The sequence below is a fragment of the Balaenoptera acutorostrata genome, unplaced genomic scaffold, assembly GCF_949987535.1.
Source record: "Balaenoptera acutorostrata unplaced genomic scaffold, mBalAcu1.1 scaffold_808, whole genome shotgun sequence".
Lineage (NCBI taxonomy): Eukaryota > Metazoa > Chordata > Mammalia > Artiodactyla > Balaenopteridae > Balaenoptera > Balaenoptera acutorostrata.
The window spans coordinates 41,768-113,856 of record NW_026646514.1 but is presented as its reverse complement, the minus strand read 5'-3'; the positions used below and the strand labels follow the sequence as shown (position 1 = coordinate 113,856).

General features: G+C 44.3%; 1 long non-coding RNA gene across 1 annotated transcript; it reads left to right on the top strand.

Annotated features, from left to right (window-relative positions):
- Positions 1–33,313: 33,313 nt before the first annotated feature.
- On the top strand, positions 33,314–41,911 carry LOC130706921 (uncharacterized). The gene is made up of 3 exons (XR_009006959.1): positions 33,314–33,601; positions 34,736–34,833; positions 41,653–41,911. It is a non-coding gene; the product is annotated as an uncharacterized LOC130706921 (long non-coding RNA).
- Positions 41,912–72,089: the final 30,178 nt, after the last annotated feature.

Sequence of the window (72,089 nt, the reverse complement as noted above, 5' to 3'; positions counted from 1 at the left end):
TGTTTAAAGGTAGTAAAACTATAAAAATTATTTTTTTTCTTAAAAACTATATTTACAAGATGAAAGAATCTATAATTCTGGCACCTAGGGATTGTCGAATGCTCCTAAAAATAGATTGCTGTGGAAATGTTTATTATAGGGAAATTGACATATTCTCTAGGAGGGACGGGGTGAATGGGCCTGCTACATTTTCTACATTGAAGACATATACAGGTTTTGATGCTACTTCTGTTAAATCAAGTGGGGCTTCATTGGATTTCTGCTACTGCGGAGATAATCAAATTCTGAGTAGGGGTCAGGAGAAAATTAGTCATAGGTGTTCTTGTGTAATAATTACTGTTGAAAGTGTAAATGATCCATTTATCAGTAAGACTGAGAATAGAATAACTGCTACATTACTTCATATGAGATGATTGTCTGTGCTATTGTTCCTAGAGCTCCAGTGAGTGAGTATTTTGAATGTGAAGTTCATCCAGATCTGAGGATGGAATAAATGGCTAGGTGTGATATGGCTAATATAAATAATATGCCTACATTTATACTAATTAGTGGATAAGATATGGGAAGAGGAATTCATGTTGTGAGAGCCAGGGTTAAGGCTAGCATTGGGGCAAAAATATATAAATTGATGATGTTGGTGGACATAGTGGTTCTTTAATAAGTAATTTGAATGCCTCAGCAATGGGTTGTAATCATCCATGGGGGCTGATGAATTTTGGCCCTTTCTGGATTTGTATATAGCCTAGGATTTTCCATTTAGTTAATATGAGGAATGCTATGGTGAATTAAATTGGGTAATTTGTGAAAGAATGTTGATTATAAACATATTCTTAGGAAGAGGACTTGAACCAGTGCAGAAAAAGTTTCAGTTTTGCATAATTACCGGGCTCTGCCAGCATAACGAACCCTGTTCTACAGTAGGGTATGTATAAATTAATTGAATGTAGATTATATCATCATTTAGTTTGAAGACATTTTGTAAAGTAAGCCGTATTGCTCTTGTCCTTTCATACTGGAAGAAATCTGCAATAGACAGAAACCAACCAGGATGACTCCAGTCTGAACTCAGATCACGTGAGACTTGAATCGTTGAACAAACAGACAATTAATAGCAGTTATACCATTGAAATGTCGTGATCCAGCATCAAGGTCATAAACCATATTGCCCATATGAACTCCAGAATACAATTACACTGTTATCCCTAGTAAAACTTGTTCCATTGATCAGTGTTTTAGAAGAACAGGTGATAAAGCATTTTGACTAGCTGGCCTAAATTTTAATCACTCAGAAGTGGTTTTATTCTCCAAAAAATAAATGGCGCACGGGCTCAAGACACACCGGCTTCAGTAGTTGTGGCGTGCAGACTCAGTAATTGTGGCCCACTGGCTTAGTTGTTCCGTGGCACGTGAGATCTTCCCGGGCCGGGGATCGAACCGGGTCCCCTGCATTGGCAGGCGAATTCTTAATCACTGCATCACCAGGGAAGTCCCCTTTTAATAAGTCCCCTTTTAAAGGGAGAATCGCAGTCTCCCTTTTAATATACCTTAAGCCCAAAGAATCCATGGAAAATGGTTACAGAAAATAAGACAATAAAATATTGTAAGGACTATAACAGAAGCATATAGTACACAGTTCATATAGACACATCCCAAGCAGTTACAAAGTATATTAAAAGGGAGGCTGCAATTTTAATAGAATAAGAAAAATTATACCCACAAACTCCCAATCTTTCCTGAAACGTTGCAATCTGAAACCCTATTGTAGGAAGCAGAAGATTTCAGGAGACATTCTACAAATGAAGGACTCCAAACCCTGTGGTTGCATAAGGAATTCTGGAAGGAAGGTATCCTCACCCAAGGAGAGCAGGTTCCTGTACTTCTCTAACATCACATCCCTGTACAATTCCCATTGATCTTGGTCCAGGCATTCTCACTCCTCTTGAGATAAATCTATGGCCACATCCTGGAATGTCAGCAGTCCCTGAAATTAAAAGTACACATGCCATGTGGCCACGGGAAGAGTTCATAATGTGACCCAAGTAGAAAACAGCAAGTTAAGAGAACTGCTTTTAATTTAGAAGAGTGTCTTCAATTATCCACTCATATATATATATATATATATATATATATATTTTTTTTTTTTTAACAAAGTAACTTTCTCTACCTTATTTTTAACTACAAGAAGAGAGTATGGCATGTGATCCACAAAACCAGTATAGAGACTATACTTGTCTGGAAAAGAAATGATAAAATGATGGTTTCAACACAGGCATATGCATTTATGCATTTTTGAGTGTTTTATTTATATCAGACTGGATAAAATGTGTGTACTTCTCATACAGAAAAGACATGTCGAGGTAGAAATGTACCTTTCAACATTCATGGGTACACAAGTACACTGGGGAGATTGTAAAAGTGCAGATTGTGATTCAGTAGGTCCGGTGGGCCTGAGTTCTATTTTTTTAACAAGCTCATTTTTACCTAGTGATGCCACAGTCTCTGATTCATTAACCACAACTGTGAATATCAGAGACATAATTAGAAAGGTAAAAATTCATATTTAATTTTGAACGTAAAGTGTTTTATGGATTTTACACCTTTAATAGAATAGTGAGCGCAGCAGCAACAATCATCTGTGAATATTTACTATAGACTGTGTATCTTTCTAACTTTTTCGTGTAGGATTCCAGGAAAAAGACCTGGGCTGCGGCCACAGTGGGCGTGGCCCCCAGGCCGGGCCGCCCCTCCAGGACCCCCGACGGGGCCCTGCGCTCCTGGCGGCTCCCTCCCCCGCCGCCCCGCTCCCTCCCGGAAGGCCTCGGGGCAGAGCGGTCCCACCCACTGCGCGCTGAACAGAGCCCGCGTTTCCTCAGAGCTGGAACTCCCGGCTCGGGCGGGGTCTCTTCCCTCCGCCTTCACGGAACTGCCCCGGAGCCCGAGGGGAGGGCGACCTCACTGAGGCTGCCGGCTCTGGAGGTGCCCCGGCGGCCGAAGCCGTGACAGTCGCGGGGACGGCGGGCCGGGTAAGTGGGCGCCGACCCTCCGCCTGGTCCGGTGCCCGGGCGGCAGCACAAGACCAGCTTCTGAGGGGCAGGGGTTCGCTGCCACCCGCCGCTGCTGTGCAGAAAGAGCGGCCTCCAGCGTCTGGTCCCCGGGAACTTCGGTCCCTCCTCTCGCCCCTGCCCTCGGCCTGGCTCGCGAGGCCTGGTGGGCGTGGGGAGGGGGTCGGCCTGAGCGTCCTGAGGGGAAACGGGGCAAGGGAGGCGCAGGGTCCGGCTGCAGCGTCAGCGCCCCTCCTCCCGACTGCGGGGAAAGCGGCTGAAAACTCCTCCCGAGGCGCGCAGGCCCCTTATTCAGCCGAGTCCCTCTGCGCTCCTTCCTCCCTGAGCTAAAGTACCGGGGGGAGGGGACAGGGCAGGGGACTGGCGCAGGTAATGGGGAACATCAAAAGGTGATTGTTAACTAAGGAAAACCAGCTCTCCCAAGGTGAGGAATGTGGCGCTTTTCTTTGCATGGGCTCACTGAAATCCTTCCTTTGATATGCACCTCAGCTCTCTGGGGCCTGCATTCTGTATTTGCATATCCTGAGTGCCTCAGGGCCCGCCGGCTCACATTGGAGGCCTGCAAGTGCTGAAGACTGTGACATCCTTTGTTTACTGATATGGCAAGAAACATTCCATTTCCCACAGGCTTGAGGGGCAGACAGTGAAAAAAAGTCGGAGAATCTCACTCGGCATGTACTTTGGTTTACATATAGACAATATTTATACTTAACTGTGCTAATAGAGGTTCTCAAGTCCAATCAACTTGTACTACTGCCCTCTATGTATCAATTTCATCCATATCATAAGATAAATGCTTATAGAATTGACTTAATCCATTTAAATAGGATAATGATTTTTAAAGGAAACATAACAGAAATATAACAACAAAACCTTTACCACTAAAGGCTGGGTCTGGAACAACCTAAATAAATGTTCCATTGTTAAAATATTGAAAGATGTATTCAATAGAAATATCAACAAAAATGACAAATAATAAGGGTAGCAGAATGTTGAAATGTTCTATCTTTATCATTAAAGTGGCAGAAAATCATTTATTAGTAGGCACTGGGGGCAGAAGATGCCTGATTTTATACCTTTGTCATATTTGTGCAGTTGTTTCAACAAGTAACTTAAAGACAAAATGGAAAAACAAGGAGGTTTGTGCCTGAGATCATGTTGATGTGAAACCAGGGATGGCCACCTTGTGCCAGGTGAGTTAAGTTTACCTGGCAGGTAGATCGCAGAGCTCCTGGGAAGCAAGGGTTGGAATTTTTCTGCTGGGTGCCCCTTAGGTTCTGTGACTTGACTGACTGACTGTGAGTCATGTTTCGGGAAAGACCTGATCACAGGAAAAGGGTGGGAATAGAGTGCTTTGGGGAGCAGCTAACAACATTCATCACAGCTCACGGCCTGAATGAATTTTAAAGAAACAGGAAAACGAATGCTTCTTATGGAATCAGAGAATGTGAGGGCTGGACAATCCCAGAAAATGAGGAACACCCATCCCATTTTCCAGATGACAAAACAGAGGTCCAGCAAGGTGAAATCCCTCACCCAAGTTGCACCCGTCTCTCCTCCCCACTACGTGGTTCATGAAAGCAGGACTCTTCCTGTCTTGATCACTGCTGAACCCCCAAAAGGGACAGGCATCTAGGAGCTGCTCCAAAAATTTGGGTTGACTGTGGGAAAAATGCTATTTCTTTCTTTCTCACTCTTATTCAGGATTGTGCCAAGAACTCCCCAGGTTGCAATGTAATTCGATAAATGTAAATATTAATTGGGTTTTGTTGTGATGAGGACTTAGGCTTTGAAGGTAACAGACTTGGTTCAGATCTTGGTTCTGCCACTCCATAGCTGTTTGGCTTTGGGAAAATTACTAAACCACTCTGAGATTATTTCCTCCTTTGTAAAGTGGGGATAAATCTGTCTGAGCCAACAGAGCACCTGCATGAGAGATGTGCACTAAATATTGGTCTTTCTCACTCTCCTACGCCATCTCTCTGTTCTTCCCAGAGAAGCTGTACAGAAGGATATAGTACTTTTTTTAAAATAGTTAACTAATTAATTAATTAATTAATTAATTTGTTTTTGGCTGCGTTGGGTCTTCGTTGCTATGCGCAGGCTTTCTCTAGTTGCGGCAAGCGGGGGCTACTCTTTGTTGCGGTGCGCGGGCTTCTCATTGCGGTGGCTTCTCTTGCTAGCCTTAACCCCAATGCTAGCCTTAACCCTGGCTCTCACAACATGAATTCCTCTTCCCATATCTTATCCACTAATTAATATAAATGTAGGCATATTATTTATTTTAGCCATATCACACCTAGCCATTTATTCCATCCTCAGATCTGGATGAACTTCACATTCAAAATACTCACTCACTGGAGCTCTAGGAACAATAGCACAGACAATCATCTCATATGAAGTAATGTAGCAGTTATTCTATTCTCAGTCTTACTGATAAATGGATCATTTACACTTTCAACAGTAATTATTACACAAGAACACCTATGACTAATTTTCTCCTGACCCCTACTCAGAATTTGATTATCTCCGCAGTAGCAGAAATCCAATGAAGCCCCACTTGATTTAACAGAAGTAGCATCAAAACCTGTACATATCTTCAATGTAGAAAATATAGCAGGCCCATTCACCCCGTCCCTCCTAGAGAATATGTCAATTTCCCTATAATAAACATTTCCACAGCAATCTATTTTTAGGAGCATTCGACAATCCCTAGGTGCCAGAATTATATACAGCCCAAGTCATCATTAAAACACATCTAACAATCTCCTTTCTATGAATTTGAGCCTCCTACCTACAATTTTGATATGATCAACGCATACATCTCTTATAAAAAGTTTTTTTTACGACTAACATTAACCCTATGTATATGAGAGTTTTCACTATTTGTCATCATACCAGGCAACCCACCACAAATTTACGAAATATGTCTGAGAAAAGAGTTACTTTGATAGAGTCAATCATAGAGGTTTCAATGCTCTTATTCCTGGAATTGAATTCTTCCTAATAATTTTACATTCTCCATGCTACCTACCACATTACACCACATGCTCTATAGTAAAGTTCTCTAAGTAAGCTTCAGGCCCATACCCCCAAAATATTTTTGTATATCCTACCTGTGCTAATAAACTCTCATTGTTTTTACAATCATTCTACTGACCATTTTCTCAGGAAATATAATTGTATAACAAGCTCACACTGCTTAATGGTATCCCCATTCTAATAAAAAACATGAACCCATAAGCTACAGAAGCATCCAACAAATATTTCCTAAAACAGTCCACCACATCAATACTACTTATAATGGCTATTATCATTAATCTAATATACTCTGGCCAAAGAGCACAATGAATAAGAAGAATCTTTAATCCAGCAGCATCCACCCTCATGACAATCGCCCTTGTCACAAAAGTAGGACTTTCCCCATTTCACTTCTGAGTGCCTGAAGTCACACAAGGCATCCCATGAACAGCAGACCTGATGCTATCAACATGACAAAATTGCACCCCTATCAGTTTTATACCACATGTCACCATCCATCAACCTAAATATACTATTAATCATAGTGATATTATAAATCATAGCTGGAGGCTGAGGCAGACTTCGCCATACTCACCGGGAAAATATTACACCCTCCTCATCAATTGCCCATATAGGATGAATAACAGCTATTATAATGTATATTCAGATTATAACAATCCTAAACATGCTAATTTATATCATAACAACACTATCTTCTTCTTATTTATGCCCAGATCATGTACTACAAGATTATCGTTATCACACACATGAGATAAAACACCTCCCATCACAATCATTTTCCTCACCATTATTGTATCATTAGGACATCGCCCATCACTATCAGGGTTTCTACCCAAATGAATAGTTATCCAAGAGATAACAGAAACGACAACATCATTCTACCAACACTAATAGCCATCATAGCAGTCCTCAGCATATATTTCTACTTGCAGCTAACATACTCCACATCACTAACTATATTCCCTTCATTAAACAACACAAACACAAAACAATTTGAACATACAAAGAAATAACCTTCCTATCATTACCAATCATAATACCCACACGATTACTACACACAACACCCATTCTATCGGTGCTGGACTAGGAATTTAGGTTAGTTCAGACCAAGAGCTTTCAAAACCCTAAACAAGTGAAATTTACTTAATTCCTAAAAATAAGGATTGCAAGACTTTTTTTCTACATCAATTGAATGTAAAGCAAACACTGTATTTAAGCCAAATCTTTACGAGATTGATGAGTTTTAACCCCAGGAAACTTTAGTTAACAGGCAAATCCTCTAGTCAACTGGCTTCAGTCTACTTCTCCTTCATTTGAGAAAGAAAAAAAGAAAAAAAAAGGCAGGAAAATCACTGGCAGAATTGAAGCTGCTTCTCTGAAGTTACAATTCAATTTGTTGATTCACCACAGGCTTTGCCAGAAAGAGGGCTCAATCTCTGTCTTTAGATTTACAGTCTAATGCTAACTCAGTCATTTTACCTCTGTTCATACACTGCTGATTATTTTCAACAAATCGCAAAGATATCGGCATTTTATATTTACTATTTGGTGCTTGAGCTGGAGTAGCAGGCAGCACCTTAATTATATTAATCCAGGCTGATCTATGCTGACCTGGACCGCTCCTTGGAGATGCCCAAATCTGTAAGGTCGTCATAACAGTCCCTGCACTTGTAATAATTTTCTTTATAGCTGTACCCGTTATGATTGCAGGCTTTGAAAACTGACTTGGGCCACTAATAACTCGGACACCTGAAGTAGCATTTCTCCCAATAAATCATATAAACTTTTGACTACTTCCCCCATCATTCTTACTCCTACTCATATCACCAAGAGTAGAAGCTGGTTCTGGTACCAGTGGAACCGTGTATTCAGCTCTAGCCTGCAATCTGGCCCATGCAGGAGCCTCTGTCGACCTAACTGTTTTCTCCTTACATTTAGCAGGTGTCTCCTCAATTCTTGGTATTATTACTTTTATTACTATAGTCTTTAATACAAAACCAGCAGTCATATCCCAATACCAAACACCATTATTTGTTTAATCTTCCCCAACTATAGCCATATTACTATAATTACCAATCTCAGTCCAAGCAGCCAGAATTGCCATGCTGTTAAGAGATAGAAATCTAGGGGCTTCCCTGGTGGCGCAGTGGTTGAGAGTCCGCCTGCCAATGCAGGGGACACGGGTTCGAGCCCTGTTCTGGGAGGATCCCACGTGCCGCGGAGCAGCTGGACCCATGAGCCAGAATTACTGAGCCTGCGCATCTGGAGCCTGTGCTCCGCAGCAAGAGAGGCCGCGATGGTGAGAGGCCCGCGCACCGCGATGAGGAGTGGCCCCCGCTCGCAACAGCTGGAGAGGGCCCTCGCGCAGAAACGAAGACCCAACACAGCCATAAATAAATAAATAAATAAATAAATAAATAAATAAATATTTAAAAAAATAGACAGAAATCTAAACACTACTTTCTTTGACCCTGCAGGAGGAGACCGAATCCTATACCAACACCTATTTTGATACTTTGCTCACCCTGAAGTCTTTATTCATGGCCTAACAGGGTTTGTTATAAACTCACATATCATTACATACTATTTAGGACAAAAATTGCCTTTCAGCTATCTGGGAATAGTATGAGTCATGTCCACTGGTTTTTTAGGAGTTCTCTTGTCGGCCCATCATATGTTTACCATAGGGATAGCTGTGGACTCAGGAGCATACTTTGCATCAGCTACCGTAATTACTTCTATCCCTACAGGAGTAAAAGTATCTAGCTGATTAGCAATTCTTTATTTAATTTTTCTTTTTCTTTTCTTTTTTTTTTTTTTTTTGGCTGAGTTGGGTCTTGGTTGCCGCGCACAGGCTTTCTCTGGTTGCGGTGAGCGGCAGCTACTCTTCGTTGCGGTGTGCGGCCCTTTCATTGCAGTGGCTTCTCTTGTTGCAGAGCACGGCCTCTAGGCGCGTGGGCTTCAGTAGTTGTGGCTTGCGGGCTCTAGAGGGCAGGCTCAGTAGTTGTGGCACACGGACTTTTGGCTCCGCGGCATGTGGAATCTTCCCAGACAAGGGCTCGAACCCATGTCCCCTGCATTGGCAGGCGAATTCTTAACCACTGCGTCACCAGGGAAGTCCCTGGTTAGCAACTCTTCACGGAGGTAATACTATATGACCTCCCACTATATTATGAGTTTTAGGCTTTGGTTTTTCTTTTTACAGTAGGTGGTTTGACAGGAATCATCTTAGCCAACTCATCCCCAGACATTGTCCTCCAGGATACATACTATGTAGTAGCACACTTCCATGACCTAATGTCCATGGGAGCAGTCTTCACTATTATAGGAGGCTTCCTACACTGATTCCCACTATTCTCAGGTTATACAGTTAACTCAGCATGAGCAAAAATTCACTTCACCAGTATATTTGTAGTAGTAAATATGACTTCCTGCAGCACTTTCGTGGCCTCTCAGGGGTGTCACTACGTTAGTCTGAGTACCCTGAGGCACACACAACATGACATATTTTGTCTTTAGGCTCATTCATCCCAGTAGCAGCAGTAATGCTAATAATCTTCATACTTTGAAAAGCATTTGTGTCTAAACAAGAAGTCTTAGCAGTGGGAATTGCTACTCCTAACCTAGAATGGTTACACGGATGTCCTCCACCATATCCTATGTTTCAAGATCCTACCTATGTAAATGTAAAATAAGGAAAGACTCAAGTCCTTTTCAACCCGTTTCAAGCCAACACCATAACAATTATGTCTTCCTCAATAAATGAGATAAAAGTAAAAAGTGATGTAGCTTTGTCAAAGTTAAATGATAGGCTAAAAGCCTGTATATCACTAAGGCATATCAATTTCATCTAGGCTCTCAAGACACAACATCCCCGACTATGGAAGAACTTTTACATTTTCTTCATCACACATTAATAGTGATTTTTAAAATAAGATCTCTAGTCCTCTATATCATTTCACTAATATTGACATCTAAACTCATATGCATACAATAGATGCACAGGTAGAGAAAATGTGAACAATTTACTAGCTATTATTGTAATCTTAATTGCCCTATCATCATTGTGAATCCTTTACATGATACATGAAATCAATAACTCTTCCCAAACCATAAAAAACTATGGGTCAGTAATGATACTGAAGCTACAAATACACAGATTATGAAGATTTAAATGTTGACTCCTCTGTAATCCCCACATCAGAGCTAAAACCAGGAGAATAATGACTAATAGAAGTCAACAACCGAGTAGTTAGGGATAGTCATTGAATATGAGTTTCATCTGAAATTGTTGTACACTCCGGAGTTGTTCCTTCTCAGGCCTAAAAAGAGCTGCGATCCCAGGACGCCTAACTTCAAGAATCCTAATATCAACAGGACCAGGCCTATGTTGTGGACAAGAGAGCTCGTTTTCCTGAGTTCAAAGACAGGACAGAGGGATATGGCTGAGATATGGGGTGAATCTGGAGCCCATGGGGATGCACTCTCCAAGCTCCAGTATAGGAATGGGGCCTCTAGGGTCCCAGGCCACCCACCACGCCCTCTCGAGCAGGATCTGGGCCACAATCCCTGTCAGCGATGAGGCAGCCCTAGCACTTGTCACGCCCCGATGTCGTGTCCTATGTGGGCCCATTGCTCTTGGGACCACACCCCACACTCTGCAGGTCCATGCTGCAGGGTCCTTCATGCCTCAGGAGTAGAGACCACACAGCAAGCAGTTCCCTCCCCAAGCAGCCGGAGGAGGGGAGGAGAGCAGGGGCACCAGGGGAATCTCACTCAGACAACAACACCCCAGCGGTGCCAGCGGGGACAGTGATGATGCAGATGAGGCACAGACCAAGAGATGGGACCAGAGGACCCAAAAGGCAGCTGGTCAGGTCCTGGCTCACCTGCACCCCGGACACCTTTGTCCCGCATACACCCCCTTCCTCATACACCCTCTCCTTAAATGCAGATTCTTTAGATGCAAACAGGCAGAGCTTCAGACTGAAAGTCAGCTCTTCCAAAATGACCCGTCAGCAAACACTGCAGGATTCCACTCCAGTGGGTGCCCTGGAGTCGACAACTCAGGGACTGAAGTGGATATCGGTGCCAGGGGCAGTGGGCGGGAATGGGGAATGAGACTTTCATGGTTGTGGAATTTTGGTTTTGCAAGATGAAAAGTTCTAGGGATGGTGGTGATGGCTCCACGAGAAAGTGAATATATCTGATGCCTCAGAAACGTGCACTTAAAATGGTGATGATGGTAAAGGGTATGTGACGTGTGTTTTATTTCACTTAAAATAAATTCTTAAAATAATGTCTTGTTAATTATGATTCCATTTCGACTCCCCTTAATCACAAATGTCGGAGGCCCAGACACAGTCCCCTACCTTAGGGGCCATCACGGTACCCTCACAGAGCACGTGGGAGACCATTCTTAGGGGGGGCTAGTCTATGCTCACCTGACCTCTGTCCAGGGCGACCCAGGCAGTGGTGACCCCCATAGATTAGACATATGATATGCTATAGTATTAATATGATACCACCAAGTGTTGTCACTCACCGGAACCCAGAGCAGCAACCCACTCAAACATGCCTGACCTCATATGATTGTGACAAGATTAAGAGAAGAAAAGGAACCACAGGTTAATCAGGACAACACCCTTAATGCAGAGGTTGGCAATCTCAAAGGGGACAGGACACACTGCAGGCAAAGAGCGCATATGCGGTCTCCCCATACATGTGATCCTGACCCATGCAGGTATGGTGAGACCCACACAGTCCCCACACCCTATACCTTGGGGCCACACATCCACACTCACCAGGGTGACCCACCTCCCCAGACCCCTCCACCTGGGTCACATGTCCACAGTCCCAGGGTGACCTCACCTCCCCAGACCCTGCACCTGGGGTCACACGTCCCCTTGGTCAGGACACCATGGCTCTGCAGGGGGCTCCCCCAATGTGGAAACAAGCTGGGTCCCTGGGACCTCCTGGGATGGGAAAAAGTGTCAGGTGGGTCTCCTTTCCCCACACTTGTCCCAGAGGAGTCCTCCTCTTCTCACTTTGGTTCTGTGTGATTTTAACTGTTTTTAAAGCTTTCATACTAGAGTTGAACACACGACCCTGGTGCTGGCATGCTCAGTCCTTTCTCGTCTCACTTACATGTTGAGAAAACTCACAGGACAGCAGGGCTGAAAGCCGAGGGGCAGCTCTGGACTCTGCTGAGTACGGACGGTAGACTGGAGGGAGAGCTCAGCAGCAGCCTCAGCTGTCACCCATCGGCCTTTTGCCCGATCTGCGTGCCCTGCAATCAATTCACCAGCTAAACCTGCTTCCCTATGCACCATGCACGTGCTGGTGAATTGGAATTATTGCCAGGTAGTCCTCCTGAGGATTCTCCATGAGCCCCAGGGAAGGTGAACCTTGCAGGGATTATGACTAAGGCCCCAACCATAGCACTGACCCTTGGGAGGACCAGGTCACCACACTCAGAAGAGAGGCTGTTACGTAGACAAGCCCACCTCAGCTCCAGACCCCAGACATCTAAGCACTGACATTCAGATGCAGGCACGGAGCTTCCCAGTACTGAGGCCCGGCCGGGTCTCTACCCAGGTCCCCATAGTCCTAGCGTACACAGAACATGGTCAGGTCTAAATCTTCTTATTATAGACAACACATGGTCAGCTCTAAACATAATCAGTAGACAGGACATGCAGAGGTCTAAATCTACCATGTAGACAGAACTTGATCATGTTTAAACTAGCTTAGGGCTGATCTCATAGGAGGTACAGATCACACACATGGGTCTCTCATCTTTGGACACCCACATCAGGAAACTGAACAAAATCTTTGTCATTAAACACTTCAACAGGCAAAACAGAAATGTTCCCAATTTCTCTGGCCACCTGATGGTCAGGATCCACGGGCGAGCCACGAACTTCTTAGAGTGCAGCCCAGTCTGCTGCCAGGACAGACAAGAAGTGGCCTGATTCCAGCCTCCCAGGCTTCCAGAAGGAGGCGGCCAAACTGGAAGCCCAGGCAGGAGAGTCCTGCATGGTCCGGGCCGGGAGATCCGGTCTGTCCATTCGGCTGGCCGATTCCGGGCGGGGCGCTCAGGGCCGCTGAGAGCCCTTCACTCAGGCCCTGCTTCCCTGCAGCGTGTGCGTGTGCGTGTGCGTGTGCGTGTGTGTGTGTGTGTAGAGGGGGCGGTGGCTGACGGCTCCCATGGCTCCCGTCCCGGGCACCGCGCTGTTTTCGACGGGAGGCACGGGGAGAGGTAGGGGCACAGAAGCCGTTGGAGAGGAGAACCCACAGCGGAACTCCTTGCACACTGGCTCGCCCCACCCGGAGACCCGCCTGCCCATCGTGGGCCGCATGTCACCCCCCAGCCCCCCACCCCCAAGGGCAGGGTGCCTGCTCTTTCAACAGCACAGGGTCTCACATGAAGGAGACCCAGTGGGGACTGTCACCCCCCCCCCCACTCCTGATGCTGTGTTTGGGGAGAATGAACCCCCTTGACTGGGCGATGGGACCCTGTGTGGAAAGAGGTGGCGGCCCCATCCAAGTCGGGGCCTGGCTGAGAGATGGGAACACAGGAGCCAAGTGCAGGGCCTGGAGGCCAGGCCAACAGTAGGGGCACCCCCAGCCTTGGCCGGGCTCTCCAACGGTGACATGGTTGCTTTAGGGGACCTGGGGCAGGCGACTGAATGTAATGGGAGTCTAAACTGGACCCTGAATGGGGCTTAAAGAAGGTGTGAAGGATGTTACTGAGACAGTGACAGTCATTGGAAGACAAACTCTGTGTCAGGATATCCTGCTCCATCCATTTAAATCCCTGAGATCTGTGACCTTTACGTGGCTACGCAGGATTGTTAGAGCAGCTGCGTGCGGATATATCTGGGGCACAATTCAGTCTGCAACCAACTTGCAAGTGGTTCCAGCAAACACACAGGTGTGCGCACGGGCAGGCACAGCACACACACAGACATATGCATGTGCACAGCACAAATATATTCACACACTAGCATGTGAACACACATGCACGCATATGCCCATGCACACACTAATGTGTGCAAGTGCACATACCTATGCACATGCACAGCATATGTATGCAAACAGGCACATGCACACACATAGCACACACACAGGGAATAAAGTGAATCCGTAAAGCATTAATTCCTGAACACAAGTGAAGCTGACATGTATTTTACCCTTTTCTTAGCCTTGATGTTTTCCACAACAAAAAGTTTAAGAAAAAAGCTAATGGCAAATGACTTTTGATTCATAGGACTTTCTGATATTATTCCACAAATATTATGACAGCAGAAATGAATGTAGATATTACATGTGTCCACTAATGGATGAATGGAGAAGAAAAACACGGTCCATCAATACAAGGGGATGCTATTCAGCCTAAAAAGGAAGGCAATTCTGACACAGGCTGCAGCAGGGATGAACCTTGAGGGCATTATGCTCAGTGATGTAACCTAGACACAAAAAAACAAACAGTGCTTGATCCACTCCTACAAGGCCCCTAGAGCAGTCGGAAACATAGAGACATAAAGTAGGATGTTGAGTGCCAGGGGCTGAGGGAGGGACAATGGGGAGTGAGTGTTTAATGGGGACTGTTTCAATTTCGCAAGATGAAAAAGTTCTGGAGGATGATGGTGGTCAGGTTTGCACAACAGTGTGAATTACTTCTTGACCCTGAAATGTGCACTTAAAAATGGTTAAGATAGTAAATTTTATGTTATGTATATCTGACCACAATTTTTAAAACTTTTTAAAAAACAACAGGAAATAGTCCATGAATACCACAAGATGTACAACTTCACTAACAACAGAGGGATTAAAGCCATAAGAAAAATACCGTGCATACACCTACCAGAATGGCAGACGTGAAAGACATAGTATCAAATATCAGCAGGATGTGGAGCAATGGAAAGCCTGGTAGGCAACGGGGGGATGCAACCACTTCTGAAACAACCGGGCCTCAGATAGCGAAGTCCCTGCACAGAGACCCACAGTGCTCCTCCCAGGTGAACACAAACCCACCAGCCCTGCACCAGGACACACGGACATGGACTCGCAGCCACAGGAGCCAAACCTGAAAGAACCTGAAGGCCATCACAGGCGGATGCAGAAATGAACCATGCACGCTCCTATGAAGGAATATTCCACAGCAATGGAGTACATTTTGTTTAAAGGTAGTAAAACTATAAAAATTATTTTTTTTCTTAAAAACTATATTTACAAGATGAAAGAATCTATAATTCTGGCACCTAGGGATTGTCGAATGCTCCTAAAAATAGATTGCTGTGGAAATGTTTATTATAGGGAAATTGACATATTCTCTAGGAGGGACGGGGTGAATGGGCCTGCTACATTTTCTACATTGAAGACATATACAGGTTTTGATGCTACTTCTGTTAAATCAAGTGGGGCTTCATTGGATTTCTGCTACTGCGGAGATAATCAAATTCTGAGTAGGGGTCAGGAGAAAATTAGTCATAGGTGTTCTTGTGTAATAATTACTGTTGAAAGTGTAAATGATCCATTTATCAGTAAGACTGAGAATAGAATAACTGCTACATTACTTCATATGAGATGATTGTCTGTGCTATTGTTCCTAGAGCTCCAGTGAGTGAGTATTTTGAATGTGAAGTTCATCCAGATCTGAGGATGGAATAAATGGCTAGGTGTGATATGGCTAATATAAATAATATGCCTACATTTATACTAATTAGTGGATAAGATATGGGAAGAGGAATTCATGTTGTGAGAGCCAGGGTTAAGGCTAGCATTGGGGCAAAAATATATAAATTGATGATGTTGGTGGACATAGTGGTTCTTTAATAAGTAATTTGAATGCCTCAGCAATGGGTTGTAATCATCCATGGGGGCTGATGAATTTTGGCCCTTTCTGGATTTGTATATAGCCTAGGATTTTCCATTTAGTTAATATGAGGAATGCTATGGTGAATTAAATTGGGTAATTTGTGAAAGAATGTTGATTATAAACATATTCTTAGGAAGAGGACTTGAACCAGTGCAGAAAAAGTTTCAGTTTTGCATAATTACCGGGCTCTGCCAGCATAACGAACCCTGTTCTACAGTAGGGTATGTATAAATTAATTGAATGTAGATTATATCATCATTTAGTTTGAAGACATTTTGTAAAGTAAGCCGTATTGCTCTTGTCCTTTCATACTGGAAGAAATCTGCAATAGACAGAAACCAACCAGGATGACTCCAGTCTGAACTCAGATCACGTGAGACTTGAATCGTTGAACAAACAGACAATTAATAGCAGTTATACCATTGAAATGTCGTGATCCAGCATCAAGGTCATAAACCATATTGCCCATATGAACTCCAGAATACAATTACACTGTTATCCCTAGTAAAACTTGTTCCATTGATCAGTGTTTTAGAAGAACAGGTGATAAAGCATTTTGACTAGCTGGCCTAAATTTTAATCACTCAGAAGTGGTTTTATTCTCCAAAAAATAAATGGCGCACGGGCTCAAGACACACCGGCTTCAGTAGTTGTGGCGTGCAGACTCAGTAATTGTGGCCCACTGGCTTAGTTGTTCCGTGGCACGTGAGATCTTCCCGGGCCGGGGATCGAACCGGGTCCCCTGCATTGGCAGGCGAATTCTTAATCACTGCATCACCAGGGAAGTCCCCTTTTAATAAGTCCCCTTTTAAAGGGAGAATCGCAGTCTCCCTTTTAATATACCTTAAGCCCAAAGAATCCATGGAAAATGGTTACAGAAAATAAGACAATAAAATATTGTAAGGACTATAACAGAAGCATATAGTACACAGTTCATATAGACACATCCCAAGCAGTTACAAAGTATATTAAAAGGGAGGCTGCAATTTTAATAGAATAAGAAAAATTATACCCACAAACTCCCAATCTTTCCTGAAACGTTGCAATCTGAAACCCTATTGTAGGAAGCAGAAGATTTCAGGAGACATTCTACAAATGAAGGACTCCAAACCCTGTGGTTGCATAAGGAATTCTGGAAGGAAGGTATCCTCACCCAAGGAGAGCAGGTTCCTGTACTTCTCTAACATCACATCCCTGTACAATTCCCATTGATCTTGGTCCAGGCATTCTCACTCCTCTTGAGATAAATCTATGGCCACATCCTGGAATGTCAGCAGTCCCTGAAATTAAAAGTACACATGCCATGTGGCCACGGGAAGAGTTCATAATGTGACCCAAGTAGAAAACAGCAAGTTAAGAGAACTGCTTTTAATTTAGAAGAGTGTCTTCAATTATCCACTCATATATATATATATATATATATATATATATATTTTTTTTTTAACAAAGTAACTTTCTCTACCTTATTTTTAACTACAAGAAGAGAGTATGGCATGTGATCCACAAAACCAATATAGAAACTATACTTGTCTGGAAAAGAAATGATAAAATGATGGTTTCAACACAGGCATATGCATTTATGCATTTTTGAGTGTTTTATTTATATCAAACTGGATAAAATGTGTGTACTTCTCATACAGAAAAGACATGTCGAGGTAGAAATGTACCTTTCAACATTCATGGGTACACAAGTACACTGGGGAGATTGTAAAAGTGCAGATTGTGATTCAGTAGGTCCGGTGGGCCTGAGTTCTATTTTTTTAACAAGCTCATTTTTACCTAGTGATGCCACAGTCTCTGATTCATTAACCACAACTGTGAATATCAGAGACATAATTAGAAAGGTAAAAATTCATATTTAATTTTGAACGTAAAGTGTTTTATGGATTTTACACCTTTAATAGAATAGTGAGCGCAGCAGCAACAATCATCTGTGAATATTTACTATAGACTGTGTATCTTTCTAACTTTTTCGTGTAGGATTCCAGGAAAAAGACCTGGGCTGCGGCCACAGTGGGCGTGGCCCCCAGGCCGGGCCGCCCCTCCAGGACCCCCGACGGGGCCCTGCGCTCCTGGCGGCTCCCTCCCCCGCCGCCCCGCTCCCTCCCGGAAGGCCTCGGGGCAGAGCGGTCCCACCCACTGCGCGCTGAACAGAGCCCGCGTTTCCTCAGAGCTGGAACTCCCGGCTCGGGCGGGGTCTCTTCCCTCCGCCTTCACGGAACTGCCCCGGAGCCCGAGGGGAGGGCGACCTCACTGAGGCTGCCGGCTCTGGAGGTGCCCCGGCGGCCGAAGCCGTGACAGTCGCGGGGACGGCGGGCCGGGTAAGTGGGCGCCGACCCTCCGCCTGGTCCGGTGCCCGGGCGGCAGCACAAGACCAGCTTCTGAGGGGCAGGGGTTCGCTGCCACCCGCCGCTGCTGTGCAGAAAGAGCGGCCTCCAGCGTCTGGTCCCCGGGAACTTCGGTCCCTCCTCTCGCCCCTGCCCTCGGCCTGGCTCGCGAGGCCTGGTGGGCGTGGGGAGGGGGTCGGCCTGAGCGTCCTGAGGGGAAACGGGGCAAGGGAGGCGCAGGGTCCGGCTGCAGCGTCAGCGCCCCTCCTCCCGACTGCGGGGAAAGCGGCTGAAAACTCCTCCCGAGGCGCGCAGGCCCCTTATTCAGCCGAGTCCCTCTGCGCTCCTTCCTCCCTGAGCTAAAGTACCGGGGGGAGGGGACAGGGCAGGGGACTGGCGCAGGTAATGGGGAACATCAAAAGGTGATTGTTAACTAAGGAAAACCAGCTCTCCCAAGGTGAGGAATGTGGCGCTTTTCTTTGCATGGGCTCACTGAAATCCTTCCTTTGATATGCACCTCAGCTCTCTGGGGCCTGCATTCTGTATTTGCATATCCTGAGTGCCTCAGGGCCCGCCGGCTCACATTGGAGGCCTGCAAGTGCTGAAGACTGTGACATCCTTTGTTTACTGATATGGCAAGAAACATTCCATTTCCCACAGGCTTGAGGGGCAGACAGTGAAAAAAAGTCGGAGAATCTCACTCGGCATGTACTTTGGTTTACATATAGACAATATTTATACTTAACTGTGCTAATAGAGGTTCTCAAGTCCAATCAACTTGTACTACTGCCCTCTATGTATCAATTTCATCCATATCATAAGATAAATGCTTATAGAATTGACTTAATCCATTTAAATAGGATAATGATTTTTAAAGGAAACATAACAGAAATATAACAACAAAACCTTTACCACTAAAGGCTGGGTCTGGAACAACCTAAATAAATGTTCCATTGTTAAAATATTGAAAGATGTATTCAATAGAAATATCAACAAAAATGACAAATAATAAGGGTAGCAGAATGTTGAAATGTTCTATCTTTATCATTAAAGTGGCAGAAAATCATTTATTAGTAGGCACTGGGGGCAGAAGATGCCTGATTTTATACCTTTGTCATATTTGTGCAGTTGTTTCAACAAGTAACTTAAAGACAAAATGGAAAAACAAGGAGGTTTGTGCCTGAGATCATGTTGATGTGAAACCAGGGATGGCCACCTTGTGCCAGGTGAGTTAAGTTTACCTGGCAGGTAGATCGCAGAGCTCCTGGGAAGCAAGGGTTGGAATTTTTCTGCTGGGTGCCCCTTAGGTTCTGTGACTTGACTGACTGATTGTGAGTCATGTTTCGGGAAAGACCTGATCGCAGGAAAAGGGTGGGAATAGAGTGCTTTGGGGAGCAGCTAACAACATTCATCACAGCTCACGGCCTGAATGAATTTTAAAGAAACAGGAAAACGAATGCTTCTTATGGAATCAGAGAATGTGAGGGCTGGACAATCCCAGAAAATGAGGAACACCCATCCCATTTTCCAGATGACAAAACAGAGGTCCAGCAAGGTGAAATCCCTCACCCAAGTTGCACCCGTCTCTCCTCCCCACTACGTGGTTCATGAAAGCAGGACTCTTCCTGTCTTGATCACTGCTGAACCCCCAAAAGGGACAGGCATCTAGGAGCTGCTCCAAAAATTTGGGTTGACTGTGGGAAAAATGCTATTTCTTTCTTTCTCACTCTTATTCAGGATTGTGCCAAGAACTCCCCAGGTTGCAATGTAATTCGATAAATGTAAATATTAATTGGGTTTTGTTGTGATGAGGACTTAGGCTTTGAAGGTAACAGACTTGGTTCAGATCTTGGTTCTGCCACTCCATAGCTGTTTGGCTTTGGGAAAATTACTAAACCACTCTGAGATTATTTCCTCCTTTGTAAAGTGGGGATAAATCTGTCTGAGCCAACAGAGCACCTGCATGAGAGATGTGCACTAAATATTGGTCTTTCTCACTCTCCTACGCCATCTCTCTGTTCTTCCCAGAGAAGCTGTACAGAAGGATATAGTACTTTTTTTAAAATAGTTAACTAATTAATTAATTAATTAATTAATTTGTTTTTGGCTGCGTTGGGTCTTCGTTGCTATGCGCAGGCTTTCTCTAGTTGCGGCAAGCGGGGGCTACTCTTTGTTGCGGTGCGCGGGCTTCTCATTGCGGTGGCTTCTCTTGCTAGCCTTAACCCCAATGCTAGCCTTAACCCTGGCTCTCACAACATGAATTCCTCTTCCCATATCTTATCCACTAATTAATATAAATGTAGGCATATTATTTATTTTAGCCATATCACACCTAGCCATTTATTCCATCCTCAGATCTGGATGAACTTCACATTCAAAATACTCACTCACTGGAGCTCTAGGAACAATAGCACAGACAATCATCTCATATGAAGTAATGTAGCAGTTATTCTATTCTCAGTCTTACTGATAAATGGATCATTTACACTTTCAACAGTAATTATTACACAAGAACACCTATGACTAATTTTCTCCTGACCCCTACTCAGAATTTGATTATCTCCGCAGTAGCAGAAATCCAATGAAGCCCCACTTGATTTAACAGAAGTAGCATCAAAACCTGTACATATCTTCAATGTAGAAAATATAGCAGGCCCATTCACCCCGTCCCTCCTAGAGAATATGTCAATTTCCCTATAATAAACATTTCCACAGCAATCTATTTTTAGGAGCATTCGACAATCCCTAGGTGCCAGAATTATATACAGCCCAAGTCATCATTAAAACACATCTAACAATCTCCTTTCTATGAATTTGAGCCTCCTACCTACAATTTTGATATGATCAACGCATACATCTCTTATAAAAAGTTTTTTTTACGACTAACATTAACCCTATGTATATGAGAGTTTTCACTATTTGTCATCATACCAGGCAACCCACCACAAATTTACGAAATATGTCTGACAAAAGAGTTACTTTGATAGAGTCAATCATAGAGGTTTCAATGCTCTTATTCCTGGAATTGAATTCTTCCTAATAATTTTACATTCTCCATGCTACCTACCACATTACACCACATGCTCTATAGTAAAGTTCTCTAAGTAAGCTTCAGGCCCATACCCCCAAAATATTTTTGTATATCCTACCTGTGCTAATAAACTCTCATTGTTTTTACAATCATTCTACTGACCATTTTCTCAGGAAATATAATTGTATAACAAGCTCACACTGCTTAATGGTATCCCCATTCTAATAAAAAACATGAACCCATAAGCTACAGAAGCATCCAACAAATATTTCCTAAAACAGTCCACCACATCAATACTACTTATAATGGCTATTATCATTAATCTAATATACTCTGGCCAAAGAGCACAATGAATAAGAAGAATCTTTAATCCAGCAGCATCCACCCTCATGACAATCGCCCTTGTCACAAAAGTAGGACTTTCCCCATTTCACTTCTGAGTGCCTGAAGTCACACAAGGCATCCCATGAACAGCAGACCTGATGCTATCAACATGACAAAATTGCACCCCTATCAGTTTTATACCACATGTCACCATCCATCAACCTAAATATACTATTAATCATAGTGATATTATAAATCATAGCTGGAGGCTGAGGCAGACTTCGCCATACTCACCGGGAAAATATTACACCCTCCTCATCAATTGCCCATATAGGATGAATAACAGCTATTATAATGTATATTCAGATTATAACAATCCTAAACATGCTAATTTATATCATAACAACACTATCTTCTTCTTATTTATGCCCAGATCATGTACTACAAGATTATCGTTATCACACACATGAGATAAAACACCTCCCATCACAATCATTTTCCTCACCATTATTGTATCATTAGGACATCGCCCATCACTATCAGGGTTTCTACCCAAATGAATAGTTATCCAAGAGATAACAGAAACGACAACATCATTCTACCAACACTAATAGCCATCATAGCAGTCCTCAGCATATATTTCTACTTGCAGCTAACATACTCCACATCACTAACTATATTCCCTTCATTAAACAACACAAACACAAAACAATTTGAACATACAAAGAAATAACCTTCCTATCATTACCAATCATAATACCCACACGATTACTACACACAACACCCATTCTATCGGTGCTGGACTAGGAATTTAGGTTAGTTCAGACCAAGAGCTTTCAAAACCCTAAACAAGTGAAATTTACTTAATTCCTAAAAATAAGGATTGCAAGACTTTTTTTCTACATCAATTGAATGTAAAGCAAACACTGTATTTAAGCCAAATCTTTACGAGATTGATGAGTTTTAACCCCAGGAAACTTTAGTTAACAGGCAAATCCTCTAGTCAACTGGCTTCAGTCTACTTCTCCTTCATTTGAGAAAGAAAAAAAGAAAAAAAAAGGCAGGAAAATCACTGGCAGAATTGAAGCTGCTTCTCTGAAGTTACAATTCAATTTGTTGATTCACCACAGGCTTTGCCAGAAAGAGGGCTCAATCTCTGTCTTTAGATTTACAGTCTAATGCTAACTCAGTCATTTTACCTCTGTTCATACACTGCTGATTATTTTCAACAAATCGCAAAGATATCAGCATTTTATATTTACTATTTGGTGCTTGAGCTGGAGTAGCAGGCAGCACCTTAATTATATTAATCCAGGCTGATCTATGCTGACCTGGACCGCTCCTTGGAGATGCCCAAATCTGTAAGGTCGTCATAACAGTCCCTGCACTTGTAATAATTTTCTTTATAGCTGTACCCGTTATGATTGCAGGCTTTGAAAACTGACTTGGGCCACTAATAACTCGGACACCTGAAGTAGCATTTCTCCCAATAAATCATATAAACTTTTGACTACTTCCCCCATCATTCTTACTCCTACTCATATCACCAAGAGTAGAAGCTGGTTCTGGTACCAGTGGAACCGTGTATTCAGCTCTAGCCTGCAATCTGGCCCATGCAGGAGCCTCTGTCGACCTAACTGTTTTCTCCTTACATTTAGCAGGTGTCTCCTCAATTCTTGGTATTATTACTTTTATTACTATAGTCTTTAATACAAAACCAGCAGTCATATCCCAATACCAAACACCATTATTTGTTTAATCTTCCCCAACTATAGCCATATTACTATAATTACCAATCTCAGTCCAAGCAGCCAGAATTGCCATGCTGTTAAGAGATAGAAATCTAGGGGCTTCCCTGGTGGCGCAGTGGTTGAGAGTCCGCCTGCCAATGCAGGGGACACGGGTTCGAGCCCTGTTCTGGGAGGATCCCACGTGCCGCGGAGCAGCTGGACCCATGAGCCAGAATTACTGAGCCTGCGCATCTGGAGCCTGTGCTCCGCAGCAAGAGAGGCCGCGATGGTGAGAGGCCCGCGCACCGCGATGAGGAGTGGCCCCCGCTCGCAACAGCTGGAGAGGGCCCTCGCGCAGAAACGAAGACCCAACACAGCCATAAATAAATAAATAAATAAATAAATAAATAAATAAATAAATAAATAAATATTTAAAAAAATAGACAGAAATCTAAACACTACTTTCTTTGACCCTGCAGGAGGAGACCGAATCCTATACCAACACCTATTTTGATACTTTGCTCACCCTGAAGTCTTTATTCATGGCCTAACAGGGTTTGTTATAAACTCACATATCATTACATACTATTTAGGACAAAAATTGCCTTTCAGCTATCTGGGAATAGTATGAGTCATGTCCACTGGTTTTTTAGGAGTTCTCTTGTCGGCCCATCATATGTTTACCATAGGGATAGCTGTGGACTCAGGAGCATACTTTGCATCAGCTACCGTAATTACTTCTATCCCTACAGGAGTAAAAGTATCTAGCTGATTAGCAATTCTTTATTTAATTTTTCTTTTTCTTTTCTTTTTTTTTTTTTTTTTGGCTGAGTTGGGTCTTGGTTGCCGCGCACAGGCTTTCTCTGGTTGCGGTGAGCGGCAGCTACTCTTCGTTGCGGTGTGCGGCCCTTTCATTGCAGTGGCTTCTCTTGTTGCAGAGCACGGCCTCTAGGCGCGTGGGCTTCAGTAGTTGTGGCTTGCGGGCTCTAGAGGGCAGGCTCAGTAGTTGTGGCACACGGACTTTTGGCTCCGCGGCATGTGGAATCTTCCCAGACAAGGGCTCGAACCCATGTCCCCTGCATTGGCAGGCGAATTCTTAACCACTGCGTCACCAGGGAAGTCCCTGGTTAGCAACTCTTCACGGAGGTAATACTATATGACCTCCCACTATATTATGAGTTTTAGGCTTTGGTTTTTCTTTTTACAGTAGGTGGTTTGACAGGAATCATCTTAGCCAACTCATCCCCAGACATTGTCCTCCAGGATACATACTATGTAGTAGCACACTTCCATGACCTAATGTCCATGGGAGCAGTCTTCACTATTATAGGAGGCTTCCTACACTGATTCCCACTATTCTCAGGTTATACAGTTAACTCAGCATGAGCAAAAATTCACTTCACCAGTATATTTGTAGTAGTAAATATGACTTCCTGCAGCACTTTCGTGGCCTCTCAGGGGTGTCACTACGTTAGTCTGAGTACCCTGAGGCACACACAACATGACATATTTTGTCTTTAGGCTCATTCATCCCAGTAGCAGCAGTAATGCTAATAATCTTCATACTTTGAAAAGCATTTGTGTCTAAACAAGAAGTCTTAGCAGTGGGAATTGCTACTCCTAACCTAGAATGGTTACACGGATGTCCTCCACCATATCCTATGTTTCAAGATCCTACCTATGTAAATGTAAAATAAGGAAAGACTCAAGTCCTTTTCAACCCGTTTCAAGCCAACACCATAACAATTATGTCTTCCTCAATAAATGAGATAAAAGTAAAAAGTGATGTAGCTTTGTCAAAGTTAAATGATAGGCTAAAAGCCTGTATATCACTAAGGCATATCAATTTCATCTAGGCTCTCAAGACACAACATCCCCGACTATGGAAGAACTTTTACATTTTCTTCATCACACATTAATAGTGATTTTTAAAATAAGATCTCTAGTCCTCTATATCATTTCACTAATATTGACATCTAAACTCATATGCATACAATAGATGCACAGGTAGAGAAAATGTGAACAATTTACTAGCTATTATTGTAATCTTAATTGCCCTATCATCATTGTGAATCCTTTACATGATACATGAAATCAATAACTCTTCCCAAACCATAAAAAACTATGGGTCAGTAATGATACTGAAGCTACAAATACACAGATTATGAAGATTTAAATGTTGACTCCTCTGTAATCCCCACATCAGAGCTAAAACCAGGAGAATAATGACTAATAGAAGTCAACAACCGAGTAGTTAGGGATAGTCATTGAATATGAGTTTCATCTGAAATTGTTGTACACTCCGGAGTTGTTCCTTCTCAGGCCTAAAAAGAGCTGCGATCCCAGGACGCCTAACTTCAAGAATCCTAATATCAACAGGACCAGGCCTATGTTGTGGACAAGAGAGCTCGTTTTCCTGAGTTCAAAGACAGGACAGAGGGATATGGCTGAGATATGGGGTGAATCTGGAGCCCATGGGGATGCACTCTCCAAGCTCCAGTATAGGAATGGGGCCTCTAGGGTCCCAGGCCACCCACCACGCCCTCTCGAGCAGGATCTGGGCCACAATCCCTGTCAGCGATGAGGCAGCCCTAGCACTTGTCACGCCCCGATGTCGTGTCCTATGTGGGCCCATTGCTCTTGGGACCACACCCCACACTCTGCAGGTCCATGCTGCAGGGTCCTTCATGCCTCAGGAGTAGAGACCACACAGCAAGCAGTTCCCTCCCCAAGCAGCCGGAGGAGGGGAGGAGAGCAGGGGCACCAGGGGAATCTCACTCAGACAACAACACCCCAGCGGTGCCAGCGGGGACAGTGATGATGCAGATGAGGCACAGACCAAGAGATGGGACCAGAGGACCCAAAAGGCAGCTGGTCAGGTCCTGGCTCACCTGCACCCCGGACACCTTTGTCCCGCATACACCCCCTTCCTCATACACCCTCTCCTTAAATGCAGATTCTTTAGATGCAAACAGGCAGAGCTTCAGACTGAAAGTCAGCTCTTCCAAAATGACCCGTCAGCAAACACTGCAGGATTCCACTCCAGTGGGTGCCCTGGAGTCGACAACTCAGGGACTGAAGTGGATATCGGTGCCAGGGGCAGTGGGCGGGAATGGGGAATGAGACTTTCATGGTTGTGGAATTTTGGTTTTGCAAGATGAAAAGTTCTAGGGATGGTGGTGATGGCTCCACGAGAAAGTGAATATATCTGATGCCTCAGAAACGTGCACTTAAAATGGTGATGATGGTAAAGGGTATGTGACGTGTGTTTTATTTCACTTAAAATAAATTCTTAAAATAATGTCTTGTTAATTATGATTCCATTTCGACTCCCCTTAATCACAAATGTCGGAGGCCCAGACACAGTCCCCTACCTTAGGGGCCATCACGGTACCCTCACAGAGCACGTGGGAGACCATTCTTAGGGGGGGCTAGTCTATGCTCACCTGACCTCTGTCCAGGGCGACCCAGGCAGTGGTGACCCCCATAGATTAGACATATGATATGCTATAGTATTAATATGATACCACCAAGTGTTGTCACTCACCGGAACCCAGAGCAGCAACCCACTCAAACATGCCTGACCTCATATGATTGTGACAAGATTAAGAGAAGAAAAGGAACCACAGGTTAATCAGGACAACACCCTTAATGCAGAGGTTGGCAATCTCAAAGGGGACAGGACACACTGCAGGCAAAGAGCGCATATGCGGTCTCCCCATACATGTGATCCTGACCCATGCAGGTATGGTGAGACCCACACAGTCCCCACACCCTATACCTTGGGGCCACACATCCACACTCACCAGGGTGACCCACCTCCCCAGACCCCTCCACCTGGGTCACATGTCCACAGTCCCAGGGTGACCTCACCTCCCCAGACCCTGCACCTGGGGTCACACGTCCCCTTGGTCAGGACACCATGGCTCTGCAGGGGGCTCCCCCAATGTGGAAACAAGCTGGGTCCCTGGGACCTCCTGGGATGGGAAAAAGTGTCAGGTGGGTCTCCTTTCCCCACACTTGTCCCAGAGGAGTCCTCCTCTTCTCACTTTGGTTCTGTGTGATTTTAACTGTTTTTAAAGCTTTCATACTAGAGTTGAACACACGACCCTGGTGCTGGCATGCTCAGTCCTTTCTCGTCTCACTTACATGTTGAGAAAACTCACAGGACAGCAGGGCTGAAAGCCGAGGGGCAGCTCTGGACTCTGCTGAGTACGGACGGTAGACTGGAGGGAGAGCTCAGCAGCAGCCTCAGCTGTCACCCATCGGCCTTTTGCCCGATCTGCGTGCCCTGCAATCAATTCACCAGCTAAACCTGCTTCCCTATGCACCATGCACGTGCTGGTGAATTGGAATTATTGCCAGGTAGTCCTCCTGAGGATTCTCCATGAGCCCCAGGGAAGGTGAACCTTGCAGGGATTATGACTAAGGCCCCAACCATAGCACTGACCCTTGGGAGGACCAGGTCACCACACTCAGAAGAGAGGCTGTTACGTAGACAAGCCCACCTCAGCTCCAGACCCCAGACATCTAAGCACTGACATTCAGATGCAGGCACGGAGCTTCCCAGTACTGAGGCCCGGCCGGGTCTCTACCCAGGTCCCCATAGTCCTAGCGTACACAGAACATGGTCAGGTCTAAATCTTCTTATTATAGACAACACATGGTCAGCTCTAAACATAATCAGTAGACAGGACATGCAGAGGTCTAAATCTACCATGTAGACAGAACTTGATCATGTTTAAACTAGCTTAGGGCTGATCTCATAGGAGGTACAGATCACACACATGGGTCTCTCATCTTTGGACACCCACATCAGGAAACTGAACAAAATCTTTGTCATTAAACACTTCAACAGGCAAAACAGAAATGTTCCCAATTTCTCTGGCCACCTGATGGTCAGGATCCACGGGCGAGCCACGAACTTCTTAGAGTGCAGCCCAGTCTGCTGCCAGGACAGACAAGAAGTGGCCTGATTCCAGCCTCCCAGGCTTCCAGAAGGAGGCGGCCAAACTGGAAGCCCAGGCAGGAGAGTCCTGCATGGTCCGGGCCGGGAGATCCGGTCTGTCCATTCGGCTGGCCGATTCCGGGCGGGGCGCTCAGGGCCGCTGAGAGCCCTTCACTCAGGCCCTGCTTCCCTGCAGCGTGTGCGTGTGCGTGTGCGTGTGTGTGTGTGTGTAGAGGGGGCGGTGGCTGACGGCTCCCATGGCTCCCGTCCCGGGCACCGCGCTGTTTTCGACGGGAGGCACGGGGAGAGGTAGGGGCACAGAAGCCGTTGGAGAGGAGAACCCACAGCGGAACTCCTTGCACACTGGCTCGCCCCACCCGGAGACCCGCCTGCCCATCGTGGGCCGCATGTCACCCCCCAGCCCCCCACCCCCAAGGGCAGGGTGCCTGCTCTTTCAACAGCACAGGGTCTCACATGAAGGAGACCCAGTGGGGACTGTCACCCCCCCCCCCACTCCTGATGCTGTGTTTGGGGAGAATGAACCCCCTTGACTGGGCGATGGGACCCTGTGTGGAAAGAGGTGGCGGCCCCATCCAAGTCGGGGCCTGGCTGAGAGATGGGAACACAGGAGCCAAGTGCAGGGCCTGGAGGCCAGGCCAACAGTAGGGGCACCCCCAGCCTTGGCCGGGCTCTCCAACGGTGACATGGTTGCTTTAGGGGACCTGGGGCAGGCGACTGAATGTAATGGGAGTCTAAACTGGACCCTGAATGGGGCTTAAAGAAGGTGTGAAGGATGTTACTGAGACAGTGACAGTCATTGGAAGACAAACTCTGTGTCAGGATATCCTGCTCCATCCATTTAAATCCCTGAGATCTGTGACCTTTACGTGGCTACGCAGGATTGTTAGAGCAGCTGCGTGCGGATATATCTGGGGCACAATTCAGTCTGCAACCAACTTGCAAGTGGTTCCAGCAAACACACAGGTGTGCGCACGGGCAGGCACAGCACACACACAGACATATGCATGTGCACAGCACAAATATATTCACACACTAGCATGTGAACACACATGCACGCATATGCCCATGCACACACTAATGTGTGCAAGTGCACATACCTATGCACATGCACAGCATATGTATGCAAACAGGCACATGCACACACATAGCACACACACAGGGAATAAAGTGAATCCGTAAAGCATTAATTCCTGAACACAAGTGAAGCTGACATGTATTTTACCCTTTTCTTAGCCTTGATGTTTTCCACAACAAAAAGTTTAAGAAAAAAGCTAATGGCAAATGACTTTTGATTCATAGGACTTTCTGATATTATTCCACAAATATTATGACAGCAGAAATGAATGTAGATATTACATGTGTCCACTAATGGATGAATGGAGAAGAAAAACACGGTCCATCAATACAAGGGGATGCTATTCAGCCTAAAAAGGAAGGCAATTCTGACACAGGCTGCAGCAGGGATGAACCTTGAGGGCATTATGCTCAGTGATGTAACCTAGACACAAAAAAACAAACAGTGCTTGATCCACTCCTACAAGGCCCCTAGAGCAGTCGGAAACATAGAGACATAAAGTAGGATGTTGAGTGCCAGGGGCTGAGGGAGGGACAATGGGGAGTGAGTGTTTAATGGGGACTGTTTCAATTTTGCAAGATGAAAAAGTTCTGGAGGATGATGGTGGTCAGGTTTGCACAACAGTGTGAATTACTTCTTGACCCTGAAATGTGCACTTAAAAATGGTTAAGATAGTAAATTTTATGTTATGTATATCTGACCACAATTTTTAAAACTTTTTAAAAAACAACAGGAAATAGTCCATGAATACCACAAGATGTACAACTTCACTAACAACAGAGGGATTAAAGCCATAAGAAAAATACCGTGCATACACCTACCAGAATGGCAGACGTGAAAGACATAGTATCAAATATCAGCAGGATGTGGAGCAATGGAAAGCCTGGTAGGCAACGGGGGGATGCAACCACTTCTGAAACAACCGGGCCTCAGATAGCGAAGTCCCTGCACAGAGACCCACAGTGCTCCTCCCAGGTGAACACAAACCCACCAGCCCTGCACCAGGACACACGGACATGGACTCGCAGCCACAGGAGCCAAACCTGAAAGAACCTGAAGGCCATCACAGGCGGATGCAGAAATGAACCATGCACGCTCCTATGAAGGAATATTCCACAGCAATGGAGTACATTTTGTTTAAAGGTAGTAAAACTATAAAAATTATTTTTTTTCTTAAAAACTATATTTACAAGATGAAAGAATCTATAATTCTGGCACCTAGGGATTGTCGAATGCTCCTAAAAATAGATTGCTGTGGAAATGTTTATTATAGGGAAATTGACATATTCTCTAGGAGGGACGGGGTGAATGGGCCTGCTACATTTTCTACATTGAAGACATATACAGGTTTTGATGCTACTTCTGTTAAATCAAGTGGGGCTTCATTGGATTTCTGCTACTGCGGAGATAATCAAATTCTGAGTAGGGGTCAGGAGAAAATTAGTCATAGGTGTTCTTGTGTAATAATTACTGTTGAAAGTGTAAATGATCCATTTATCAGTAAGACTGAGAATAGAATAACTGCTACATTACTTCATATGAGATGATTGTCTGTGCTATTGTTCCTAGAGCTCCAGTGAGTGAGTATTTTGAATGTGAAGTTCATCCAGATCTGAGGATGGAATAAATGGCTAGGTGTGATATGGCTAATATAAATAATATGCCTACATTTATACTAATTAGTGGATAAGATATGGGAAGAGGAATTCATGTTGTGAGAACCAGGGTTAAGGCTAGCATTGGGGCAAAAATATATAAATTGATGATGTTGGTGGACATAGTGGTTCTTTAATAAGTAATTTGAATGCCTCAGCAATGGGTTGTAATCATCCATGGGGGCTGATGAATTTTGGCCCTTTCTGGATTTGTATATAGCCTAGGATTTTCCATTTAGTTAATATGAGGAATGCTATGGTGAATTAAATTGGGTAATTTGTGAAAGAATGTTGATTATAAACATATTCTTAGGAAGAGGACTTGAACCAGTGCAGAAAAAGTTTCAGTTTTGCATAATTACCGGGCTCTGCCAGCATAACGAACCCTGTTCTACAGTAGGGTATGTATAAATTAATTGAATGTAGATTATATCATCATTTAGTTTGAAGACATTTTGTAAAGTAAGCCGTATTGCTCTTGTCCTTTCATACTGGAAGAAATCTGCAATAGACAGAAACCAACCAGGATGACTCCAGTCTGAACTCAGATCACGTGAGACTTGAATCGTTGAACAAACAGACAATTAATAGCAGTTATACCATTGAAATGTCGTGATCCAGCATCAAGGTCATAAACCATATTGCCCATATGAACTCCAGAATACAATTACACTGTTATCCCTAGTAAAACTTGTTCCATTGATCAGTGTTTTAGAAGAACAGGTGATAAAGCATTTTGACTAGCTGGCCTAAATTTTAATCACTCAGAAGTGGTTTTATTCTCCAAAAAATAAATGGCGCACGGGCTCAAGACACACCGGCTTCAGTAGTTGTGGCGTGCAGACTCAGTAATTGTGGCCCACTGGCTTAGTTGTTCCGTGGCACGTGAGATCTTCCCGGGCCGGGGATCGAACCGGGTCCCCTGCATTGGCAGGCGAATTCTTAATCACTGCATCACCAGGGAAGTCCCCTTTTAATAAGTCCCCTTTTAAAGGGAGAATCGCAGTCTCCCTTTTAATATACCTTAAGCCCAAAGAATCCATGGAAAATGGTTACAGAAAATAAGACAATAAAATATTGTAAGGACTATAACAGAAGCATATAGTACACAGTTCATATAGACACATCCCAAGCAGTTACAAAGTATATTAAAAGGGAGGCTGCAATTTTAATAGAATAAGAAAAATTATACCCACAAACTCCCAATCTTTCCTGAAACGTTGCAATCTGAAACCCTATTGTAGGAAGCAGAAGATTTCAGGAGACATTCTACAAATGAAGGACTCCAAACCCTGTGGTTGCATAAGGAATTCTGGAAGGAAGGTATCCTCACCCAAGGAGAGCAGGTTCCTGTACTTCTCTAACATCACATCCCTGTACAATTCCCATTGATCTTGGTCCAGGCATTCTCACTCCTCTTGAGATAAATCTATGGCCACATCCTGGAATGTCAGCAGTCCCTGAAATTAAAAGTACACATGCCATGTGGCCACGGGAAGAGTTCATAATGTGACCCAAGTAGAAAACAGCAAGTTAAGAGAACTGCTTTTAATTTAGAAGAGTGTCTTCAATTATCCACTCATATATATATATATATATATATATATATTTTTTTTTTTTTTTTAACAAAGTAACTTTCTCTACCTTATTTTTAACTACAAGAAGAGAGTATGGCATGTGATCCACAAAACCAGTATAGAGACTATACTTGTCTGGAAAAGAAATGATAAAATGATGGTTTCAACACAGGCATATGCATTTATGCATTTTTGAGTGTTTTATTTATATCAAACTGGATAAAATGTGTGTACTTCTCATACAGAAAAGACATGTCGAGGTAGAAATGTACCTTTCAACATTCATGGGTACACAAGTACACTGGGGAGATTGTAAAAGTGCAGATTGTGATTCAGTAGGTCCGGTGGGCCTGAGTTCTATTTTTTTAACAAGCTCATTTTTACCTAGTGATGCCACAGTCTCTGATTCATTAACCACAACTGTGAATATCAGAGACATAATTAGAAAGGTAAAAATTCATATTTAATTTTGAACGTAAAGTGTTTTATGGATTTTACACCTTTAATAGAATAGTGAGCGCAGCAGCAACAATCATCTGTGAATATTTACTATAGACTGTGTATCTTTCTAACTTTTTCGTGTAGGATTCCAGGAAAAAGACCTGGGCTGCGGCCACAGTGGGCGTGGCCCCCAGGCCGGGCCGCCCCTCCAGGACCCCCGACGGGGCCCTGCGCTCCTGGCGGCTCCCTCCCCCGCCGCCCCGCTCCCTCCCGGAAGGCCTCGGGGCAGAGCGGTCCCACCCACTGCGCGCTGAACAGAGCCCGCGTTTCCTCAGAGCTGGAACTCCCGGCTCGGGCGGGGTCTCTTCCCTCCGCCTTCACGGAACTGCCCCGGAGCCCGAGGGGAGGGCGACCTCACTGAGGCTGCCGGCTCTGGAGGTGCCCCGGCGGCCGAAGCCGTGACAGTCGCGGGGACGGCGGGCCGGGTAAGTGGGCGCCGACCCTCCGCCTGGTCCGGTGCCCGGGCGGCAGCACAAGACCAGCTTCTGAGGGGCAGGGGTTCGCTGCCACCCGCCGCTGCTGTGCAGAAAGAGCGGCCTCCAGCGTCTGGTCCCCGGGAACTTCGGTCCCTCCTCTCGCCCCTGCCCTCGGCCTGGCTCGCGAGGCCTGGTGGGCGTGGGGAGGGGGTCGGCCTGAGCGTCCTGAGGGGAAACGGGGCAAGGGAGGCGCAGGGTCCGGCTGCAGCGTCAGCGCCCCTCCTCCCGACTGCGGGGAAAGCGGCTGAAAACTCCTCCCGAGGCGCGCAGGCCCCTTATTCAGCCGAGTCCCTCTGCGCTCCTTCCTCCCTGAGCTAAAGTACCGGGGGGAGGGGACAGGGCAGGGGACTGGCGCAGGTAATGGGGAACATCAAAAGGTGATTGTTAACTAAGGAAAACCAGCTCTCCCAAGGTGAGGAATGTGGCGCTTTTCTTTGCATGGGCTCACTGAAATCCTTCCTTTGATATGCACCTCAGCTCTCTGGGGCCTGCATTCTGTATTTGCATATCCTGAGTGCCTCAGGGCCCGCCGGCTCACATTGGAGGCCTGCAAGTGCTGAAGACTGTGACATCCTTTGTTTACTGATATGGCAAGAAACATTCCATTTCCCACAGGCTTGAGGGGCAGACAGTGAAAAAAAGTCGGAGAATCTCACTCGGCATGTACTTTGGTTTACATATAGACAATATTTATACTTAACTGTGCTAATAGAGGTTCTCAAGTCCAATCAACTTGTACTACTGCCCTCTATGTATCAATTTCATCCATATCATAAGATAAATGCTTATAGAATTGACTTAATCCATTTAAATAGGATAATGATTTTTAAAGGAAACATAACAGAAATATAACAACAAAACCTTTACCACTAAAGGCTGGGTCTGGAACAACCTAAATAAATGTTCCATTGTTAAAATATTGAAAGATGTATTCAATAGAAATATCAACAAAAATGACAAATAATAAGGGTAGCAGAATGTTGAAATGTTCTATCTTTATCATTAAAGTGGCAGAAAATCATTTATTAGTAGGCACTGGGGGCAGAAGATGCCTGATTTTATACCTTTGTCATATTTGTGCAGTTGTTTCAACAAGTAACTTAAAGACAAAATGGAAAAACAAGGAGGTTTGTGCCTGAGATCATGTTGATGTGAAACCAGGGATGGCCACCTTGTGCCAGGTGAGTTAAGTTTACCTGGCAGGTAGATCGCAGAGCTCCTGGGAAGCAAGGGTTGGAATTTTTCTGCTGGGTGCCCCTTAGGTTCTGTGACTTGACTGACTGACTGTGAGTCATGTTTCGGGAAAGACCTGATCACAGGAAAAGGGTGGGAATAGAGTGCTTTGGGGAGCAGCTAACAACATTCATCACAGCTCACGGCCTGAATGAATTTTAAAGAAACAGGAAAACGAATGCTTCTTATGGAATCAGAGAATGTGAGGGCTGGACAATCCCAGAAAATGAGGAACACCCATCCCATTTTCCAGATGACAAAACAGAGGTCCAGCAAGGTGAAATCCCTCACCCAAGTTGCACCCGTCTCTCCTCCCCACTACGTGGTTCATGAAAGCAGGACTCTTCCTGTCTTGATCACTGCTGAACCCCCAAAAGGGACAGGCATCTAGGAGCTGCTCCAAAAATTTGGGTTGACTGTGGGAACAATGCTATTTCTTTCTTTCTCACTCTTATTCAGGATTGTGCCAAGAACTCCCCAGGTTGCAATGTAATTCGATAAATGTAAATATTAATTGGGTTTTGTTGTGATGAGGACTTAGGCTTTGAAGGTAACAGACTTGGTTCAGATCTTGGTTCTGCCACTCCATAGCTGTTTGGCTTTGGGAAAATTACTAAACCACTCTGAGATTATTTCCTCCTTTGTAAAGTGGGGATAAATCTGTCTGAGCCAACAGAGCACCTGCATGAGAGATGTGCACTAAATATTGGTCTTTCTCACTCTCCTACGCCATCTCTCTGTTCTTCCCAGAGAAGCTGTACAGAAGGATATAGTACTTTTTTTAAAATAGTTAACTAATTAATTAATTAATTAATTAATTTGTTTTTGGCTGCGTTGGGTCTTCGTTGCTATGCGCAGGCTTTCTCTAGTTGCGGCAAGCGGGGGCTACTCTTTGTTGCGGTGCGCGGGCTTCTCATTGCGGTGGCTTCTCTTGCTAGCCTTAACCCCAATGCTAGCCTTAACCCTGGCTCTCACAACATGAATTCCTCTTCCCATATCTTATCCACTAATTAATATAAATGTAGGCATATTATTTATTTTAGCCATATCACACCTAGCCATTTATTCCATCCTCAGATCTGGATGAACTTCACATTCAAAATACTCACTCACTGGAGCTCTAGGAACAATAGCACAGACAATCATCTCATATGAAGTAATGTAGCAGTTATTCTATTCTCAGTCTTACTGATAAATGGATCATTTACACTTTCAACAGTAATTATTACACAAGAACACCTATGACTAATTTTCTCCTGACCCCTACTCAGAATTTGATTATCTCCGCAGTAGCAGAAATCCAATGAAGCCCCACTTGATTTAACAGAAGTAGCATCAAAACCTGTACATATCTTCAATGTAGAAAATATAGCAGGCCCATTCACCCCGTCCCTCCTAGAGAATATGTCAATTTCCCTATAATAAACATTTCCACAGCAATCTATTTTTAGGAGCATTCGACAATCCCTAGGTGCCAGAATTATATACAGCCCAAGTCATCATTAAAACACATCTAACAATCTCCTTTCTATGAATTTGAGCCTCCTACCTACAATTTTGATATGATCAACGCATACATCTCTTATAAAAAGTTTTTTTTACGACTAACATTAACCCTATGTATATGAGAGTTTTCACTATTTGTCATCATACCAGGCAACCCACCACAAATTTACGAAATATGTCTGAGAAAAGAGTTACTTTGATAGAGTCAATCATAGAGGTTTCAATGCTCTTATTCCTGGAATTGAATTCTTCCTAATAATTTTACATTCTCCATGCTACCTACCACATTACACCACATGCTCTATAGTAAAGTTCTCTAAGTAAGCTTCAGGCCCATACCCCCAAAATATTTTTGTATATCCTACCTGTGCTAATAAACTCTCATTGTTTTTACAATCATTCTACTGACCATTTTCTCAGGAAATATAATTGTATAACAAGCTCACACTGCTTAATGGTATCCCCATTCTAATAAAAAACATGAACCCATAAGCTACAGAAGCATCCAACAAGTATTTCCTAAAACAGTCCACCACATCAATACTACTTATAATGGCTATTATCATTAATCTAATATACTCTGGCCAAAGAGCACAATGAATAAGAAGAATCTTTAATCCAGCAGCATCCACCCTCATGACAATCGCCCTTGTCACAAAAGTAGGACTTTCCCCATTTCACTTCTGAGTGCCTGAAGTCACACAAGGCATCCCATGAACAGCAGACCTGATGCTATCAACATGACAAAATTGCACCCCTATCAGTTTTATACCACATGTCACCATCCATCAACCTAAATATACTATTAATCATAGTGATATTATAAATCATAGCTGGAGGCTGAGGCAGACTTCGCCATACTCACCGGGAAAATATTACACCCTCCTCATCAATTGCCCATATAGGATGAATAACAGCTATTATAATGTATATTCAGATTATAACAATCCTAAACATGCTAATTTATATCATAACAACACTATCTTCTTCTTATTTATGCCCAGATCATGTACTACAAGATTATCGTTATCACACACATGAGATAAAACACCTCCCATCACAATCATTTTCCTCACCATTATTGTATCATTAGGACATCGCCCATCACTATCAGGGTTTCTACCCAAATGAATAGTTATCCAAGAGATAACAGAAACGACAACATCATTCTACCAACACTAATAGCCATCATAGCAGTCCTCAGCATATATTTCTACTTGCAGCTAACATACTCCACATCACTAACTATATTCCCTTCATTAAACAACACAAACACAAAACAATTTGAACATACAAAGAAATAACCTTCCTATCATTACCAATCATAATACCCACACGATTACTACACACAACACCCATTCTATCGGTGCTGGACTAGGAATTTAGGTTAGTTCAGACCAAGAGCTTTCAAAACCCTAAACAAGTGAAATTTACTTAATTCCTAAAAATAAGGATTGCAAGACTTTTTTTCTACATCAATTGAATGTAAAGCAAACACTGTATTTAAGCCAAATCTTTACGAGACTGATGAGTTTTAACCCCAGGAAACTTTAGTTAACAGGCAAATCCTCTAGTCAACTGGCTTCAGTCTACTTCTCCTTCATTTGAGAAAGAAAAAAAGAAAAAAAAAGGCAGGAAAATCACTGGCAGAATTGAAGCTGCTTCTCTGAAGTTACAATTCAATTTGTTGATTCACCACAGGCTTTGCCAGAAAGAGGGCTCAATCTCTGTCTTTAGATTTACAGTCTAATGCTAACTCAGTCATTTTACCTCTGTTCATACACTGCTGATTATTTTCAACAAATCGCAAAGATATCGGCATTTTATATTTACTATTTGGTGCTTGAGCTGGAGTAGCAGGCAGCACCTTAATTATATTAATCCAGGCTGATCTATGCTGACCTGGACCGCTCCTTGGAGATGCCCAAATCTGTAAGGTCGTCATAACAGTCCCTGCACTTGTAATAATTTTCTTTATAGCTGTACCCGTTATGATTGCAGGCTTTGAAAACTGACTTGGGCCACTAATAACTCGGACACCTGAAGTAGCATTTCTCCCAATAAATCATATAAACTTTTGACTACTTCCCCCATCATTCTTACTCCTACTCATATCACCAAGAGTAGAAGCTGGTTCTGGTACCAGTGGAACCGTGTATTCAGCTCTAGCCTGCAATCTGGCCCATGCAGGAGCCTCTGTCGACCTAACTGTTTTCTCCTTACATTTAGCAGGTGTCTCCTCAATTCTTGGTATTATTACTTTTATTACTATAGTCTTTAATACAAAACCAGCAGTCATATCCCAATACCAAACACCATTATTTGTTTAATCTTCCCCAACTATAGCCATATTACTATAATTACCAATCTCAGTCCAAGCAGCCAGAATTGCCATGCTGTTAAGAGATAGAAATCTAGGGGCTTCCCTGGTGGCGCAGTGGTTGAGAGTCCGCCTGCCAATGCAGGGGACACGGGTTCGAGCCCTGTTCTGGGAGGATCCCACGTGCCGCGGAGCAGCTGGACCCATGAGCCAGAATTACTGAGCCTGCGCATCTGGAGCCTGTGCTCCGCAGCAAGAGAGGCCGCGATGGTGAGAGGCCCGCGCACCGCGATGAGGAGTGGCCCCCGCTCGCAACAGCTGGAGAGGGCCCTCGCGCAGAAACGAAGACCCAACACAGCCATAAATAAATAAATAAATAAATAAATAAATAAATAAATAAATAAATAAATAAATATTTAAAAAAATAGACAGAAATCTAAACACTACTTTCTTTGACCCTGCAGGAGGAGACCGAATCCTATACCAACACCTATTTTGATACTTTGCTCACCCTGAAGTCTTTATTCATGGCCTAACAGGGTTTGTTATAAACTCACATATCATTACATACTATTTAGGACAAAAATTGCCTTTCAGCTATCTGGGAATAGTATGAGTCATGTCCACTGGTTTTTTAGGAGTTCTCTTGTCGGCCCATCATATGTTTACCATAGGGATAGCTGTGGACTCAGGAGCATACTTTGCATCAGCTACCGTAATTACTTCTATCCCTACAGGAGTAAAAGTATCTAGCTGATTAGCAATTCTTTATTTAATTTTTCTTTTTCTTTTCTTTTTTTTTTTTTTTTTGGCTGAGTTGGGTCTTGGTTGCCGCGCACAGGCTTTCTCTGGTTGCGGTGAGCGGCAGCTACTCTTCGTTGCGGTGTGCGGCCCTTTCATTGCAGTGGCTTCTCTTGTTGCAGAGCACGGCCTCTAGGCGCGTGGGCTTCAGTAGTTGTGGCTTGCGGGCTCTAGAGGGCAGGCTCAGTAGTTGTGGCACACGGACTTTTGGCTCCGCGGCATGTGGAATCTTCCCAGACAAGGGCTCGAACCCATGTCCCCTGCATTGGCAGGCGAATTCTTAACCACTGCGTCACCAGGGAAGTCCCTGGTTAGCAACTCTTCACGGAGGTAATACTATATGACCTCCCACTATATTATGAGTTTTAGGCTTTGGTTTTTCTTTTTACAGTAGGTGGTTTGACAGGAATCATCTTAGCCAACTCATCCCCAGACATTGTCCTCCAGGATACATACTATGTAGTAGCACACTTCCATGACCTAATGTCCATGGGAGCAGTCTTCACTATTATAGGAGGCTTCCTACACTGATTCCCACTATTCTCAGGTTATACAGTTAACTCAGCATGAGCAAAAATTCACTTCACCAGTATATTTGTAGTAGTAAATATGACTTCCTGCAGCACTTTCGTGGCCTCTCAGGGGTGTCACTACGTTAGTCTGAGTACCCTGAGGCACACACAACATGACATATTTTGTCTTTAGGCTCATTCATCCCAGTAGCAGCAGTAATGCTAATAATCTTCATACTTTGAAAAGCATTTGTGTCTAAACAAGAAGTCTTAGCAGTGGGAATTGCTACTCCTAACCTAGAATGGTTACACGGATGTCCTCCACCATATCCTATGTTTCAAGATCCTACCTATGTAAATGTAAAATAAGGAAAGACTCAAGTCCTTTTCAACCCGTTTCAAGCCAACACCATAACAATTATGTCTTCCTCAATAAATGAGATAAAAGTAAAAAGTGATGTAGCTTTGTCAAAGTTAAATGATAGGCTAAAAGCCTGTATATCACTAAGGCATATCAATTTCATCTAGGCTCTCAAGACACAACATCCCCGACTATGGAAGAACTTTTACATTTTCTTCATCACACATTAATAGTGATTTTTAAAATAAGATCTCTAGTCCTCTATATCATTTCACTAATATTGACATCTAAACTCATATGCATACAATAGATGCACAGGTAGAGAAAATGTGAACAATTTACTAGCTATTATTGTAATCTTAATTGCCCTATCATCATTGTGAATCCTTTACATGATACATGAAATCAATAACTCTTCCCAAACCATAAAAAACTATGGGTCAGTAATGATACTGAAGCTACAAATACACAGATTATGAAGATTTAAATGTTGACTCCTCTGTAATCCCCACATCAGAGCTAAAACCAGGAGAATAATGACTAATAGAAGTCAACAACCGAGTAGTTAGGGATAGTCATTGAATATGAGTTTCATCTGAAATTGTTGTACACTCCGGAGTTGTTCCTTCTCAGGCCTAAAAAGAGCTGCGATCCCAGGACGCCTAACTTCAAGAATCCTAATATCAACAGGACCAGGCCTATGTTGTGGACAAGAGAGCTCGTTTTCCTGAGTTCAAAGACAGGACAGAGGGATATGGCTGAGATATGGGGTGAATCTGGAGCCCATGGGGATGCACTCTCCAAGCTCCAGTATAGGAATGGGGCCTCTAGGGTCCCAGGCCACCCACCACGCCCTCTCGAGCAGGATCTGGGCCACAATCCCTGTCAGCGATGAGGCAGCCCTAGCACTTGTCACGCCCCGATGTCGTGTCCTATGTGGGCCCATTGCTCTTGGGACCACACCCCACACTCTGCAGGTCCATGCTGCAGGGTCCTTCATGCCTCAGGAGTAGAGACCACACAGCAAGCAGTTCCCTCCCCAAGCAGCCGGAGGAGGGGAGGAGAGCAGGGGCACCAGGGGAATCTCACTCAGACAACAACACCCCAGCGGTGCCAGCGGGGACAGTGATGATGCAGATGAGGCACAGACCAAGAGATGGGACCAGAGGACCCAAAAGGCAGCTGGTCAGGTCCTGGCTCACCTGCACCCCGGGCACCTTTGTCCCGCATACACCCCCTTCCTCATACACCCTCTCCTTAAATGCAGATTCTTCAGATGCAAACAGGCAGAGCTTCAGACTGAAAGTCAGCTCTTCCAAAATGACCCGTCAGCAAACACTGCAGGATTCCACTCCAGTGGGTGCCCTGGAGTCGACAACTCAGGGACTGAAGTGGATATCGGTGCCAGGGGCAGTGGGCGGGAATGGGGAATGAGACTTTCATGGTTGTGGAATTTTGGTTTTGCAAGATGAAAAGTTCTAAGGATGGTGGTGATGGCTCCACGAGAAAGTGAATATATCTGATGCCTCAGAAACGTGCACTTAAAATGGTGATGATGGTAAAGGGTATGTGACGTGTGTTTTATTTCACTTAAAATAAATTCTTAAAATAATGTCTTGTTAATTGTGATTCCATTTCGACTCCCCTTCATCACAAATGTCGGAGGCCCAGACACAGTCCCCTACCTTAGGGGCCATCACGGTACCCTCACAGAGCACGTGGGAGACCATTCTTAGGGGGGGCTAGTCTGTGCTCACCTGACCTCTGTCCAGGGCGACCCAGGCAGTGGTGACCCCCATAGATTAGACATATGATATGCTATAGTATTAATATGATACCACCAAGTGTTGTCACTCACCGGAACCCAGAGCAGCAACCCACTCAAACATGCCTGACCTCATATGATTGTGACAAGATTAAGAGAAGAAAAGGAACCACAGGTTAATCAGGACAACACCCTTAATGCAGAGGTTGGCAATCTCAAAGGGGACAGGACACACTGCAGGCAAAGAGCGCATATGCGGTCTCCCCATACATGTGATCCTGACCCATGCAGGTATGGTGAGACCCACACAGTCCCCACACCCTATACCTTGGGGCCACACATCCACACTCACCAGGGTGACCCACCTCCCCAGACCCCTCCACCTGGGTCACATGTCCACAGTCCCAGGGTGACCTCACCTCCCCAGACCCTGCACCTGGGGTCACACGTCCCCTTGGTCAGGACACCATGGCTCTGCAGGGGGCTCCCCCAATGTGGAAACAAGCTGGGTCCCTGGGACCTCCTGGGATGGGAAAAAGTGTCAGGTGGGTCTCCTTTCCCCACACTTGTCCCAGAGGAGTCCTCCTCTTCTCACTTTGGTTCTGTGTGATTTTAACTGTTTTTAAAGCTTTCATACTAGAGTTGAACACACGACCCTGGTGCTGGCATGCTCAGTCCTTTCTCGTCTCACTTACATGTTGAGAAAACTCACAGGACAGCAGGGCTGAAAGCCGAGGGGCAGCTCTGGACTCTGCTGAGTACGGACGGTAGACTGGAGGGAGAGCTCAGCAGCAGCCTCAGCTGTCACCCATCGGCCTTTTGCCCGATCTGCGTGCCCTGCAATCAATTCACCAGCTAAACCTGCTTCCCTATGCACCATGCACGTGCTGGTGAATTGGAATTATTGCCAGGTAGTCCTCCTGAGGATTCTCCATGAGCCCCAGGGAAGGTGAACCTTGCAGGGATTATGACTAAGGCCCCAACCATAGCACTGACCCTTGGGAGGACCAGGTCACCACACTCAGAAGAGAGGCTGTTACGTAGACAAGCCCACCTCAGCTCCAGACCCCAGACATCTAAGCACTGACATTCAGATGCAGGCACGGAGCTTCCCAGTACTGAGGCCCGGCCGGGTCTCTACCCAGGTCCCCATAGTCCTAGCGTACACAGAACATGGTCAGGTCTAAATCTTCTTATTATAGACAACACATGGTCAGCTCTAAACATAATCAGTAGACAGGACATGCAGAGGTCTAAATCTACCATGTAGACAGAACTTGATCATGTTTAAACTAGCTTAGGGCTGATCTCATAGGAGGTACAGATCACACACATGGGTCTCTCATCTTTGGACACCCACATCAGGAAACTGAACAAAATCTTTGTCATTAAACACTTCAACAGGCAAAACAGAAATGTTCCCAATTTCTCTGGCCACCTGATGGTCAGGATCCACGGGCGAGCCACGAACTTCTTAGAGTGCAGCCCAGTCTGCTGCCAGGACAGACAAGAAGTGGCCTGATTCCAGCCTCCCAGGCTTCCAGAAGGAGGCGGCCAAACTGGAAGCCCAGGCAGGAGAGTCCTGCATGGTCCGGGCCGGGAGATCCGGTCTGTCCATTCGGCTGGCCGATTCCGGGCGGGGCGCTCAGGGCCGCTGAGAGCCCTTCACTCAGGCCCTGCTTCCCTGCAGCGTGTGCGTGTGCGTGTGCGTGTGTGTGTGTGTGTAGAGGGGGCGGTGGCTGACGGCTCCCATGGCTCCCGTCCCGGGCACCGCGCTGTTTTCGACGGGAGGCACGGGGAGAGGTAGGGGCACAGAAGCCGTTGGAGAGGAGAACCCACAGCGGAACTCCTTGCACACTGGCTCGCCCCACCCGGAGACCCGCCTGCCCATCGTGGGCCGCATGTCACCCCCCAGCCCCCCACCCCCAAGGGCAGGGTGCCTGCTCTTTCAACAGCACAGGGTCTCACATGAAGGAGACCCAGTGGGGACTGTCACCCCCCCCCCCACTCCTGATGCTGTGTTTGGGGAGAATGAACCCCCTTGACTGGGCGATGGGACCCTGTGTGGAAAGAGGTGGCGGCCCCATCCAAGTCGGGGCCTGGCTGAGAGATGGGAACACAGGAGCCAAGTGCAGGGCCTGGAGGCCAGGCCAACAGTAGGGGCACCCCCAGCCTTGGCCGGGCTCTCCAACGGTGACATGGTTGCTTTAGGGGACCTGGGGCAGGCGACTGAATGTAATGGGAGTCTAAACTGGACCCTGAATGGGGCTTAAAGAAGGTGTGAAGGATGTTACTGAGACAGTGACAGTCATTGGAAGACAAACTCTGTGTCAGGATATCCTGCTCCATCCATTTAAATCCCTGAGATCTGTGACCTTTACGTGGCTACGCAGGATTGTTAGAGCAGCTGCGTGCGGATATATCTGGGGCACAATTCAGTCTGCAACCAACTTGCAAGTGGTTCCAGCAAACACACAGGTGTGCGCACGGGCAGGCACAGCACACACACAGACATATGCATGTGCACAGCACAAATATATTCACACACTAGCATGTGAACACACATGCACGCATATGCCCATGCACACACTAATGTGTGCAAGTGCACATACCTATGCACATGCACAGCATATGTATGCAAACAGGCACATGCACACACATAGCACACACACAGGGAATAAAGTGAATCCGTAAAGCATTAATTCCTGAACACAAGTGAAGCTGACATGTATTTTACCCTTTTCTTAGCCTTGATGTTTTCCACAACAAAAAGTTTAAGAAAAAAGCTAATGGCAAATGACTTTTGATTCATAGGACTTTCTGATATTATTCCACAAATATTATGACAGCAGAAATGAATGTAGATATTACATGTGTCCACTAATGGATGAATGGAGAAGAAAAACACGGTCCATCAATACAAGGGGATGCTATTCAGCCTAAAAAGGAAGGCAATTCTGACACAGGCTGCAGCAGGGATGAACCTTGAGGGCATTATGCTCAGTGATGTAACCTAGACACAAAAAAACAAACAGTGCTTGATCCACTCCTACAAGGCCCCTAGAGCAGTCGGAAACATAGAGACATAAAGTAGGATGTTGAGTGCCAGGGGCTGAGGGAGGGACAATGGGGAGTGAGTGTTTAATGGGGACTGTTTCAATTTTGCAAGATGAAAAAGTTCTGGAGGATGATGGTGGTCAGGTTTGCACAACAGTGTGAATTACTTCTTGACCCTGAAATGTGCACTTAAAAATGGTTAAGATAGTAAATTTTATGTTATGTATATCTGACCACAATTTTTAAAACTTTTTAAAAAACAACAGGAAATAGTCCATGAATACCACAAGATGTACAACTTCACTAACAACAGAGGGATTAAAGCCATAAGAAAAATACCGTGCATACACCTACCAGAATGGCAGACGTGAAAGACATAGTATCAAATATCAGCAGGATGTGGAGCAATGGAAAGCCTGGTAGGCAACGGGGGGATGCAACCACTTCTGAAACAACCGGGCCTCAGATAGCGAAGTCCCTGCACAGAGACCCACAGTGCTCCTCCCAGGTGAACACAAACCCACCAGCCCTGCACCAGGACACACGGACATGGACTCGCAGCCACAGGAGCCAAACCTGAAAGAACCTGAAGGCCATCACAGGCGGATGCAGAAATGAACCATGCACGCTCCTATGAAGGAATATTCCACAGCAATGGAGTACATTTTGTTTAAAGGTAGTAAAACTATAAAAATTATTTTTTTTCTTAAAAACTATATTTACAAGATGAAAGAATCTATAATTCTGGCACCTAGGGATTGTCGAATGCTCCTAAAAATAGATTGCTGTGGAAATGTTTATTATAGGGAAATTGACATATTCTCTAGGAGGGACGGGGTGAATGGGCCTGCTACATTTTCTACATTGAAGACATATACAGGTTTTGATGCTACTTCTGTTAAATCAAGTGGGGCTTCATTGGATTTCTGCTACTGCGGAGATAATCAAATTCTGAGTAGGGGTCAGGAGAAAATTAGTCATAGGTGTTCTTGTGTAATAATTACTGTTGAAAGTGTAAATGATCCATTTATCAGTAAGACTGAGAATAGAATAACTGCTACATTACTTCATATGAGATGATTGTCTGTGCTATTGTTCCTAGAGCTCCAGTGAGTGAGTATTTTGAATGTGAAGTTCATCCAGATCTGAGGATGGAATAAATGGCTAGGTGTGATATGGCTAATATAAATAATATGCCTACATTTATACTAATTAGTGGATAAGATATGGGAAGAGGAATTCATGTTGTGAGAGCCAGGGTTAAGGCTAGCATTGGGGCAAAAATATATAAATTGATGATGTTGGTGGACATAGTGGTTCTTTAATAAGTAATTTGAATGCCTCAGCAATGGGTTGTAATCATCCATGGGGGCTGATGAATTTTGGCCCTTTCTGGATTTGTATATAGCCTAGGATTTTCCATTTAGTTAATATGAGGAATGCTATGGTGAATTAAATTGGGTAATTTGTGAAAGAATGTTGATTATAAACATATTCTTAGGAAGAGGACTTGAACCAGTGCAGAAAAAGTTTCAGTTTTGCATAATTACCGGGCTCTGCCAGCATAACGAACCCTGTTCTACAGTAGGGTATGTATAAATTAATTGAATGTAGATTATATCATCATTTAGTTTGAAGACATTTTGTAAAGTAAGCCGTATTGCTCTTGTCCTTTCATACTGGAAGAAATCTGCAATAGACAGAAACCAACCAGGATGACTCCAGTCTGAACTCAGATCACGTGAGACTTGAATCGTTGAACAAACAGACAATTAATAGCAGTTATACCATTGAAATGTCGTGATCCAGCATCAAGGTCATAAACCATATTGCCCATATGAACTCCAGAATACAATTACACTGTTATCCCTAGTAAAACTTGTTCCATTGATCAGTGTTTTAGAAGAACAGGTGATAAAGCATTTTGACTAGCTGGCCTAAATTTTAATCACTCAGAAGTGGTTTTATTCTCCAAAAAATAAATGGCGCACGGGCTCAAGACACACCGGCTTCAGTAGTTGTGGCGTGCAGACTCAGTAATTGTGGCCCACTGGCTTAGTTGTTCCGTGGCACGTGAGATCTTCCCGGGCCGGGGATCGAACCGGGTCCCCTGCATTGGCAGGCGAATTCTTAATCACTGCATCACCAGGGAAGTCCCCTTTTAATAAGTCCCCTTTTAAAGGGAGAATCGCAGTCTCCCTTTTAATATACCTTAAGCCCAAAGAATCCATGGAAAATGGTTACAGAAAATAAGACAATAAAATATTGTAAGGACTATAACAGAAGCATATAGTACACAGTTCATATAGACACATCCCAAGCAGTTACAAAGTATATTAAAAGGGAGGCTGCAATTTTAATAGAATAAGAAAAATTATACCCACAAACTCCCAATCTTTCCTGAAACGTTGCAATCTGAAACCCTATTGTAGGAAGCAGAAGATTTCAGGAGACATTCTACAAATGAAGGACTCCAAACCCTGTGGTTGCATAAGGAATTCTGGAAGGAAGGTATCCTCACCCAAGGAGAGCAGGTTCCTGTACTTCTCTAACATCACATCCCTGTACAATTCCCATTGATCTTGGTCCAGGCATTCTCACTCCTCTTGAGATAAATCTATGGCCACATCCTGGAATGTCAGCAGTCCCTGAAATTAAAAGTACACATGCCATGTGGCCACGGGAAGAGTTCATAATGTGACCCAAGTAGAAAACAGCAAGTTAAGAGAACTGCTTTTAATTTAGAAGAGTGTCTTCAATTATCCACTCATATATATATATATATATATATATATATATATATTTTTTTTTTTAACAAAGTAACTTTCTCTACCTTATTTTTAACTACAAGAAGAGAGTATGGCATGTGATCCACAAAACCAGTATAGAGACTATACTTGTCTGGAAAAGAAATGATAAAATGATGGTTTCAACACAGGCATATGCATTTATGCATTTTTGAGTGTTTTATTTATATCAAACTGGATAAAATGTGTGTACTTCTCATACAGAAAAGACATGTCGAGGTAGAAATGTACCTTTCAACATTCATGGGTACACAAGTACACTGGGGAGATTGTAAAAGTGCAGATTGTGATTCAGTAGGTCCGGTGGGCCTGAGTTCTATTTTTTTAACAAGCTCATTTTTACCTAGTGATGCCACAGTCTCTGATTCATTAACCACAACTGTGAATATCAGAGACATAATTAGAAAGGTAAAAATTCATATTTAATTTTGAACGTAAAGTGTTTTATGGATTTTACACCTTTAATAGAATAGTGAGCGCAGCAGCAACAATCATCTGTGAATATTTACTATAGACTGTGTATCTTTCTAACTTTTTCGTGTAGGATTCCAGGAAAAAGACCTGGGCTGCGGCCACAGTGGGCGTGGCCCCCAGGCCGGGCCGCCCCTCCAGGACCCCCGACGGGGCCCTGCGCTCCTGGCGGCTCCCTCCCCCGCCGCCCCGCTCCCTCCCGGAAGGCCTCGGGGCAGAGCGGTCCCACCCACTGCGCGCTGAACAGAGCCCGCGTTTCCTCAGAGCTGGAACTCCCGGCTCGGGCGGGGTCTCTTCCCTCCGCCTTCACGGAACTGCCCCGGAGCCCGAGGGGAGGGCGACCTCACTGAGGCTGCCGGCTCTGGAGGTGCCCCGGCGGCCGAAGCCGTGACAGTCGCGGGGACGGCGGGCCGGGTAAGTGGGCGCCGACCCTCCGCCTGGTCCGGTGCCCGGGCGGCAGCACAAGACCAGCTTCTGAGGGGCAGGGGTTCGCTGCCACCCGCCGCTGCTGTGCAGAAAGAGCGGCCTCCAGCGTCTGGTCCCCGGGAACTTCGGTCCCTCCTCTCGCCCCTGCCCTCGGCCTGGCTCGCGAGGCCTGGTGGGCGTGGGGAGGGGGTCGGCCTGAGCGTCCTGAGGGGAAACGGGGCAAGGGAGGCGCAGGGTCCGGCTGCAGCGTCAGCGCCCCTCCTCCCGACTGCGGGGAAAGCGGCTGAAAACTCCTCCCGAGGCGCGCAGGCCCCTTATTCAGCCGAGTCCCTCTGCGCTCCTTCCTCCCTGAGCTAAAGTACCGGGGGGAGGGGACAGGGCAGGGGACTGGCGCAGGTAATGGGGAACATCAAAAGGTGATTGTTAACTAAGGAAAACCAGCTCTCCCAAGGTGAGGAATGTGGCGCTTTTCTTTGCATGGGCTCACTGAAATCCTTCCTTTGATATGCACCTCAGCTCTCTGGGGCCTGCATTCTGTATTTGCATATCCTGAGTGCCTCAGGGCCCGCCGGCTCACATTGGAGGCCTGCAAGTGCTGAAGACTGTGACATCCTTTGTTTACTGATATGGCAAGAAACATTCCATTTCCCACAGGCTTGAGGGGCAGACAGTGAAAAAAAGTCGGAGAATCTCACTCGGCATGTACTTTGGTTTACATATAGACAATATTTATACTTAACTGTGCTAATAGAGGTTCTCAAGTCCAATCAACTTGTACTACTGCCCTCTATGTATCAATTTCATCCATATCATAAGATAAATGCTTATAGAATTGACTTAATCCATTTAAATAGGATAATGATTTTTAAAGGAAACATAACAGAAATATAACAACAAAACCTTTACCACTAAAGGCTGGGTCTGGAACAACCTAAATAAATGTTCCATTGTTAAAATATTGAAAGATGTATTCAATAGAAATATCAACAAAAATGACAAATAATAAGGGTAGCAGAATGTTGAAATGTTCTATCTTTATCATTAAAGTGGCAGAAAATCATTTATTAGTAGGCACTGGGGGCAGAAGATGCCTGATTTTATACCTTTGTCATATTTGTGCAGTTGTTTCAACAAGTAACTTAAAGACAAAATGGAAAAACAAGGAGGTTTGTGCCTGAGATCATGTTGATGTGAAACCAGGGATGGCCACCTTGTGCCAGGTGAGTTAAGTTTACCTGGCAGGTAGATCGCAGAGCTCCTGGGAAGCAAGGGTTGGAATTTTTCTGCTGGGTGCCCCTTAGGTTCTGTGACTTGACTGACTGACTGTGAGTCATGTTTCGGGAAAGACCTGATCACAGGAAAAGGGTGGGAATAGAGTGCTTTGGGGAGCAGCTAACAACATTCATCACAGCTCACGGCCTGAATGAATTTTAAAGAAACAGGAAAACGAATGCTTCTTATGGAATCAGAGAATGTGAGGGCTGGACAATCCCAGAAAATGAGGAACACCCATCCCATTTTCCAGATGACAAAACAGAGGTCCAGCAAGGTGAAATCCCTCACCCAAGTTGCACCCGTCTCTCCTCCCCACTACGTGGTTCATGAAAGCAGGACTCTTCCTGTCTTGATCACTGCTGAACCCCCAAAAGGGACAGGCATCTAGGAGCTGCTCCAAAAATTTGGGTTGACTGTGGGAACAATGCTATTTCTTTCTTTCTCACTCTTATTCAGGATTGTGCCAAGAACTCCCCAGGTTGCAATGTAATTCGATAAATGTAAATATTAATTGGGTTTTGTTGTGATGAGGACTTAGGCTTTGAAGGTAACAGACTTGGTTCAGATCTTGGTTCTGCCACTCCATAGCTGTTTGGCTTTGGGAAAATTACTAAACCACTCTGAGATTATTTCCTCCTTTGTAAAGTGGGGATAAATCTGTCTGAGCCAACAGAGCACCTGCATGAGAGATGTGCACTAAATATTGGTCTTTCTCACTCTCCTACGCCATCTCTCTGTTCTTCCCAGAGAAGCTGTACAGAAGGATATAGTACTTTTTTTAAAATAGTTAACTAATTAATTAATTAATTAATTAATTTGTTTTTGGCTGCGTTGGGTCTTCGTTGCTATGCGCAGGCTTTCTCTAGTTGCGGCAAGCGGGGGCTACTCTTTGTTGCGGTGCGCGGGCTTCTCATTGCGGTGGCTTCTCTTGCTAGCCTTAACCCCAATGCTAGCCTTAACCCTGGCTCTCACAACATGAATTCCTCTTCCCATATCTTATCCACTAATTAATATAAATGTAGGCATATTATTTATTTTAGCCATATCACACCTAGCCATTTATTCCATCCTCAGATCTGGATGAACTTCACATTCAAAATACTCACTCACTGGAGCTCTAGGAACAATAGCACAGACAATCATCTCATATGAAGTAATGTAGCAGTTATTCTATTCTCAGTCTTACTGATAAATGGATCATTTACACTTTCAACAGTAATTATTACACAAGAACACCTATGACTAATTTTCTCCTGACCCCTACTCAGAATTTGATTATCTCCGCAGTAGCAGAAATCCAATGAAGCCCCACTTGATTTAACAGAAGTAGCATCAAAACCTGTACATATCTTCAATGTAGAAAATATAGCAGGCCCATTCACCCCGTCCCTCCTAGAGAATATGTCAATTTCCCTATAATAAACATTTCCACAGCAATCTATTTTTAGGAGCATTCGACAATCCCTAGGTGCCAGAATTATATACAGCCCAAGTCATCATTAAAACACATCTAACAATCTCCTTTCTATGAATTTGAGCCTCCTACCTACAATTTTGATATGATCAACGCATACATCTCTTATAAAAAGTTTTTTTTACGACTAACATTAACCCTATGTATATGAGAGTTTTCACTATTTGTCATCATACCAGGCAACCCACCACAAATTTACGAAATATGTCTGACAAAAGAGTTACTTTGATAGAGTCAATCATAGAGGTTTCAATGCTCTTATTCCTGGAATTGAATTCTTCCTAATAATTTTACATTCTCCATGCTACCTACCACATTACACCACATGCTCTATAGTAAAGTTCTCTAAGTAAGCTTCAGGCCCATACCCCCAAAATATTTTTGTATATCCTACCTGTGCTAATAAACTCTCATTGTTTTTACAATCATTCTACTGACCATTTTCTCAGGAAATATAATTGTATAACAAGCTCACACTGCTTAATGGTATCCCCATTCTAATAAAAAACATGAACCCATAAGCTACAGAAGCATCCAACAAATATTTCCTAAAACAGTCCACCACATCAATACTACTTATAATGGCTATTATCATTAATCTAATATACTCTGGCCAAAGAGCACAATGAATAAGAAGAATCTTTAATCCAGCAGCATCCACCCTCATGACAATCGCCCTTGTCACAAAAGTAGGACTTTCCCCATTTCACTTCTGAGTGCCTGAAGTCACACAAGGCATCCCATGAACAGCAGACCTGATGCTATCAACATGACAAAATTGCACCCCTATCAGTTTTATACCACATGTCACCATCCATCAACCTAAATATACTATTAATCATAGTGATATTATAAATCATAGCTGGAGGCTGAGGCAGACTTCGCCATACTCACCGGGAAAATATTACACCCTCCTCATCAATTGCCCATATAGGATGAATAACAGCTATTATAATGTATATTCAGATTATAACAATCCTAAACATGCTAATTTATATCATAACAACACTATCTTCTTCTTATTTATGCCCAGATCATGTACTACAAGATTATCGTTATCACACACATGAGATAAAACACCTCCCATCACAATCATTTTCCTCACCATTATTGTATCATTAGGACATCGCCCATCACTATCAGGGTTTCTACCCAAATGAATAGTTATCCAAGAGATAACAGAAACGACAACATCATTCTACCAACACTAATAGCCATCATAGCAGTCCTCAGCATATATTTCTACTTGCAGCTAACATACTCCACATCACTAACTATATTCCCTTCATTAAACAACACAAACACAAAACAATTTGAACATACAAAGAAATAACCTTCCTATCATTACCAATCATAATACCCACACGATTACTACACACAACACCCATTCTATCGGTGCTGGACTAGGAATTTAGGTTAGTTCAGACCAAGAGCTTTCAAAACCCTAAACAAGTGAAATTTACTTAATTCCTAAAAATAAGGATTGCAAGACTTTTTTTCTACATCAATTGAATGTAAAGCAAACACTGTATTTAAGCCAAATCTTTACGAGATTGATGAGTTTTAACCCCAGGAAACTTTAGTTAACAGGCAAATCCTCTAGTCAACTGGCTTCAGTCTACTTCTCCTTCATTTGAGAAAGAAAAAAAGAAAAAAAAAGGCAGGAAAATCACTGGCAGAATTGAAGCTGCTTCTCTGAAGTTACAATTCAATTTGTTGATTCACCACAGGCTTTGCCAGAAAGAGGGCTCAATCTCTGTCTTTAGATTTACAGTCTAATGCTAACTCAGTCATTTTACCTCTGTTCATACACTGCTGATTATTTTCAACAAATCGCAAAGATATCGGCATTTTATATTTACTATTTGGTGCTTGAGCTGGAGTAGCAGGCAGCACCTTAATTATATTAATCCAGGCTGATCTATGCTGACCTGGACCGCTCCTTGGAGATGCCCAAATCTGTAAGGTCGTCATAACAGTCCCTGCACTTGTAATAATTTTCTTTATAGCTGTACCCGTTATGATTGCAGGCTTTGAAAACTGACTTGGGCCACTAATAACTCGGACACCTGAAGTAGCATTTCTCCCAATAAATCATATAAACTTTTGACTACTTCCCCCATCATTCTTACTCCTACTCATATCACCAAGAGTAGAAGCTGGTTCTGGTACCAGTGGAACCGTGTATTCAGCTCTAGCCTGCAATCTGGCCCATGCAGGAGCCTCTGTCGACCTAACTGTTTTCTCCTTACATTTAGCAGGTGTCTCCTCAATTCTTGGTATTATTACTTTTATTACTATAGTCTTTAATACAAAACCAGCAGTCATATCCCAATACCAAACACCATTATTTGTTTAATCTTCCCCAACTATAGCCATATTACTATAATTACCAATCTCAGTCCAAGCAGCCAGAATTGCCATGCTGTTAAGAGATAGAAATCTAGGGGCTTCCCTGGTGGCGCAGTGGTTGAGAGTCCGCCTGCCAATGCAGGGGACACGGGTTCGAGCCCTGTTCTGGGAGGATCCCACGTGCCGCGGAGCAGCTGGACCCATGAGCCAGAATTACTGAGCCTGCGCATCTGGAGCCTGTGCTCCGCAGCAAGAGAGGCCGCGATGGTGAGAGGCCCGCGCACCGCGATGAGGAGTGGCCCCCGCTCGCAACAGCTGGAGAGGGCCCTCGCGCAGAAACGAAGACCCAACACAGCCATAAATAAATAAATAAATAAATAAATAAATAAATAAATATTTAAAAAAATAGACAGAAATCTAAACACTACTTTCTTTGACCCTGCAGGAGGAGACTGAATCCTATACCAACACCTATTTTGATACTTTGCTCACCCTGAAGTCTTTATTCATGGCCTAACAGGGTTTGTTATAAACTCACATATCATTACACACTATTTAGGACAAAAATTGCCTTTCAGCTATCTGGGAATAGTATGAGTCATGTCCACTGGTTTTTTAGGAGTTCTCTTGTCGGCCCATCATATGTTTACCATAGGGATAGCTGTGGACTCAGGAGCATACTTTGCATCAGCTACTGTAATTACTTCTATCCCTACAGGAGTAAAAGTATCTAGCTGATTAGCAATTCTTTATTTAATTTTTCTTTTTCTTTTCTTTTTTTTTTTTTTTTTTTGGCTGAGTTGGGTCTTGGTTGCCGCGCACAGGCTTTCTCTGGTTGCGGTGAGCGGCAGCTACTCTTCGTTGCGGTGTGCGGCCCTTTCATTGCAGTGGCTTCTCTTGTTGCAGAGCACGGCCTCTAGGCGCGTGGGCTTCAGTAGTTGTGGCTTGCGGGCTCTAGAGGGCAGGCTCAGTAGTTGTGGCACACGGACTTTTGGCTCCGCGGCATGTGGAATCTTCCCAGACAAGGGCTCGAACCCATGTCCCCTGCATTGGCAGGCGAATTCTTAACCACTGCGTCACCAGGGAAGTCCCTGGTTAGCAACTCTTCACGGAGGTAATACTATATGACCTCCCACTATATTATGAGTTTTAGGCTTTGGTTTTTCTTTTTACAGTAGGTGGTTTGACAGGAATCATCTTAGCCAACTCATCCCCAGACATTGTCCTCCAGGATACATACTATGTAGTAGCACACTTCCATGACCTAATGTCCATGGGAGCAGTCTTCACTATTATAGGAGGCTTCCTACACTGATTCCCACTATTCTCAGGTTATACAGTTAACTCAGCATGAGCAAAAATTCACTTCACCAGTATATTTGTAGTAGTAAATATGACTTCCTGCAGCACTTTCGTGGCCTCTCAGGGGTGTCACTACGTTAGTCTGAGTACCCTGAGGCACACACAACATGACATATTTTGTCTTTAGGCTCATTCATCCCAGTAGCAGCAGTAATGCTAATAATCTTCATACTTTGAAAAGCATTTGTGTCTAAACAAGAAGTCTTAGCAGTGGGAATTGCTACTCCTAACCTAGAATGGTTACACGGATGTCCTCCACCATATCCTATGTTTCAAGATCCTACCTATGTAAATGTAAAATAAGGAAAGACTCAAGTCCTTTTCAACCCGTTTCAAGCCAACACCATAACAATTATGTCTTCCTCAATAAATGAGATAAAAGTAAAAAGTGATGTAGCTTTGTCAAAGTTAAATGATAGGCTAAAAGCCTGTATATCACTAAGGCATATCAATTTCATCTAGGCTCTCAAGACACAACATCCCCGACTATGGAAGAACTTTTACATTTTCTTCATCACACATTAATAGTGATTTTTAAAATAAGATCTCTAGTCCTCTATATCATTTCACTAATATTGACATCTAAACTCATATGCATACAATAGATGCACAGGTAGAGAAAATGTGAACAATTTACTAGCTATTATTGTAATCTTAATTGCCCTATCATCATTGTGAATCCTTTACATGATACATGAAATCAATAACTCTTCCCAAACCATAAAAAACTATGGGTCAGTAATGATACTGAAGCTACAAATACACAGATTATGAAGATTTAAATGTTGACTCCTCTGTAATCCCCACATCAGAGCTAAAACCAGGAGAATAATGACTAATAGAAGTCAACAACCGAGTAGTTAGGGATAGTCATTGAATATGAGTTTCATCTGAAATTGTTGTACACTCCGGAGTTGTTCCTTCTCAGGCCTAAAAAGAGCTGCGATCCCAGGACGCCTAACTTCAAGAATCCTAATATCAACAGGACCAGGCCTATGTTGTGGACAAGAGAGCTCGTTTTCCTGAGTTCAAAGACAGGACAGAGGGATATGGCTGAGATATGGGGTGAATCTGGAGCCCATGGGGATGCACTCTCCAAGCTCCAGTATAGGAATGGGGCCTCTAGGGTCCCAGGCCACCCACCACGCCCTCTCGAGCAGGATCTGGGCCACAATCCCTGTCAGCGATGAGGCAGCCCTAGCACTTGTCACGCCCCGATGTCGTGTCCTATGTGGGCCCATTGCTCTTGGGACCACACCCCACACTCTGCAGGTCCATGCTGCAGGGTCCTTCATGCCTCAGGAGTAGAGACCACACAGCAAGCAGTTCCCTCCCCAAGCAGCCGGAGGAGGGGAGGAGAGCAGGGGCACCAGGGGAATCTCACTCAGACAACAACACCCCAGCGGTGCCAGCGGGGACAGTGATGATGCAGATGAGGCACAGACCAAGAGATGGGACCAGAGGACCCAAAAGGCAGCTGGTCAGGTCCTGGCTCACCTGCACCCCGGACACCTTTGTCCCGCATACACCCCCTTCCTCATACACCCTCTCCTTAAATGCAGATTCTTTAGATGCAAACAGGCAGAGCTTCAGACTGAAAGTCAGCTCTTCCAAAATGACCCGTCAGCAAACACTGCAGGATTCCACTCCAGTGGGTGCCCTGGAGTCGACAACTCAGGGACTGAAGTGGATATCGGTGCCAGGGGCAGTGGGCGGGAATGGGGAATGAGACTTTCATGGTTGTGGAATTTTGGTTTTGCAAGATGAAAAGTTCTAGGGATGGTGGTGATGGCTCCACGAGAAAGTGAATATATCTGATGCCTCAGAAACGTGCACTTAAAATGGTGATGATGGTAAAGGGTATGTGACGTGTGTTTTATTTCACTTAAAATAAATTCTTAAAATAATGTCTTGTTAATTGTGATTCCATTTCGACTCCCCTTCATCACAAATGTCGGAGGCCCAGACACAGTCCCCTACCTTAGGGGCCATCACGGTACCCTCACAGAGCACGTGGGAGACCATTCTTAGGGGGGGCTAGTCTATGCTCACCTGACCTCTGTCCAGGGCGACCCAGGCAGTGGTGACCCCCATAGATTAGACATATGATATGCTATAGTATTAATATGATACCACCAAGTGTTGTCACTCACCGGAACCCAGAGCAGCAACCCACTCAAACATGCCTGACCTCATATGATTGTGACAAGATTAAGAGAAGAAAAGGAACCACAGGTTAATCAGGACAACACCCTTAATGCAGAGGTTGGCAATCTCAAAGGGGACAGGACACACTGCAGGCAAAGAGCGCATATGCGGGGGCTTCCCTGGTGGCGCAGTGGTTGAGAATCTGCCTGCTAATGCAGGGGACACGGGTTCGAGCCCTGGTCTGGGAAGATCCCACATGCCACGGAGCAGCTGGGCCCGTGAGCCACAACTACTGAGCCTGCGCGTCTGGAGCCTGTGCCCCGCAACGGGAGGGGCCGCAATAGTGAAAGGCCCGCGCACCGCGATGAAGAGCGGTCCCCACACCGCGATGAAGAGTGGCCCCCACTTGCCGCAACTAGAGAAAGCCCTCGCACGAACCGAAGACCCAACACAGCCAAAAATAAATAAATAAATAAATAAAGTAGCTATAAAATTAATAAAAAAAAAAAAAAAAAAAAAAAAAAAGAGCGCATATGCGGTCTCCCCATACATGTGATCCTGACCCATGCAGGTATGGTGAGACCCACACAGTCCCCACACCCTATACCTTGGGGCCACACATCCACACTCACCAGGGTGACCCACCTCCCCAGACCCCTCCACCTGGGTCACATGTCCACAGTCCCAGGGTGACCTCACCTCCCCAGACCCTGCACCTGGGGTCACACGTCCCCTTGGTCAGGACACCATGGCTCTGCAGGGGGCTCCCCCAATGTGGAAACAAGCTGGGTCCCTGGGACCTCCTGGGATGGGAAAAAGTGTCAGGTGGGTCTCCTTTCCCCACACTTGTCCCAGAGGAGTCCTCCTCTTCTCACTTTGGTTCTGTGTGATTTTAACTGTTTTTAAAGCTTTCATACTAGAGTTGAACACACGACCCTGGTGCTGGCATGCTCAGTCCTTTCTCGTCTCACTTACATGTTGAGAAAACTCACAGGACAGCAGGGCTGAAAGCCGAGGGGCAGCTCTGGACTCTGCTGAGTACGGACGGTAGACTGGAGGGAGAGCTCAGCAGCAGCCTCAGCTGTCACCCATCGGCCTTTTGCCCGATCTGCGTGCCCTGCAATCAATTCACCAGCTAAACCTGCTTCCCTATGCACCATGCACGTGCTGGTGAATTGGAATTATTGCCAGGTAGTCCTCCTGAGGATTCTCCATGAGCCCCAGGGAAGGTGAACCTTGCAGGGATTATGACTAAGGCCCCAACCATAGCACTGACCCTTGGGAGGACCAGGTCACCACACTCAGAAGAGAGGCTGTTACGTAGACAAGCCCACCTCAGCTCCAGACCCCAGACATCTAAGCACTGACATTCAGATGCAGGCACGGAGCTTCCCAGTACTGAGGCCCGGCCGGGTCTCTACCCAGGTCCCCATAGTCCTAGCGTACACAGAACATGGTCAGGTCTAAATCTTCTTATTATAGACAACACATGGTCAGCTCTAAACATAATCAGTAGACAGGACATGCAGAGGTCTAAATCTACCATGTAGACAGAACTTGATCATGTTTAAACTAGCTTAGGGCTGATCTCATAGGAGGTACAGATCACACACATGGGTCTCTCATCTTTGGACACCCACATCAGGAAACTGAACAAAATCTTTGTCATTAAACACTTCAACAGGCAAAACAGAAATGTTCCCAATTTCTCTGGCCACCTGATGGTCAGGATCCACGGGCGAGCCACGAACTTCTTAGAGTGCAGCCCAGTCTGCTGCCAGGACAGACAAGAAGTGGCCTGATTCCAGCCTCCCAGGCTTCCAGAAGGAGGCGGCCAAACTGGAAGCCCAGGCAGGAGAGTCCTGCATGGTCCGGGCCGGGAGATCCGGTCTGTCCATTCGGCTGGCCGATTCCGGGCGGGGCGCTCAGGGCCGCTGAGAGCCCTTCACTCAGGCCCTGCTTCCCTGCAGCGTGTGCGTGTGCGTGTGCGTGTGTGTGTGTGTGTAGAGGGGGCGGTGGCTGACGGCTCCCATGGCTCCCGTCCCGGGCACCGCGCTGTTTTCGACGGGAGGCACGGGGAGAGGTAGGGGCACAGAAGCCGTTGGAGAGGAGAACCCACAGCGGAACTCCTTGCACACTGGCTCGCCCCACCCGGAGACCCGCCTGCCCATCGTGGGCCGCATGTCACCCCCCAGCCCCCCACCCCCAAGGGCAGGGTGCCTGCTCTTTCAACAGCACAGGGTCTCACATGAAGGAGACCCAGTGGGGACTGTCACCCCCCCCCCACTCCTGATGCTGTGTTTGGGGAGAATGAACCCCCTTGACTGGGCGATGGGACCCTGTGTGGAAAGAGGTGGCGGCCCCATCCAAGTCGGGGCCTGGCTGAGAGATGGGAACACAGGAGCCAAGTGCAGGGCCTGGAGGCCAGGCCAACAGTAGGGGCACCCCCAGCCTTGGCCGGGCTCTCCAACGGTGACATGGTTGCTTTAGGGGACCTGGGGCAGGCGACTGAATGTAATGGGAGTCTAAACTGGACCCTGAATGGGGCTTAAAGAAGGTGTGAAGGATGTTACTGAGACAGTGACAGTCATTGGAAGACAAACTCTGTGTCAGGATATCCTGCTCCATCCATTTAAATCCCTGAGATCTGTGACCTTTACGTGGCTACGCAGGATTGTTAGAGCAGCTGCGTGCGGATATATCTGGGGCACAATTCAGTCTGCAACCAACTTGCAAGTGGTTCCAGCAAACACACAGGTGTGCGCACGGGCAGGCACAGCACACACACAGACATATGCATGTGCACAGCACAAATATATTCACACACTAGCATGTGAACACACATGCACGCATATGCCCATGCACACACTAATGTGTGCAAGTGCACATACCTATGCACATGCACAGCATATGTATGCAAACAGGCACATGCACACACATAGCACACACACAGGGAATAAAGTGAATCCGTAAAGCATTAATTCCTGAACACAAGTGAAGCTGACATGTATTTTACCCTTTTCTTAGCCTTGATGTTTTCCACAACAAAAAGTTTAAGAAAAAAGCTAATGGCAAATGACTTTTGATTCATAGGACTTTCTGATATTATTCCACAAATATTATGACAGCAGAAATGAATGTAGATATTACATGTGTCCACTAATGGATGAATGGAGAAGAAAAACACGGTCCATCAATACAAGGGGATGCTATTCAGCCTAAAAAGGAAGGCAATTCTGACACAGGCTGCAGCAGGGATGAACCTTGAGGGCATTATGCTCAGTGATGTAACCTAGACACAAAAAAACAAACAGTGCTTGATCCACTCCTACAAGGCCCCTAGAGCAGTCGGAAACATAGAGACATAAAGTAGGATGTTGAGTGCCAGGGGCTGAGGGAGGGACAATGGGGAGTGAGTGTTTAATGGGGACTGTTTCAATTTTGCAAGATGAAAAAGTTCTGGAGGATGATGGTGGTCAGGTTTGCACAACAGTGTGAATTACTTCTTGACCCTGAAATGTGCACTTAAAAATGGTTAAGATAGTAAATTTTATGTTATGTATATCTGACCACAATTTTTAAAACTTTTTAAAAAACAACAGGAAATAGTCCATGAATACCACAAGATGTACAACTTCACTAACAACAGAGGGATTAAAGCCATAAGAAAAATACCGTGCATACACCTACCAGAATGGCAGACGTGAAAGACATAGTATCAAATATCAGCAGGATGTGGAGCAATGGAAAGCCTGGTAGGCAACGGGGGGATGCAACCACTTCTGAAACAACCGGGCCTCAGATAGCGAAGTCCCTGCACAGAGACCCACAGTGCTCCTCCCAGGTGAACACAAACCCACCAGCCCTGCACCAGGACACACGGACATGGACTCGCAGCCACAGGAGCCAAACCTGAAAGAACCTGAAGGCCATCACAGGCGGATGCAGAAATGAACCATGCACGCTCCTATGAAGGAATATTCCACAGCAATGGAGTACATTTTGTTTAAAGGTAGTAAAACTATAAAAATTATTTTTTTTCTTAAAAACTATATTTACAAGATGAAAGAATCTATAATTCTGGCACCTAGGGATTGTCGAATGCTCCTAAAAATAGATTGCTGTGGAAATGTTTATTATAGGGAAATTGACATATTCTCTAGGAGGGACGGGGTGAATGGGCCTGCTACATTTTCTACATTGAAGACATATACAGGTTTTGATGCTACTTCTGTTAAATCAAGTGGGGCTTCATTGGATTTCTGCTACTGCGGAGATAATCAAATTCTGAGTAGGGGTCAGGAGAAAATTAGTCATAGGTGTTCTTGTGTAATAATTACTGTTGAAAGTGTAAATGATCCATTTATCAGTAAGACTGAGAATAGAATAACTGCTACATTACTTCATATGAGATGATTGTCTGTGCTATTGTTCCTAGAGCTCCAGTGAGTGAGTATTTTGAATGTGAAGTTCATCCAGATCTGAGGATGGAATAAATGGCTAGGTGTGATATGGCTAATATAAATAATATGCCTACATTTATACTAATTAGTGGATAAGATATGGGAAGAGGAATTCATGTTGTGAGAGCCAGGGTTAAGGCTAGCATTGGGGCAAAAATATATAAATTGATGATGTTGGTGGACATAGTGGTTCTTTAATAAGTAATTTGAATGCCTCAGCAATGGGTTGTAATCATCCATGGGGGCTGATGAATTTTGGCCCTTTCTGGATTTGTATATAGCCTAGGATTTTCCATTTAGTTAATATGAGGAATGCTATGGTGAATTAAATTGGGTAATTTGTGAAAGAATGTTGATTATAAACATATTCTTAGGAAGAGGACTTGAACCAGTGCAGAAAAAGTTTCAGTTTTGCATAATTACCGGGCTCTGCCAGCATAACGAACCCTGTTCTACAGTAGGGTATGTATAAATTAATTGAATGTAGATTATATCATCATTTAGTTTGAAGACATTTTGTAAAGTAAGCCGTATTGCTCTTGTCCTTTCATACTGGAAGAAATCTGCAATAGACAGAAACCAACCAGGATGACTCCAGTCTGAACTCAGATCACGTGAGACTTGAATCGTTGAACAAACAGACAATTAATAGCAGTTATACCATTGAAATGTCGTGATCCAGCATCAAGGTCATAAACCATATTGCCCATATGAACTCCAGAATACAATTACACTGTTATCCCTAGTAAAACTTGTTCCATTGATCAGTGTTTTAGAAGAACAGGTGATAAAGCATTTTGACTAGCTGGCCTAAATTTTAATCACTCAGAAGTGGTTTTATTCTCCAAAAAATAAATGGCGCACGGGCTCAAGACACACCGGCTTCAGTAGTTGTGGCGTGCAGACTCAGTAATTGTGGCCCACTGGCTTAGTTGTTCCGTGGCACGTGAGATCTTCCCGGGCCGGGGATCGAACCGGGTCCCCTGCATTGGCAGGCGAATTCTTAATCACTGCATCACCAGGGAAGTCCCCTTTTAATAAGTCCCCTTTTAAAGGGAGAATCGCAGTCTCCCTTTTAATATACCTTAAGCCCAAAGAATCCATGGAAAATGGTTACAGAAAATAAGACAATAAAATATTGTAAGGACTATAACAGAAGCATATAGTACACAGTTCATATAGACACATCCCAAGCAGTTACAAAGTATATTAAAAGGGAGGCTGCAATTTTAATAGAATAAGAAAAATTATACCCACAAACTCCCAATCTTTCCTGAAACGTTGCAATCTGAAACCCTATTGTAGGAAGCAGAAGATTTCAGGAGACATTCTACAAATGAAGGACTCCAAACCCTGTGGTTGCATAAGGAATTCTGGAAGGAAGGTATCCTCACCCAAGGAGAGCAGGTTCCTGTACTTCTCTAACATCACATCCCTGTACAATTCCCATTGATCTTGGTCCAGGCATTCTCACTCCTCTTGAGATAAATCTATGGCCACATCCTGGAATGTCAGCAGTCCCTGAAATTAAAAGTACACATGCCATGTGGCCACGGGAAGAGTTCATAATGTGACCCAAGTAGAAAACAGCAAGTTAAGAGAACTGCTTTTAATTTAGAAGAGTGTCTTCAATTATCCACTCATATATATATATATATATATATATTTTTTTTTTTAACAAAGTAACTTTCTCTACCTTATTTTTAACTACAAGAAGAGAGTATGGCATGTGATCCACAAAACCAATATAGAGACTATAGTTGTCTGGAAAAGAAATGATAAAATGATGGTTTCAACACAGGCATATGCATTTATGCATTTTTGAGTGTTTTATTTATATCAAACTGGATAAAATGTGTGTACTTCTCATACAGAAAAGACATGTCGAGGTAGATATGTACCTTTCAACATTCATGGGTACACAAGTACACTGGGGAGATTGTAAAAGTGCAGATTGTGATTCAGTAGGTCCGGTGGGCCTGAGTTCTATTTTTTTAACAAGCTCATTTTTACCTAGTGATGCCACAGTCTCTGATTCATTAACCACAATTGTGAATATCAGAGACATAATTAGAAAGGTAAAAATTCATATTTAATTTTGAACGTAAAGTGTTTTATGGATTTTACACCTTTAATAGAATAGTGAGCGCAGCAGCAACAATCATCTGTGAATATTTACTATAGACTGTGTATCTTTCTAACTTTTTCGTGTAGGATTCCAGGAAAAAGACCTGGGCTGCGGCCACAGTGGGCGTGGCCCCCAGGCCGGGCCGCCCCTCCAGGACCCCCGACGGGGCCCTGCGCTCCTGGCGGCTCCCTCCCCCGCCGCCCCGCTCCCTCCCGGAAGGCCTCGGGGCAGAGCGGTCCCACCCACTGCGCGCTGAACAGAGCCCGCGTTTCCTCAGAGCTGGAACTCCCGGCTCGGGCGGGGTCTCTTCCCTCCGCCTTCATGGAACTGCCCCGGAGCCCGAGGGGAGGGCGACCTCACTGAGGCTGCCGGCTCTGGAGGTGCCCCGGCGGCCGAAGCCGTGACAGTCGCGGGGACGGCGGGCCGGGTAAGTGGGCGCCGACCCTCCGCCTGGTCCGGTGCCCGGGCGGCAGCACAAGACCAGCTTCTGAGGGGCAGGGGTTCCCTGCCACCCGCCGCTGCTGTGCAGAAAGAGCGGCCTCCAGCGTCTGGTCCCCGGGAACTTCGGTCCCTCCTCTCGCCCCTGCCCTCGGCCTGGCTCGCGAGGCCTGGTGGGCGTGGGGAGGGGGTCGGCCTGAGCGTCCTGAGGGGAAACGGGGCAAGGGAGGCGCAGGGTCCGGCTGCAGCGTCAGCGCCCCTCCTCCCGACTGCGGGGAAAGCGGCTGAAAACTCCTCCCGAGGCGCGCAGGCCCCTTATTCAGCCGAGTCCCTCTGCGCTCCTTCCTCCCTGAGCTAAAGTACCGGGGGGAGGGGACAGGGCAGGGGACTGGCGCAGGTAATGGGGAACATCAAAAGGTGATTGTTAACTAAGGAAAACCAGCTCTCCCAAGGTGAGGAATGTGGCGCTTTTCTTTGCATGGGCTCACTGAAATCCTTCCTTTGATATGCACCTCAGCTCTCTGGGGCCTGCATTCTGTATTTGCATATCCTGAGTGCCTCAGGGCCCGCCGGCTCACATTGGAGGCCTGCAAGTGCTGAAGACTGTGACATCCTTTGTTTACTGATATGGCAAGAAACATTCCATTTCCCACAGGCTTGAGGGGCAGACAGTGAAAAAAAGTCGGAGAATCTCACTCGGCATGTACTTTGGTTTACATATAGACAATATTTATACTTAACTGTGCTAATAGAGGTTCTCAAGTCCAATCAACTTGTACTACTGCCCTCTATGTATCAATTTCATCCATATCATAAGATAAATGCTTATAGAATTGACTTAATCCATTTAAATAGGATAATGATTTTTAAAGGAAACATAACAGAAATATAACAACAAAACCTTTACCACTAAAGGCTGGGTCTGGAACAACCTAAATAAATGTTCCATTGTTAAAATATTGAAAGATGTATTCAATAGAAATATCAACAAAAATGACAAATAATAAGGGTAGCAGAATGTTGAAATGTTCTATCTTTATCATTAAAGTGGCAGAAAATCATTTATTAGTAGGCACTGGGGGCAGAAGATGCCTGATTTTATACCTTTGTCATATTTGTGCAGTTGTTTCAACAAGTAACTTAAAGACAAAATGGAAAAACAAGGAGGTTTGTGCCTGAGATCATGTTGATGTGAAACCAGGGATGGCCACCTTGTGCCAGGTGAGTTAAGTTTACCTGGCAGGTAGATCGCAGAGCTCCTGGGAAGCAAGGGTTGGAATTTTTCTGCTGGGTGCCCCTTAGGTTCTGTGACTTGACTGACTGACTGTGAGTCATGTTTCGGGAAAGACCTGATCACAGGAAAAGGGTGGGAATAGAGTGCTTTGGGGAGCAGCTAACAACATTCATCACAGCTCACGGCCTGAATGAATTTTAAAGAAACAGGAAAACGAATGCTTCTTATGGAATCAGAGAATGTGAGGGCTGGACAATCCCAGAAAATGAGGAACACCCATCCCATTTTCCAGATGACAAAACAGAGGTCCAGCAAGGTGAAATCCCTCACCCAAGTTGCACCCGTCTCTCCTCCCCACTACGTGGTTCATGAAAGCAGGACTCTTCCTGTCTTGATCACTGCTGAACCCCCAAAAGGGACAGGCATCTAGGAGCTGCTCCAAAAATTTGGGTTGACTGTGGGAACAATGCTATTTCTTTCTTTCTCACTCTTATTCAGGATTGTGCCAAGAACTCCCCAGGTTGCAATGTAATTCGATAAATGTAAATATTAATTGGGTTTTGTTGTGATGAGGACTTAGGCTTTGAAGGTAACAGACTTGGTTCAGATCTTGGTTCTGCCACTCCATAGCTGTTTGGCTTTGGGAAAATTACTAAACCACTCTGAGATTATTTCCTCCTTTGTAAAGTGGGGATAAATCTGTCTGAGCCAACAGAGCACCTGCATGAGAGATGTGCACTAAATATTGGTCTTTCTCACTCTCCTACGCCATCTCTCTGTTCTTCCCAGAGAAGCTGTACAGAAGGATATAGTACTTTTTTTAAAATAGTTAACTAATTAATTAATTAATTAATTAATTTGTTTTTGGCTGCGTTGGGTCTTCGTTGCTATGCGCAGGCTTTCTCTAGTTGCGGCAAGCGGGGGCTACTCTTTGTTGCGGTGCGCGGGCTTCTCATTGCGGTGGCTTCTCTTGCTAGCCTTAACCCCAATGCTAGCCTTAACCCTGGCTCTCACAACATGAATTCCTCTTCCCATATCTTATCCACTAATTAATATAAATGTAGGCATATTATTTATTTTAGCCATATCACACCTAGCCATTTATTCCATCCTCAGATCTGGATGAACTTCACATTCAAAATACTCACTCACTGGAGCTCTAGGAACAATAGCACAGACAATCATCTCATATGAAGTAATGTAGCAGTTATTCTATTCTCAGTCTTACTGATAAATGGATCATTTACACTTTCAACAGTAATTATTACACAAGAACACCTATGACTAATTTTCTCCTGACCCCTACTCAGAATTTGATTATCTCCGCAGTAGCAGAAATCCAATGAAGCCCCACTTGATTTAACAGAAGTAGCATCAAAACCTGTACATATCTTCAATGTAGAAAATATAGCAGGCCCATTCACCCCGTCCCTCCTAGAGAATATGTCAATTTCCCTATAATAAACATTTCCACAGCAATCTATTTTTAGGAGCATTCGACAATCCCTAGGTGCCAGAATTATATACAGCCCAAGTCATCATTAAAACACATCTAACAATCTCCTTTCTATGAATTTGAGCCTCCTACCTACAATTTTGATATGATCAACGCATACATCTCTTATAAAAAGTTTTTTTTACGACTAACATTAACCCTATGTATATGAGAGTTTTCACTATTTGTCATCATACCAGGCAACCCACCACAAATTTACGAAATATGTCTGACAAAAGAGTTACTTTGATAGAGTCAATCATAGAGGTTTCAATGCTCTTATTCCTGGAATTGAATTCTTCCTAATAATTTTACATTCTCCATGCTACCTACCACATTACACCACATGCTCTATAGTAAAGTTCTCTAAGTAAGCTTCAGGCCCATACCCCCAAAATATTTTTGTATATCCTACCTGTGCTAATAAACTCTCATTGTTTTTACAATCATTCTACTGACCATTTTCTCAGGAAATATAATTGTATAACAAGCTCACACTGCTTAATGGTATCCCCATTCTAATAAAAAACATGAACCCATAAGCTACAGAAGCATCCAACAAATATTTCCTAAAACAGTCCACCACATCAATACTACTTATAATGGCTATTATCATTAATCTAATATACTCTGGCCAAAGAGCACAATGAATAAGAAGAATCTTTAATCCAGCAGCATCCACCCTCATGACAATCGCCCTTGTCACAAAAGTAGGACTTTCCCCATTTCACTTCTGAGTGCCTGAAGTCACACAAGGCATCCCATGAACAGCAGACCTGATGCTATCAACATGACAAAATTGCACCCCTATCAGTTTTATACCACATGTCACCATCCATCAACCTAAATATACTATTTATCATAGTGATATTATAAATCATAGCTGGAGGCTGAGGCAGACTTCGCCATACTCACCGGGAAAATATTACACCCTCCTCATCAATTGCCCATATAGGATGAATAACAGCTATTATAATGTATATTCAGATTATAACAATCCTAAACATGCTAATTTATATCATAACAACACTATCTTCTTCTTATTTATGCCCAGATCATGTACTACAAGATTATCGTTATCACACACATGAGATAAAACACCTCCCATCACAATCATTTTCCTCACCATTATTGTATCATTAGGACATCGCCCATCACTATCAGGGTTTCTACCCAAATGAATAGTTATCCAAGAGATAACAGAAACGACAACATCATTCTACCAACACTAATAGCCATCATAGCAGTCCTCAGCATATATTTCTACTTGCAGCTAACATACTCCACATCACTAACTATATTCCCTTCATTAAACAACACAAACACAAAACAATTTGAACATACAAAGAAATAACCTTCCTATCATTACCAATCATAATACCCACACGATTACTACACACAACACCCATTCTATCGGTGCTGGACTAGGAATTTAGGTTAGTTCAGACCAAGAGCTTTCAAAACCCTAAACAAGTGAAATTTACTTAATTCCTAAAAATAAGGATTGCAAGACTTTTTTTCTACATCAATTGAATGTAAAGCAAACACTGTATTTAAGCCAAATCTTTACGAGATTGATGAGTTTTAACCCCAGGAAACTTTAGTTAACAGGCAAATCCTCTAGTCAACTGGCTTCAGTCTACTTCTCCTTCATTTGAGAAAGAAAAAAAGAAAAAAAAAGGCAGGAAAATCACTGGCAGAATTGAAGCTGCTTCTCTGAAGTTACAATTCAATTTGTTGATTCACCACAGGCTTTGCCAGAAAGAGGGCTCAATCTCTGTCTTTAGATTTACAGTCTAATGCTAACTCAGTCATTTTACCTCTGTTCATACACTGCTGATTATTTTCAACAAATCGCAAAGATATCGGCATTTTATATTTACTATTTGGTGCTTGAGCTGGAGTAGCAGGCAGCACCTTAATTATATTAATCCAGGCTGATCTATGCTGACCTGGACCGCTCCTTGGAGATGCCCAAATCTGTAAGGTCGTCATAACAGTCCCTGCACTTGTAATAATTTTCTTTATAGCTGTACCCGTTATGATTGCAGGCTTTGAAAACTGACTTGGGCCACTAATAACTCGGACACCTGAAGTAGCATTTCTCCCAATAAATCATATAAACTTTTGACTACTTCCCCCATCATTCTTACTCCTACTCATATCACCAAGAGTAGAAGCTGGTTCTGGTACCAGTGGAACCGTGTATTCAGCTCTAGCCTGCAATCTGGCCCATGCAGGAGCCTCTGTCGACCTAACTGTTTTCTCCTTACATTTAGCAGGTGTCTCCTCAATTCTTGGTATTATTACTTTTATTACTATAGTCTTTAATACAAAACCAGCAGTCATATCCCAATACCAAACACCATTATTTGTTTAATCTTCCCCAACTATAGCCATATTACTATAATTACCAATCTCAGTCCAAGCAGCCAGAATTGCCATGCTGTTAAGAGATAGAAATCTAGGGGCTTCCCTGGTGGCGCAGTGGTTGAGAGTCCGCCTGCCAATGCAGGGGACACGGGTTCGAGCCCTGTTCTGGGAGGATCCCACGTGCCGCGGAGCAGCTGGACCCATGAGCCAGAATTACTGAGCCTGCGCATCTGGAGCCTGTGCTCCGCAGCAAGAGAGGCCGCGATGGTGAGAGGCCCGCGCACCGCGATGAGGAGTGGCCCCCGCTCGCAACAGCTGGAGAGGGCCCTCGCGCAGAAACGAAGACCCAACACAGCCATAAATAAATAAATAAATAAATAAATAAATAAATAAATAAATAAATAAATATTTAAAAAAATAGACAGAAATCTAAACACTACTTTCTTTGACCCTGCAGGAGGAGACCGAATCCTATACCAACACCTATTTTGATACTTTGCTCACCCTGAAGTCTTTATTCATGGCCTAACAGGGTTTGTTATAAACTCACATATCATTACACACTATTTAGGACAAAAATTGCCTTTCAGCTATCTGGGAATAGTATGAGTCATGTCCACTGGTTTTTTAGGAGTTCTCTTGTCGGCCCATCATATGTTTACCATAGGGATAGCTGTGGACTCAGGAGCATACTTTGCATCAGCTACCGTAATTACTTCTATCCCTACAGGAGTAAAAGTATCTAGCTGATTAGCAATTCTTTATTTAATTTTTCTTTTTCTTTTCTTTTTTTTTTTTTTTTTGGCTGAGTTGGGTCTTGGTTGCCGCGCACAGGCTTTCTCTGGTTGCGGTGAGCGGCAGCTACTCTTCGTTGCGGTGTGCGGCCCTTTCATTGCAGTGGCTTCTCTTGTTGCAGAGCACGGCCTCTAGGCGCGTGGGCTTCAGTAGTTGTGGCTTGCGGGCTCTAGAGGGCAGGCTGAGTAGTTGTGGCACACGGACTTTTGGCTCCGCGGCATGTGGAATCTTCCCAGACAAGGGCTCGAACCCATGTCCCCTGCATTGGCAGGCGAATTCTTAACCACTGCGTCACCAGGGAAGTCCCTGGTTAGCAACTCTTCACGGAGGTAATACTATATGACCTCCCACTATATTATGAGTTTTAGGCTTTGGTTTTTCTTTTTACAGTAGGTGGTTTGACAGGAATCATCTTAGCCAACTCATCCCCAGACATTGTCCTCCAGGATACATACTATGTAGTAGCACACTTCCATGACCTAATGTCCATGGGAGCAGTCTTCACTATTATAGGAGGCTTCCTACACTGATTCCCACTATTCTCAGGTTATACAGTTAACTCAGCATGAGCAAAAATTCACTTCACCAGTATATTTGTAGTAGTAAATATGACTTCCTGCAGCACTTTCGTGGCCTCTCAGGGGTGTCACTACGTTAGTCTGAGTACCCTGAGGCACACACAACATGACATATTTTGTCTTTAGGCTCATTCATCCCAGTAGCAGCAGTAATGCTAATAATCTTCATACTTTGAAAAGCATTTGTGTCTAAACAAGAAGTCTTAGCAGTGGGAATTGCTACTCCTAACCTAGAATGGTTACACGGATGTCCTCCACCATATCCTATGTTTCAAGATCCTACCTATGTAAATGTAAAATAAGGAAAGACTCAAGTCCTTTTCAACCCGTTTCAAGCCAACACCATAACAATTATGTCTTCCTCAATAAATGAGATAAAAGTAAAAAGTGATGTAGCTTTGTCAAAGTTAAATGATAGGCTAAAAGCCTGTATATCACTAAGGCATATTAATTTCATCTAGGCTCTCAAGACACAACATCCCCGACTATGGAAGAACTTTTACATTTTCTTCATCACACATTAATAGTGATTTTTAAAATAAGATCTCTAGTCCTCTATATCATTTCACTAATATTGACATCTAAACTCATATGCATACAATAGATGCACAGGTAGAGAAAATGTGAACAATTTACTAGCTATTATTGTAATCTTAATTGCCCTATCATCATTGTGAATCCTTTACATGATACATGAAATCAATAACTCTTCCCAAACCATAAAGAACTATGGGTCAGTAATGATACTGAAGCTACAAATACACAGATTATGAAGATTTAAATGTTGACTCCTCTGTAATCCCCACATCAGAGCTAAAACCAGGAGAATAATGACTAATAGAAGTCAACAACCGAGTAGTTAGGGATAGTCATTGAATATGAGTTTCATCTGAAATTGTTGTACACTCCGGAGTTGTTCCTTCTCAGGCCTAAAAAGAGCTGCGATCCCAGGACGCCTAACTTCAAGAATCCTAATATCAACAGGACCAGGCCTATGTTGTGGACAAGAGAGCTCGTTTTCCTGAGTTCAAAGACAGGACAGAGGGATATGGCTGAGATATGG